This window comes from Oreochromis aureus, linkage group 3 (assembly GCF_013358895.1).
Source record: "Oreochromis aureus strain Israel breed Guangdong linkage group 3, ZZ_aureus, whole genome shotgun sequence".
NCBI lineage: Eukaryota > Metazoa > Chordata > Actinopteri > Cichliformes > Cichlidae > Oreochromis > Oreochromis aureus.
The window spans coordinates 57,342,333-57,414,421 of NC_052944.1; the positions used below are offsets into that span (position 1 = coordinate 57,342,333).

At 39.2% G+C, this 72,089-nt stretch overlaps 3 protein-coding genes across 4 annotated transcripts; 2 read left to right on the forward strand and 1 right to left on the reverse strand.

Moving 5' to 3' along the window:
- Window positions 1–2,464: 2,464 nt before the first annotated feature.
- On the forward strand, window positions 2,465–22,074 carry LOC120435646 (NXPE family member 3-like). Of its 2 annotated transcripts, none has more exons than XM_039605427.1 (6): window positions 2,465–2,686; window positions 14,355–14,813; window positions 15,629–15,918; window positions 16,318–16,388; window positions 21,045–21,251; window positions 21,343–22,074. In XM_039605427.1, exons 1-6 carry the CDS (start codon window positions 2,636–2,638, stop codon window positions 21,948–21,950), a joined length of 1,686 nt encoding a protein of 561 aa, XP_039461361.1. In that variant the 5' UTR covers window positions 2,465–2,635; the 3' UTR covers window positions 21,951–22,074. The 2 variants fall into 2 exon arrangements, with proteins under 2 accessions (XP_039461361.1, XP_039461363.1); XM_039605429.1 differs by having other exon boundaries at window positions 14,361–14,813.
- A 4,513-nt stretch (window positions 22,075–26,587) lies between these two features.
- LOC116330912 lies at window positions 26,588–33,392 on the forward strand. Its single transcript, XM_031753373.2, has 4 exons — window positions 26,588–26,766; window positions 27,779–28,117; window positions 30,252–30,602; window positions 33,100–33,392. Exons 1-4 carry the CDS (start codon window positions 26,673–26,675, stop codon window positions 33,276–33,278), a joined length of 963 nt encoding a protein of 320 aa, XP_031609233.2. The 5' UTR covers window positions 26,588–26,672; the 3' UTR covers window positions 33,279–33,392.
- A 10,909-nt stretch (window positions 33,393–44,301) lies between these two features.
- LOC116330913 lies at window positions 44,302–53,128 on the reverse strand. Its single transcript, XM_031753374.2, has 16 exons — window positions 53,065–53,128; window positions 52,481–52,569; window positions 51,431–51,655; window positions 51,185–51,256; window positions 50,808–50,919; window positions 50,551–50,680; window positions 49,671–49,914; window positions 49,395–49,551; window positions 48,470–48,557; window positions 48,272–48,334; window positions 47,870–48,069; window positions 47,635–47,766; window positions 47,355–47,542; window positions 44,905–45,056; window positions 44,550–44,795; window positions 44,302–44,467 (listed from the first exon to the last, which is right to left on the reverse strand). The coding sequence occupies exons 1-16, from the start codon at window positions 53,108–53,110 to the stop codon at window positions 44,302–44,304; spliced, it is 2,310 nt and encodes a 769-aa protein (XP_031609234.2). The 5' UTR covers window positions 53,111–53,128.
- Window positions 53,129–72,089: the final 18,961 nt, after the last annotated feature.

Below are 72,089 nucleotides of genomic sequence, written 5' to 3' on the forward strand. Positions count from 1 at the left end.
GGGCGCTGGAGCCTATCCCAGCTGTCATAGGGCAAGAGGCGGGGTACACCCTGGACAGGTCGCCAGTCTGTCGCAGGGCCAACACACAGGGACAGACAACCATTCACACTCACATTCACTCCTAGTGACAATTTCGATTATCCAATTAACCTATCCCCACAAGCTGCATGTCTTTGGACAGTGGGAGGAAGCCGGAGTACCCGGAGAGAACCCACGCAAACACGGGGAGAACATGCAAACTCCACACAGAAAGACCCCGACCTGATGGTGGAATTGATCTCAGGACCTTCTTGCTGTGCGGCAACAGTGCTAACCACTGTGCCACCGTGCTGCCAAGAGCCACCGTGCTGCCCAGAGCAAACCTTTTATTTATTTATTTATTCAACATATTTTTATTTTGTTTTAATGTTGAATTAACTGTGTGGATTGTTTTAAGTGGGCACTCGGAATGTCATATGACCAGAAATGTGGTAACTGGAATTCTACAGTATGTAAAAAAAATCTGCTAAGAACGAAACACAGACAAAAAACCCCAAGAGAACTCAAATTCATTCCATGTAATCCAATCTAAAACATTTTAAACTGCTGAACAGCAACACAAACAGTGTTAAATATTTGTGTCCTTAAGAGTTCAGATAGATAAAGCCTTGTGTATAATAATTAGTCATAAACACAACTCAAAGTCAGGGACTAACTAAATTTGTGACTTTGTGTCTGAGCCCAGGTTAAAACACTGTGTAAAAAAGCATTTAGTGGCTGAACAATGCTGTAAACTAATGATACTTGTTTATCCATGTTCACAAAAAGGACTAATGTGTTTATTTGATTATTTGTATGTGTTAAACTGTGTCACCACCTTGGACTTTCATTTGAATTTACTCAAAAATCACGACACAGTTCTCTTTTACCACTGTGTGGATTTTATGTTTACTTAAAACATAAAATAAAAAGAGTAATAAATAAAAAGATATGTAATATACTTACATATCTATATTATTGCTAATATATATTGTAATATATCTATATCACGCCTAAAGCACTTCTGGATGAATGCAAACTGCATTTCGTTGCAGTGTACCTGTGCATGTGCAATGACAATAAAGTTGAATTCTATTCTATTCTATTCTATTCTATTCTATTCTATTCTATTCTAAAAAGATGTGTAGACAGATCAGTAGATTAAGTAGACCGATAGAAACAGCTGTTCAGCCATGTTCTAAGAAACCAACACAATTTAAAGGTTCAGGATTGTGGTTTTAAAAGTTGAATTTTCATGTATTTCATATGTTGCTTATTATTTTTTATTTAGTTATTTAATTTAGTTATTTTTATTCATTTTACTAGTCCTTTTCAGAAAGAAGCTGTAAAATATGACTTAAGATTTTTATGTTATTTTCTATGACATACAAAACAAATTGATGTATGTAATACCATTAAAAATAATATACACAATATGTGTGAAAAACATTATGCTGTATATTAAAGTTTGTATTTTCTCCAGAATGTTTGTTCATCTCTTAAGTTCATTTCAATAAATTTGTTTTCACATTTATTTTTATTAAGTTTTTTTTTTATAAATTAGAAATTTATAATACATAATTCCACTCTTGAAGTGATTAGAAGAATATGAACTTTTAATATTCATTCAGAGGTTTTCTGACTCTAAATTTTTGTCATTACTCATCTTTTTCTAATTTACATTTTAAACATGTTCAGCTATTTTCCAACTTCTTCTGTGTGAACATCAGCTTTCAAAAGTTCTGCACTTTTGTTTTCAGGTTAAAAATTCTGTAATTTCCAGCTCATTAAACATTTTTAGCTTAATATTCAGCAATTAATTCATTTCAGTGCATACATTCAGATTCAAGCATGCACACTGCAGTTTCTTCAGAAAATGCACTTTCTAGTTACAACAACAATACTGTGAATGCTTTTCAAGCATTCACACTAATAACGTTCATAGTCCCCACTGCTCACGGACCCTGAGTCCCCAGAGCCGGGTCCGTGACATAGACTATGACACAGTAAGCGAAGAAAAACAAATGTTTATATCTACTGTTGTAATAATTTGGCACAGTCATGGTAAAAAGACAGTAAACGGTCTGCCAAACAACACACACCACAAATCTCTGAATAAATCTCTGCTATTCCTTGAATTTTTCCTTGTTTAACCTTATAGGCATTACTGCACATCGTTGTTTGGTTCATCTCGAGGTTAAGTTACAGCCTAATCTGTCCACATTAAAAAAGCAACATCTTCCTGAAATTCTTACTTCTCGTCATGTAAGTTGGTAACTTAGTCATAACACCCTCCAAACACATATTTGTTTTGATTGCTAAAATCTGGGTTCTCTCCAGATGCCCTTCAACAACCCCTCCCCCCTCCTCTTCATCATCAGCTGGATCAATCATCTTGTGTACTTATGTGTCCACACAGACAAGCTGATGATTGATTGGGGACGACATCAGTGGGCAGAAGAGACCGCACGTTGCTCCCTAACAGAGAGAATAACTCTCTGTAGCTGCAGCTTATTTCGAGACATTTATGCCTTAAAAAATTGCCTGTTTAAACATTTCTGAGGGACCAAACCGAGAGGATTTTTACCGTTTCATCGTTATCGTTACATTTGCCAGGATGATATCTGCCGTTTCCTTGTTATTTCATCTCTTCATTCAGTTTGAAATGGTGAGTTAGCCTCTCTTTTATCAGTTTTGTTGATCTGTTGATCAGAGTTGCACTACATGGCTAATAAGGCCAGTATTCAGTACTGTGTTGTGTAATAACTGTAACTGGGATTTAGCAAATTTACAGAATCGATTAAAGTATAGCAATTGTGCTATACTTTTAGTTCTGTTGTAACATCACTTTTGTTAAAAGAATTTGGCCAAAACTGTTGAACAGTTTTGTAAAATCGCTTAGATCTCAATACATATTTCTAAAAATAACATTTGAGGTTGGGCTTTAGGGGAATTATAGCCGCCACTGTGGCAAATGTAATCAATCAACGTGACTGAGTTTGATAAACTCTTACCGCATGAATCAAACAGGCACCTCAAGCCTCCCGAGTACTATTAATCATATGCCCATATATGATTTATTTACCTTTACCAACAGTATCCTGATGTTCTAGACCCAAAAAGTGCTCAAATTTAAATCATGGAGTGATCAGGTAGCCTGGTTAGCGAGTTGTTGTTTTGACCTTCTGCCCACCTGAAGCAACATACTTCCACCAATGCAGCTGCGTGTGTTGCTTTAAAAAGCTGCAAAATATGTTTAAGCTTTATAACAGAGGTCACAGGCTAGTATTAACAATAGATGTAAATAAATAAATAAATAAAGTGATTTAATGTCAAATGTGACTAAAATTACATAACTAAATTGAATATCTTCTTTAATTTTATAATTATATTCATTACTACCAAACACACAGTTTAATGAACTTTACACCTAGCAGCTCTAAACATATGAAGTCTTACGTGGGATTAATGAAATTCAAATTATAAGTAGGCTACTGTAGCTTTAAAACTGCAATAAAATAAAATAAAATAAATAACAGAGAATTTAAAAATGAATAAACCATTTGTTGTATGAATTTTGACTACTATCCAGTTTCAGACTAAGCATTAAGCAAACAAATCTGTTCGCACACTGTTAAATTGATCCAGTTTCCATCCTGTTCTTGGTGACGTCTAGACAAAGCTTTCATCAAATTAAAAGGTTAAGTGGTAGACAGGCCATAGGGAGCTACTGGTGATGGACAGGAGAGCCAAAGGTTTGCCATCTTTACTGATTTCTACTCTCAGGTCCAGTAAGAGCTGACTGTTTTCAGTGAAACGACCTCAGAAATATGGATAAGACTTCAGGTTTGGAAAGGTTGTGTGTGTTTAAGGGGCCAAACCAAATGAACTTTTATTGGCAGTCATGCAGTAGTAGTTTAAACAAACAACATAAATGGGGTTATAGTCCACAAAAGAAGGGCATGGATTAGTTACTGTGGGTTGTAGTGCGGGAGAAAACATTGAGATTAGCATAAAAAGTCTTATCTTATTTGACTTGTTACTTTTTAAAAAATAATTGATTTCACATATTGGATAATACTACTAATAATGGATCATGCCACCACTGGAGCTACCGGTAACTCTTTCACCAATCAGACGTAGCCATGCAGTCACATGACCAGATATAAAATGGTGGGCCGAGCAGCCCAAGCCTTTCAGACTACAAAGACGGACAGACGAAACACATAAAAAAAAAAACAATGGCAGAAGCAACTGTCTCCGCTAAAACTGAAGAGGACAAATACCCTTGGCCGCATATGCAAAGCATGTTTCGCTTTAAGGGAGTACAAAAGGACAGCTATATAATGCAATGTCTTCTGTGTGAGCCAAAGCAAACTGACAAAAACTCAACATCTAACCTGAGGAAACATTTTGCGGTAAGTTTGCTCTAAATTTCTTTTTTAGCTGTGGTTAAGTGGATGTCAGTTTTACAGCGGCTGTGTCGAGCTTGATTCCTTGAGAGTCGGTGTACTGCAACTTTTTGATGTGTCCATAATCCAACACACGATTTAAATGGCTGAATTGCCACTTCAGCATGCAGTCAAGTACTATGGAGTCTTGCTAATGACCCAATAATTTTATTTGGCATGTCACGGTGAGGACATGTTTAATAGTTTCAGAACACTGGCCCTCGAGGACTGGAGCTTGACACCCGTGGGTTATAGAATCACAGTCTTAGGCCTTGCCCATATTAGAAATTAGATGATTTAAAAAAACAAAAGCGCATATCCAAAATCACCCCCTTTCTACTAGAAACTACATTAGTAATTAAGCCGTTTTAATATTTTTCTTTTCTCCACAAGTGACTTTTTGTCCTGACTCTTGCTTCAGAGAAGTACAGTTATAAGGTGTAGAAGTTTAAGAAAAGCTAAACTTTTTTTTTGAAGGAGAATCTATTGACTAGCACTGCTAAGCATTGCATACGTTCTTGTTTTGAACTTTATCTGGATTTTTTTTTTTTTTAGCAGAGACACATGTGATGTAGGCACGACTTTGTTTCTCTTCCCTTCCTGTCGTCTTCGGGTCAACACAACTTAAAGCACTAATAAATATTGTGGTTTACACCTGATGCCTAATGATATCCTCCACACTATGCACTTGAACATGCACTTGAAGTGATGATCACCTTTTTCATTGAATTTTGAGTGTTTTAATCAGCATTGTTACACCTGTGGTGTTTCTGGACAAAAGTGACTGCCATTTTTCTTTTGTGCTAGTTTAACCCTCCAGTCATGTTCATCACCCACCCCAAATAGTTGAACATGAAAGCTTGACAGGAGGGTTATGAACATGGGAACATTGTTTTTTGGGGGGTTTTAAACTGTATAGAAATTGCTTAGTCACATGTCATTTCATGGTCTGTTTTTTCTGCCAACAGAGGGTTCACTCCAAGAAAATGAGGATGTATACAGAATTAATGGACAGCCACAGAAAACAAAAGTCGATTTGCAAAACTTACAGTTTCTTTTACTGGCTCTAGGTGGAGCTGCCACAAGCAACGTTTGACAAGCTTCTGCTTACGTTTGATGTGAGGCCAACCAACCATTTTCTATAGTTGAGATACATGAAATACAAAGGTTTGGACACTGTTTTGCATGTTTCCCTACTGTAGGGGTCTCTGCAAGCATACAGGGCTCTGACAGGGTACAAGATGACAACTTTGGAATTCTACTAGAAACAGTCGATCATATTTGTTTGTCAAAGCTGAATCCAGGGCAAACTAGGCTAAATTAGCATTTTTAGCTAACAGCTACAATAAGCATAAAAGTTACTGTATGGCTATCAATTGTTAACATGACGCTTGTTCTTATACATGTAATACATTTATTACCAACCTGAGAGTTTATCCGCTGGTCATTCGACATGACGAATGACTTCTGAAGTCTTAATTCAGCTCAAGACGCTGTAGATTCCCGTCAGTAACACTTATCAGTCCGCTAGTAAAATGTAGTTCTATTAATCTGCGCCTGTACAGGAACCGGATGTAAGTCCCAAAAAACTGAATTGTAGAACTGAAACTGAATGGTGAGAAGTGAAACTGAAATTATTCGAGAGCTGAATTTTTAAAGGACAAAATGCAGTTTCAAAGCAAATCAATTCATTTTCAAAATATAAAATTCAATTTCAATTTAGTGATGATCATTTTGAAACCATAAATTTCAATTTCAAATTAGACTAATTCAAATTCAGTTTTCAAACGCATTTATTCAAGTTACAATTCAGATTAAATCCGAGCAATTCAAATTCAAATTTAACTTATTCAAATTCAGTTTCTGATGGCACAGATTTCTGCCCATACAAAACTAGATACACTGTACATGGGACAGTGACTATCAAAATAAAACAGAAAGCATGACATTCATAAAGACGCAGACTTAGACACTTAGTATTTTCTGAAATGTCAAACTGATGCAACTAGTTACGTGGTACTTTTATGATGAAGTAAAACAGTAAGAATGGTGAAAATGGTGAAAATATTTCATGAAACAGAGGGCCCCATGATCTTTATGGCTAGTCATTTTGTTTATTGTTTTGTTTCTCTTAAATCTCATGATGTCACGTTGGTTACAAATAGGGCTGGGCCATATTATACCGTTCACGGTAATACCGGTATAAAGTTTGGCAACGATAGGAAAATGAAATATCGCGATAGAATGTGGGCAAAATGCGCATGCGCAGTGCCTTTGTTTTCATACGCTCATACACACTGCGCAGAAAAAGTATGGCGGCAATGGAGGATGACACGGACGAAAGCGCACCTTTGAATGAAGCGGGTGAACCAGAATTGGTCAGTAAAAATGGTGCAACCTCGGTGGTGTGGAAGTGGTTTGGTTTTCGTCCATCAGATAGCCACCAAAGCACAATTTTTTGTAGAACGTGCTAGCAGGCCATCGTGGCGAAGGGAGGAAACGCTACAAACCTATTTTATCATTTGAAGCAGAAGCACTACTCGGAGTACAAAAAAGCCGTTAAAGCACGTGAAGAGTTGTCCGCTTCAACTAGCGAGGTGGTGAGACCAAAGAAGATGACTCAACAAACAATCGACGTAGCTTTAAATAGCTGCATGCCTTATGACAAAAGTAACAAACGCTGGGGGGAACTAACTAATGCAGTGACACATTGTTTAGCCAGGGATATGATGCCTATTCAGAGTGTGGAAAGAGAAGGCTTCAAAAAGATTCTTAAAACGTTCGATCCACGCTACAAGCTACCCACAAAGAAATACTTCTCTAAAGTCGCCTTGCCTGCTTTATATGAAGAGATCCGTACTGAGGTGTCAAATGCGTTATCTTTGGTGGAGTTTTTTGCGTCCACCACGGACATGTGGTCAAGCCGAACATCAGACCCCTACATGAGCCTCACAATACATTACGTGGACAAAGACTGGAAGCCAGGGGCGATTTTAGCCCATTTTTGGGGGTGCTTAGCACCCCCAAAAATGAATCAAAGCACCCCCAAAGACTTCTTAGTTTTTTTGACAATATTTGCTGTTTGTGTGGCACACTACTAAAAATATAAAAACCACACAGTACTTAATTGAGACGGAACATTTTAACAACAAAAGTATAGCTAAGCCCCCCCCCAAATGGTTTGTTCCAGCTCGCCTCTCCCCTACTCTGGCTCTAGCGTCATTTCTGCCAGAGCGATGGTGGCTGAGACGCAGCGGAGCTGACGTGTGAGTGGCTGGCTTAAAACAGGACATATTAGCTGCATTTAACCTTCAGTTACTCTTTATATAGTTAGGTAGGAGTCAGAGCATGTTTCTTTTTAGCTGAAAAACATTACACCCAGGTAACCTGGTTTGTTGAAAACGTGTTTTCTGACCATGTTTGCTACCCTACAATCCGTCCTGCTCTGTAGTAAAATCAGTGACATTTGACCGTCCTGTTGCTCCCATTGAAATTTATATAGCCTGTTTAAAATCTAAAACTTAAAATCGTCCGTAGCTTCTGTTTGAACTGGAATGAGAGAAGCTGGTTATTTTGTCACATGTGCTGATATTAAACCCAGGAGCAACATTCAGGTAAAAGTGTAAGAACAAATGATCCGCCAATAAAGGATAATGTTGAGAGTTTCAATATTTATATCTTTTATTAGATGTACATGTGGTTTGGTTATTTGCCTTTTGAGGGAGAGAGGAGGAAAGAGGGGAACGAAAGTATAAGGTCAGGAAGAACCAGGTAAGGAAACAGACAGGGAATAGTGACAGGCAAAACAGAAACCGTTAAACTGCTTGAGAGAGTTGACTACCAAAAAGTGATAGACAGATTTGCCAACCTCAAGGTGAGGCAACATAGGTTAAAATAAAAGAAAAAATCTGCAGATCCATAGTAGTATCTGCAGTACAGATCTTTTCATACATTGTATACATTGTACCATAGGCAAAGTTGCCTCCATTTTTATAATTTTTCTATCAATATTTTGTACATTTGTACATTTCAAGGACTCTATTTTTGGAGTTTATTTTTATGTATCTGTATTATATTATACATACACATTAAAAGTGAATCTCTGGCCAAAAAATGCTCTCAGTTTACTTCTTACTCACTATGAGCATCATTCATAATTCTCCCCCAGTAATTAAGGTTAGGATATGTATTTTTTTTATTCCAGTCCATTCTTCTTTTGCAGCATTTAAATAACCTTTATCAGATTTTATGGTTTTGTTACAGACTTTAAAAAAAGTGTTTTGCTTTTCTTTCACAGATGTGGGGATTAAATTGTGTTAAAATGTACAAAACAGTGATGTCATGTTTTGTGACGAGGACCCAGGCACAGAGAGACTTGATGAATTTAAGAATCTTATGATTTAATAAAGAAATCTGCAGACTTGCACAGAGATGGTAAAATTATGATGACTGATAACGGAGATGAAGACAACAGACGATGAGGACAGGGAGGAACAGGGGTTTAAATGCACCAAGGAGACAGTCAGAGGGAACTCGGGACAACTGGAGACATTTAAGGATGCAGGGACTGACAGAGACAGGGAAGAAGTCTCATCGTGATGAGTAAAGATTATCTTGCCTGGCTGGGCAGCTCTCTGGATGCTCAGCACCCCCAAAGCTCTGGTCCTAGAATCGCCCCTGCTGGAAGCTACAAAACAAGTGCCTTGAAACATGTTTTTTCCCCGAGGACCATACTGGGGAAAATATAGCCAGAGTCTTAAAAGAGTTCCTCAGCTCTTGGAATCTTCAGGAGGAAAAACAAGTGTGTGTGACGACAGACAACGGGGCCAACATTGTGAAAGCCGTCGCACTCAACAACTGGACCAGACTTTCATGCTTCGGACATCGCCTGCACATTGCAATAGGTAAGTTGTTTTTTTTTTTGCAATAGGTAAGTTAATTATAACGTCAGATTAAGAACTTATTGTATTAGTTTAAATGAATGTGGGTAGTTGTACTGCAAGATATCTATATATATATCTATATATATCTCTCTATATATATGTATCTATCTATCTATCTATCTATCTATCTATATATATATATATATATATATATATATATATATATATATATACACATATATAGATAGATAGATAGATAGATAGATAGATAGATAGATAGATATGTGTGTGTGTAAATAATTGTGTGTTATACATAAAACTTAAATGTCACACATTCCACACCGCATTAATATTGCTGTTGAGTAATGAACTGTGTTTCCTTTTAAATGTATGTCTTTTAGAAAGAAGTGTGAAGGACCCAAGGATCGAACGAACAGTTGGAGTGGGAAAGAAGATTGTTGCTGCTTTTGGCCACAGCTGGAAGCGCCAGCGAGCTCTGCAGGCTGCCCAAAAGGAACTGGGCCTACCAGAACACAAACTCATAACTGAATGTTGCACTCGTTGGAGTTCAAAGCAGAGAATGATCCAACGGCTGCTGAAACAAGAAAAAGCTATAAAACCACAAGGCACCTCATGTTGACATGGCAAGACATTGAAGTACTTGACTCGGTCAGCACTGCATTGAGTCCACTCCTAGAGTTTACAGATGCTTTCTCTGCTGAAGAGTATGTAACCATTTCATGTGTTAAGCCTGTTCTTCAGATGTTTAACAATGACATGTTAAAAGTAAAAGAAGGTGACACTGAGCTGACCAAAGACGTCAAAACAGCAATACTTGACTACATGAACAAAAGCTACAAAGACAGTGTCACAGAGGGGCTTGTTAACATGGCTTCTTTCCTTGATCCACGGTTTCATACATAATATTTCAGTGAGAGCGAAAGCGAAGCCATCAAAGTTCAAGTCATGAGTGAACTAGAGCATCTTGTCCCACACCAGGGTAGCACAGCCACAGGTTTTTCAGAAACATCTCATACACCTACTGGTGACCAAACAAGTCAGGGAGCTGTTAAAAAGCAAAAGAAGAGTCTCGGGAGTTTTTTGAAGGGACCAGTTAGTGGCAAGATAGAGGTAACTGCAGAGAGGTTATCATCTGAACTGAGCAGTTATGTGAATAGTCCACCAGCAGACAGTGAGTGTGATCCTCTTTCGTGGTGGAAAGTTCACACAGTAAACTTTCCCCACATCAGCAGATTAGCTAGGAAATACCTCTGCATTTCAGCAACTAGCTCTGCATCTGAAAGGTTGTTCAGCACAGGTGGAAATATTGTAACTTGTCAAAGGTCCTCCCTTAAGCCCGCATCTGTGAACATGTTAGTGTTTCTGACAAAGAATCTTAAAACTTGAAATGTAGAAAAACCTCCAGGAGCAGTAGCATAATTTATTTATGTTTTTGTTTGTTTTGTTTTTACTCAAGAGTTTGTGCAATATTATTATTTGACTTATTGATTTTACACACTGCACTTTTGTTGCAAAGCACCTCTTAAGTTTTGTGGATATACATGATTATGGATAACCATGTATATAACAGGATAACCACTGTTGAATTTTGTGTGGCTGTAATGCACGTTAAAATAAACAGCTGCTTGTTTAAACAAAAACAAATTGATGGGGTTGTTTTCCACTAAAAAAGTTGTAGAGTTGTATTTTGTTTTGCGTCAATTATATCGTCAGTTATATCGTTATCGCAAATTTTCAAATCAGTATCGTGATAAATATTTTTTTGCCATATCGCCCTGCCCTAGTTACAAATATCTCTTTTTCTTCCACCCCCAACTGCTCTTCCACCTTTTTAAATCGGTTCACGCTGAGGAAACCATCCATCCATCCATCTTCATCCGCTTTATCCGAGGCCAGGTCGCGGGGGCAGCAGCCTAAGCAGAGAAGCCCAGACCTCCCTCTCCCCAGCCACCTCCTCCAGCTTATCCGGGGAACACCCAAGGCGTTCCCAGGCCAGCCGAGAGATATAATCTCTCCAGCGTGTCCTGGGTCTGCCCTGGGGCCTCCTCCCGGTGGGACATGCCCGGAACACCTCACCCAGGAGGCGCCCAGGAGGCATCCTTGTCAGATGCCCGAACCACCTCAACTGGCTCCTTTCGATGTGGAGGAGCAGCAGCTCTACTCTGAGCCCCTCCCGGATGGCGAACTTCTCACCCTATCTCTAAGGGAGGCCAGCCACCCTTCGGAGGAAGCTCATTTCTGCCGCTTGTATCCGCGATCTCGTTCTTTTTCGGTCACTACCCACAGCTCGTGGCCATAGGTGAGGGTAGGGACGTGGATCGACCGGTAAATTGAGAGCTTCGCTTTTTACACTCAGCTCCCTCTTCACCACGACGGACCGGTGCAGCGTCCGCATCACTGCAGCCGCAGCACCAATCCGTCTGTCGATCTCCGGCTCCTTTCTCCCATCACTCGCGAACAAGACCCGAGATACTTGAACTCCTCCACTTGGGGCAGGAACTCATCCCCGACCCGGAGTGGGCACTCCACCCTTTTCCGGCTGAGAACCATGGCCTCAGATTTGGAGGTGCTGATCCTCATTCCGCTGCTTCACACTCGGCTGCGAACCATTCCAGTGTGAGCTGGAGGCCTTCACCTGATGAAGCCAACAGAACCACATCATCCGCAAAAAGCAGAGATGAGATTCTGAGGCCACCGGCGCGAAAGCCCTCCGCCACTTGGCTGCGCCTAGAAATCCTGTCCATAAAATTATGAACAGAACCGGTGACAAAGGGCAGCCTGGCGGAGCCCATCACCCACCGGGAACGAGTCCGACTTATTGCCGGCAATGCGAACCAAACTCTTGCAACGGTTGTATAGGGATCGAATGGCCCGTAGCAATGGGCCAGACACCCCATACTCCCACAACACCTCCCACAGGACACCCCGAGGGACACGGTCGAATGCCTTCTCCAAGTCCACAAAACACATGTAGACTGGTTGGGCAAACTCCCATGCACCCTCAAGTATCCTTGAGAGGATAAAGAGCTGGTCCAGTGTTCCGCGACCAGGACGAAAACCGCATTGTTCCTCCTGTATCCGAGGTTCGACTAGCGGACGAACTCTCCTTTCCAGCACCCTGGCATAGACTTTCCCAGGGAGGCTGAGGAGTGTGATCCCCCTGTAGTTGGAACACACCCTCCGGTCTCCCCTCTTAAAAATGGGGACCACCATCCCGGTCTGCCAATCCAGGGGTACTGCCCCTGATCTCCACGCAACATTGTAGAGGCGTGTCAACCAGGACAGCCCTACAACGTCCAGAGCCTTCAGGAACTCGGGCAGACCTCATCAACACCAGGGCTCTGCCACCAAGGAGTTGTTTAACTGCCTCAGTGACCTCGCCCCCGGAAATTGGCGGGTCATTCCCCTCATCCCCAGACTCTGCTTCCTCCTTGGAAGACGTGTCAGTGGGATTAAGGAGGTCCTCGAAGTATTCCTTCCACCGCCTGACAATTTTCTCAGTCGACGTCAGCAGCGCTCCGCCAGCACTATACACAGTGCAGGTAGAGCACCGCTTTCCCCTCCTGAGACGCCTGACGGTTTGCCAGAATCTCTTCGAGGCAGTCCGAAAGTCTTTTTCCATGGCCTCTCCGAACTCCTCCCACACCCGAGTTTTTGCTTCAGCCACTGCCCGAGCCGCATTCCGCTGCTGAGGAAACCATTTTCAGGAAAACCACTCTCTTTTTCCCTCTCCCTCTCCCCCCTTTTTAAATGTACTTTTTTGACCTATCATACCACGTTTCTTTAACATACAATAATAGTTTTCACCCAGACCACCTGGGGGGACGCCTACAGACTCACTAACTATCCAGCCCCCATTTACACATCCTGGTGCGTCATAAGATGGCCACACTGACTTGAGCTCATACACATCACACGTACATGCATGCATGTATGTATATCTATATGCGTATATTGGCATATGCATATACACACATAAAAAAATCTGTGTGGAATAAAGTAGAAAAAACATAATATTGTCACGGCGAGTGGAGTGAGCCGTGTGGAGATGATAAAGGAGGATCCAATCACAGGCACTTGTAAAGGTGTGAAGGTGGTTTATTGAACACAAAACACAAATAGAAAAATGGCAAACGGGATGGCAGACTATCTAAACCGAGAACAACTAAACCACTAAACACGAACCAGAACACGAACATGAAGGAGGATGGTCAGAGGTAAATGATGATGGACAGCAGGGCAAAAACACGAATGGTAGATACACAGATGGACCAGCAACTACAATGCCAGAAGACACGACTTAAATACACTCAGAGATGGCTGGAAGTAATTAACGAGAAGAGACAAGGGAGGTAAAACTGAATACACTCACATGAGACGCAGACCTTCACAATAAAACAGGAAACAAGAGATCACTACACAAGGACGCCGACTAGACACAGAACTAAACCCACACAAAACATGAGAACACAAAACCTGCGAACAAAACCCTAAACCAGAACCACAGTAATATAATTTATCATAAATAATCAAAACACCAGTGAAACCCCAAAACACTCCAAAATGCAAAAATAAACCAAAACATAAGGAACTCAAAATGCTGGGTCGAAACTGACCCGGAACGGTGACAATTATGCTATCCTTAATACACAACTAATACCTATATATATACTATTGTCAGAACATGTGATCAATATATAAGCGTAACAGAAATTTCCATCACAATATATTAAAAGTAGTAATTTAATGATTCAATGACTATTGAATAAAGAGCAAGATTAGATTAGATAAAACTTTATTAATCCCTCGGGTGGTTCCTCTGGAAAATTCAGCTGACATGCATTATACATTGCAAGTAAGATAGTGCAAGCAGGAAATGGCATGTAGAGACGAATCATTCATTATGTTGTGTTTAAAACTAAACACAGACTTCTTTTGTTTGAAGCATTTATATAACTGCCATGCTATCTCCCTTTTCCAGTTTCAGAAGAAAATAAACACCACCTACATCATCCCCTACCCAAGAGCTGCCATTGTAACTCAACCTGTTGACATACATCACAACTTCTGCAAGTTAAAACCACTGTCCCCTGAGGAGACTCTTGAAGAGCAACTTCTGCTAGAGTCCATTGCTTGGCCTGAAACCCCATCTTTACCATCACCTCTTTTTATTAACAGCAGCAGTGATCCAGCCCACAGCACCTTCACCATTCTCCCCAGGAAGAGAGAGGGACAGTGGCAAATAGGGGATAAACTGGAGGCCCTGATCAAAATACATGACTTGATGGGCCGTCCAAAGAAGTATGGGGGAGACGTCTTACTTGCCCGGCTGCACAACCCCACCCTTGGTGCTGGTGTTGCAGGACAAGTGGTTGATCATCTCAATGGTTCCTACTCTGCTGTATTCTCTTTACTCTGGGAAGGAAGCGCAGAGGTTGAGGTGATGATAAAACTTTTAATTTGTATTGTTACTGGAGTTGTTGCTGGAGTCACTAAGAGTTTATCTATGTCTTTGTAGTTTCTAGGAGATTTAAGATAGGAATGCTTAATTTATCCCATATTTGTGAAGTTTATTGTTGCATCAACTGAAATGATAATGAAATAAAAAGAAAAAATAATAATTAAAAAATAAGACTAGCAATAATAAAATAGAAATAAAAAAAAACTAAAAATAAAATAAAATGTGTGTATCTTAGTGGTCAAGGGCCAATTTTTATGTTGATAGCTAGAGAATAAAAGAAGTGTATGAGCAAAGATAAGTGATTAAGAAAATAGCACACCACTCTGTGATGACTAATATTTCTGTAATAATGGGGGGGCAGATGACGAGCAGTGGAGGTGGAGACTCTCAGGCTCAAAAGATATGGGAGGCTTGAACTCATGTGGAATGGGAAACAGGCTCAGGCTCACCTTCAGGGTCAAGGTGCACAGGACCTACAGGTGTGTGCAAGTGGCTCAGGTTGTGCGTGGCTTCATGGACGTGCAGTCTCCCCAGGATGTGGGAAGCCTCAGAGTACAGAAAGCTAATGGTCACAGGAATAAGAGGTGACACGTCAGGAGACGAGGCGCTTCCTGGTGCCAGATCAAAGGTTCAGACCTATCCTGGCCTGCAGGGACTATTTATATCAACAACTTCACATTTGCTGTAGCACAATGAAGCTCTGGCTTGCTTAATAATATTTAACAGTACCATGTGTCAGATCCATATTATATGCACTTCCTAAATTTTGAAACTTTGATTATTTGTTCTACCAGGTGACACTGGTTCATCCCAGTGAGGCAGTCACAGAGCTGCGCAGGGTGAACATAGAAGAACCCGACAGGATCTACTTCAAGAGTCAGTTCCGCTCGAGCTTGCTCACTAGAACAACCACCTGCAACGTATGTCTACGTCCAACCCAACCTGTGTGCAACTACACAGATTTACGTACAGGTGAGCCATGGTTCTGCTATAAGCCAGCAAATATGAGTTGTGACACCAGGATCAGCACCTACAATGGAGGACATAAAACAAGCCTGACAACCATGGAGAAGCTTTTTCAGAGGTGAGAATTACCTGTAGTGTTAAATTTCAGGAGTTACTAAAATAAAAAATTAATGCAAGGGAAACTAAGTGCTACTTTGCAAATGCTTTCAAAACACATGAAATAAATCCCCTCACTTTTTAATATTTGCTAGAGAGGGAACTATATAGCTTGCTACCTGGAAAAATGTTCCATATCTTCTCTATCTTTTCTGAAGCTTAATGATTGGTAGTTTATAACTCGAGCTATTTTTGCTGCCTACTGAGCATAAAACTTTCATTGTTAGTAGTTGTGTGCCATTGTTACCTAAATATGACAATTTGAATTTGATTGACTGTATTTAATATGTCTCTAGCTTAAAAATCATTTTAATACTTTCCAATTTTTGTGAAAAGATTTTATTGTGTGTACTTTCCTCAGCGGCGTAAACATGAAAGTCTCCATTCCAGCTTCAGGACCTGCCAATGTCACTGTTTTTCCAAAACAGAAAGGTAAAAATACAAATCTTACCACTGACATCTATATCTTAATCTTCATCTCTGTATTTTCCCTGCCCTCTCTGTGGGGATGGTGTTCGCTCTGTGTCGTAGTGCGATGACACACAGTTTGTGCTCCAATGGTCAAACTTTAAATACTTATCTGTATGGGTTAGTTTATGGTACACATCAACTTTTAAATGTCCCTCATCACTCGTGGAAGCCTCACAGTCCAAGAAGGCTAACCTGACACCTTTTTCCCTGGTGAACATGATGTATTGGTCCATCGAGTAAATGTGATCAGTGAATCGTGGTAAGTCCTGAGAGTTGATTCTCACCTACATACCTGAACGAGGCAGCATGGTGGTGGGTGGATTAGCAAGAAGGTAAAAAGGTCCTGAGTTCGATTCCAACACATGGCTGTGGCCTTTCTGTCTGGACTTTGCATGTTCTCCCCGTGTTTGCATTGGTTCTTTCCAGGTACTGCGGCTTCCTCCCACAGTCCAAAGACATGCAGTATGTAGGGTTCAGTTAATTGGTCATTCTAAATTGCCCATAATAATGAATGTGTGTGTGAATCTGTGTGTAAATGGTTGTTCGTCTTCAATGTGTTAGCCCTGTGACAGACTGGCGACATGTCGAGGGCAATGTTCCCTCTAAGCTGCCCAATTGCGCACTGCTGGCACGGTCTCTGCGCACAGAAAATCAGCATTGCACACAAAAAAATCTAACCTAAATTAAAATGAACACTTTAACAATTCTGTTTTGCAGTGTTAGTCAGTAAGTGACTGGCTGCTCCCGTATAACATTAGAACGATGCCACCTTATCCTATAGTCCAGCCAATGATGCGATTCACATTCGTATATACGCAGCTAATCAACGTGGTTGACAGGCTATGACAGCATCCTTATGTGCCAACACCGGTGTTTTAGCTAGCAAAGCGGCGTGCCTGATGTGGAGTGAAGCCACATTAATGACAATGTGTACAAAAATTGGAGATGTGAGCAGGACAGACGGAACAATTGATGGAAAAAGTGTGGACTTTATACCAGTTTTTAAATTGTGTTGATAGGCCACGTAAAACCAGAGTTATGATAAAAATATCTGCAATGTTTGGTTTTCTTCCTGAATACTGTCGTTGTTTATATTTACTGCGGGAAGAAACGGTAAAAACTGCGTTTTATAAGGAAAACACTCGAAAGCACTCTCCGCTTGTGAGCAAAACCAAAACCAAAGAAAACCCCACCCTATTGGTCGAAAAAAGTACCATGTCGACCAATCAAAAAATGATATGACAACGCAGCATCTAGTTGTTAAGAGACGGGGGGAAGTTTTAGGAGTGACGGCGGTGTTCTGAGATGTGAGAGATTTGCGACGTTTAGCGCAAATCTTGTGTAGTTAGTGTGTAGTTAGTGTGTAGTGCAGTCAATAGTTTTGTTGTGTGTGTCAGAACAATGAGGCGACTGCTGAATGTTACAGGTGTTACAGGAGCGATACATCTCCTGTTGTTAGGCCTGCAGGTATCAGGCTGTTGTTCTCCTTTATCTCATAGTGGACAGAAATTATTTTTTGGAGTGACACAAATAATTTGTGTGGCATCAGATTTGATGCAGAACAGCTGATTGTTCTGTAAATAGTTTGAAATGTTTATTTAAAAACGCCTTGGCTGCATTAAAAAATAAATAGCTGCAAAAAACTTTGTTGTTTGCCAAACTGAGTTACTTTTTTGAAGAAGTAACTATATAATTAATTGCCAAACATTGGTCATTATATACTGTATTTGGCAGACAGAGAGTTACAGGACTCTCTCCCAGACCACAGACTCATAATACAAGTCAGAGCTTTATGAAAAAGAAAAAAAAAGAAAGAAAGAAAGTTGTGTTTTCAAAATTGGAGTTCAAGTTATTTTTATTTCCAATAGTGTTAACATACTACACAGGTCATGAACAGGATTTTTTAAATTTTCATTGTAAGTGGGCTAAAGCAGTTAATTAAAAGTAGTCTAACATAAATGTAAATGCTGTAATTTGATTATTTTAATAAACCATGTAACTTGGATGGATTAGATGCTGGTGTGACCACAGTGCACACGTCTGGTGTCGCTCACAGTGGTCCAAGGGACTGCTCAGGGAGTTTGTGTGTTCGCTCAGACACGTGAAAAATTAGAGGGAACATTGGTCGAGGGTATACCCTGCCTTTCGACCTAACTGCAGGAGAGAACAGATGGATACCTGAACCAATGATTTGATGGTGTTCCAGTGTAGGACAGCAGAGCTCTCTTTCTCACTCACCATTAACAAATTGACTGCAATGGGTGAAACTGGGGAAGCCATCGTGCACCCATAATTCTCCTTGTAGTATTGACCGTCGTATGTGAAATAGGTGGAATTCAGACACAGTTCTAAAAGCAAACACACTTGGTCAGTGCTGAGAGTGGTCCTCTCACTAAGGTGGGGTCATCCTGTAATCTCTTACGAAATACATCCACTGCTTCAGGGACTGGAACACAAATGAAGCGAGATGTAAAACTCTACGAGACCATGGTTTTATCTGCCTCCATAATGTCATCGCTCACCTTCCTAAGAAAATCCAAAGTGTTCTGGATGTGGTGTTCAGAGCTGCCTATGAACGGGTTGAGGATCGAAGCCAGAAACCTGAAGATGTTATAGGTGACTGAGGTGATCATACAGATCTGTTTATGTATCTTTGGTAAACCATACAGACTTGGTGTAGATTCCCTGTTTATAGCCTGTGGTATGATGTCCGGCCAACAGCATTGTCTTGTTCTAAATATCATCTATCACCCCCTTCCTGTAACCACTTCTTGGGTCTCTCTTCAGGGGCTCACAAGTATTTTGGTCACTGAGCAGTGACAAAGTTTTATCACTATAGTCTCTCTGGTTTAGCAAAACTGCGCACTTACCCTTTTTTGCCAGAAGGACGATAAGTTGTTGTCATTACCAAGCAATGCGATTGCTTTCTCTCTTCCATGTTGATGTTGGATGCTGGGGGGATTGCATTGCTGAGACAGGTTGAAACTTTCGTACGTATTTGCTCTGCTTCTTTTTAGTATATTGATGTTAAAATTTGTTCATCTCACCCGTTAATTGAGCAGCTGGTGCTGTGCCTTCTGGAGGACTTTTGTTGTTTGGAGGCCCTTTACTGAAGAGCACATTTGCAGATTTCAGGGAGTAATCCTGTTTTTTCTGCATCTGAAGCTGAATCTCAAATCAATTAATTCCATGTGAGCAGTCTCGTGTTGACACCCTACGCTTAGCCTTTGATTAAGTAATAAAATTGATGTTCACATGGTGCACCCTGACACAGAACTGACATTTACACATTCTCTACTGATTAGAGATAGACTGTATTGAGTGAGTCGAGACACTCACACAGAATACCAACACACCCACTTGTTAGTGCCAAAACCTGCCGGGAAATGATTTTCCAGGCAGCCCATATAACCCTATGGGAAGGCATATGGGATATGATAAAAGTCAAAAATGGCCAGATTTTTTGGCAAGGCATCAGAGTGGATGTGCACCGGTGGTGGGCATTCTGCCCGAAGTGTTAGCTGGTTAACCAACCTGGTATTACAAAAGCACCTTTGCATCCATTACCATTAATGGAGGTCCCATGTGAGCACATTGGCATGATCTGGCCATTTCACCAGAGGTCATGAGAATATCACTTTGTATTAGTTCTGGCGATTAAAAAATGTAATATCTCTAAGCAGTGCGACTGTGCACCATTTCTGGAAAGAGTTTGGTGGAGGCACCGTTTTAAGTCGTCTCCGGATTCAGCATCTCATTCATGTCTTGCATAGTAAAAGAGCAGTACAAATTACTGGACATTGATTCAGTTCAGTCTACCATCCTCACGCTGACAGGCCAGTGTGTTGACTGCCCCAAGGTGAATGAAGTGTCACAGTTTGTTCCTTAACCCATGCCATGGGTCAATGAGCTCCTGGACCAGTTAGGCACTGCTTGATCTTTAAGGACAATGCATTTGACCAAGGGCTTCTAGGAGATTCCCTTGTTTCCTGAGTCTAAGGAAAAAACATCCTTCTCCACCCTGTATAGTTTGTACCAATTTGTCCCACTTCGATTCAGCTTGTTTGGAGCCCTAGCTACATTCCAGCACCTCATCGACCAGGTGCTGTGTCTGCACACTGCATATGCTGCCTACTTGGATGATGTCATCATCCACAGTGACACCTGGGTGCAGCATGTGCTGCAGGTCCTTTAGTCTCTGAGGCAGGCAGGGCTCACAGCCAACTCGAAGAAGTGTGCGGTTATACAGAGGAGGTACAGTATCTGGTGTATGATTTTAGTTGTAGCTTTTAAACTACTGCAGTACTGTGGTAATTTTATTGGGTGCTGGCTGTACATGCACTCATGCGTTAATCTCAAGGGTAGTGCATTTGTATTGATCGGTTGGAGAATCAAAAAGAGTCCTAAACATATTTAATACAATTCCATTGTGTAAGATCAGAAAATGACAGTGACCAGATGTTTTATGAAATCAAAATGAGAAAGAAAAAAAAAAAAGCAGTACATTTGCCAGATTTTAAGTTTTATTGCTACAGACAGGTTAAGAATAGACTTTGTTTGTTTCTTTTTCATATTAAGTAAAAAACACACGTAATTGTCTGTTTTACTGCTTACCAGGTCAGTCAGAGGTGAACAGCAGCAGTGTGGAGTCTGAACCCTCTGGCTATTACTACCAGGGTGTGTGGCGAGCACTAGGTGGCACCACCGTTCATCAGTTCAACACTTCCTCAGCCATCACTCAGTGTCTGAAAGGAAAGCAGGTCTATATGTATGGAGACTCCACAATGGGGCAGTGGTTTGAGTACCTTAATGCAGCACTGCCAGGTAGCTGCTCTGCAAACCTGGCAAACAACAATATTTTATTTACACTATTTTATTTATGTAGTTTAACTTATTCTCTTTGGAATTCTTTTAGATCTAAAGGAGTTTAACCTTCATAGCCACAGATCAACCGGACCTTTAATGGCCCTGGACTATGCAAATAACATCTTTGTGAGGTATCGCACCCACGGTCCTCCTCTACGTACTGTCAGAGTCTCATCCATGGAGCTGCATTATATTGCCAATGAGCTGGACAATGTGGTTGGAGGCAGTAACAATGTAGTAGTTTTTGGCATCTGGGCACACTTTGACACTTTCCCTATTGGGTTCTACATCCGTCGACTGATGTCCATCCGCAGTGCAGTGGTACGGCTACTGTCCAGGGCTCCAGGCACAGTGGTTGTCATTCGGACTGGAAACCCCAAACCTTATACAACAATTCTTGGTGCATTTGTCCACAGCGAATGGTACACTTTTCAGCGGGTAAAGGCACTCAAGGCTATATTCAAAGGATTGAATGTCCATCTGGTGGATGCCTGGGAGATGGTTCTGGCCCACCACCTGCCACACAGAATGCACCCAGAACCTCCAGTTATCAAGAACATGATTAATGTTCTGTTGTCATACATATGTCCTTCAAAGGGCGGATTCACTAGTTGGGCCGACTTCCTCATTTTTGGTTTGACAGCGTTTAGTGGGTAAAGGTGAATGCAAGGACATGAATTGAGCTGCGGTTTGGGGAAGGCCTCGAAGTGGTTTGGCGATGATTCCTGGGTCTGGCAGATGCACTGAATAAGTGTGAAAAATTCAATTCAGTTCAATTCAATTTTATTTATATAGCGCCAAATCACAACAAAAGTCGCCTCAAGGCGCTTTATATTGTACAGTACAATATAAAGAAGTTAAAGAATTGAGAACAAGGAGGGAGGGTGAGGCACGTAAAAACAGAATGAACAGCTTGCAGAACTGGGGGATCAGATGACAACCGGAAGGAGCGTGTTTGGAGGCGTGGTCCCACTCCTGAAATTCTGATACATAATCTCCAATAGATTTGTTTCAGTACTCCATTTATAAACATTTTCCATCGTGCGGGTCAACCAATTAGATCACTCGGATTTGGTGCTTCACTGAAGGTTCAACCCATTATTTTCCTTTTAATAGGCCTAGTTGTCAGTGTGGAGAGAGGCCGGTAAGGAAGCAGACCAAAGTTATCCTCCAAATCTGTGTCAAGATGGCTTACGTCCATCCAGCTGGTTATTATGGTTGACTGCAAGCCCTGAATTTGTTTCTTGATTTTGCAAAATTTTGTAATTCTGTGTCTCAGAATGCCTCACACACTTTCCACATTGCAGTCTGTTTGGAAACCAAAGTGTTATTTTTCCTATTCACTGAACTTAGCTGGAGTGAACTGGTGATTACTAAAGAAAATTATTTTTTTCTAAATAAACTGAAGTATCTCAGACATGATTTGTTGAGACTTGACTTGAGTGTGAAGTAGTTTTTCCTTTCTTCTTGCATTGTGCTTGCGAATTTGTGTCTGAAAGGTGTTTGGAAAATGTCACGTGACTATGTGGTGTATGAAATATTTGGAGAGGTTGTCCTGAGTTGACTATCTTTTTTAAATCATTTTCATAATATACAGTTAGATACTGATTATTGTTACATTAGCTTGCCAAATATGTTCAGAAGTGAAGTTAAATAAATAAAACTACATTGAAAAAAAAAATTATCTTTGGTTTTGTGAGGTACCACACAGGAGCACCATTTTTGGAGTTATACTGACAATAAATGTACCTACTACCTGCTCAAGGGAATACTTTGCGCAGCATGCCATTTGTTTAGTCCACTGTAAAGTACATGTTAAATTATAATAAAATAATACAAAATAAGCATTTAATTAAAACAGAATTAAATACCATATGTTCTCTTTGACTTTTTTTTCCAAATGCCACCACCACCCTCACCCTTGTTCTTGATCCTACCAGTGACTCCCATTCATAAAAATCTCTAGCACTGGCTACTGGAGATACTAGCGGTACAGATGCCAAGAGAATACATGTCCTCTCACTGCTGACTGTAATAATTCAATACTTTATATATAATTAATGACATATAATAAATAAACAAAATGTCCTAGTTGAAAGCACTCGACACTGAAAGCATTTTTTGACTTTTTCTTTGTTCATGTTAGTCCAAGTAAGTAAATCCTTCTTTGGGACCTCAGGATAGATCATATTAGTTTAAATAGTAGGACTGTAAAATTTTAGATTTTAAGAAAAAAAAATAACTAGATCAGAAAAATAAGCATCTATGAAGTAGAGATGGCACGATACCACTTTTTTATGTCCGATACCGATACCGATATCATAAATTTGGATATCTGCCGATACCGATATGAATCCGATATTGTTTTTTAATCAATAAAACTGTTTTTTTTTTTAATATCTTGCTGCATTTTGTATAAGTTCATACTCAAGTTTAAATAAACAACAACACTAAAGCTATTCTGTTATACCTGTGTGTAAAAAATACACTGCACCCAAAATATTTCATAGTTCAGCAACACTGATCAATCTAATAAACCTTACCTAACTTAAAACCTAACTTAAACCTGCTCCATCCTCCCTATTCTGGTATTTTAAAGAGTACTTAGCAGAAATATTAAGCAAAAAAAAAAAAAAAAATAGGGAACCACCCCCCACCCTCCACCTCATGATGCTTAATCGATGTAATCAACTTTAATTTGATGCAGGGTGAAAAAAAATGCACAGAAACAAATTATTTTTCAAGAATAATTAAATAGATTCAACATCTTTCTTCTACAGAATTGCAGAATTCACAGATGGTACCTTCCCAAAGGAAAAAGTACTATAGCTTACTAGGGTATATTAGACTTAACAGTTACTATATACAGTAATGGACTTCTATACATTTTACATCAGATTAAAACTTTGGGTGTAAGATTCAGATAATTATTTATTAAAAGCTACATATTTTAAATGAGAATAAGAAAGAAAAGTATGTCTTTGTGCCCCCTTTTCCCTGTTAATGCCCTATCGGCCCCCCTGGCTGCACTTTGCTAGATCCGCCCCTGCACAGTTACCAGCCGTCAGCTACGTAGAAAAGGATCCTGGTGTAGAAAGTAATATTAAATAAATTCTAACAACAGCTTATCAAGCTTAAACGTGCTGCTGTTGTTCAGCCGCTGGTTTCCTCTTTCTGGTGCAAAGTGGGCCAAAAACAAAGAAGAGAGACGGACTCGCGACAGAAAAGCCGATCAGCTGATCATTGATCAGTTTCAGGATTGAAGTAGCGGCAGGAAGGTGAGGGAGAGAGAGAGAGAGGCAGTCGCTCCATATATCGGTTGTTAAGCTTAACATGGGAACGCTTTACAAACATTCAGAGATGAATTTACACACTTGCTTTACTTCTCTCTGGGATAACTTCCTCGGAGATGAAATGCTGGTTTGGTAGCGAGGCTACAAATACACACAGCCGCTCTATCACGTGAGGCATACTGCTGCAACGTGCTACGGTTATGAGCCGAGTTACGCCGTGTTGCAAGTTTTGTGAGATGCTTTTTTTTGATATTTAATGGATCGGAGTACATTTTTTATTTTTCGCCGATATCCGATCCAGTAATTTAGGTCAGTATCGGACTGATACCGATAGTAATATCGGATCGGTCCATCTCTACTATGAAGTGAAACAGTTGGTGTGACAAACCTGGAAGCAGTTTTATATCAAACGAACAACCTAAAATATTATGTATTTGATGGATGTACATGCGGAATATTATTTTAAATTCGTTAAAATTTTATGTGTTCTGAAAACAAGACAAAGGGATTATAATTAACAACCCAGTTTTGAGAAACACTCTTAGCTTATGTATCTTTTATTCATAAGGAGAAACAGGAAACTGGATGACTGCAGAGCCTAGGGCAGCAAACATGCTAGGACCGCCCCTGCTTGCTGCACTCTGCACATTCCTGATTTTGGTCCAGTACAGTTTTTAATGCCTTAATTAAGGAAATTTATTTTTTCCACCTGAAATTTAAACTTTAGTCACCATCTTTGCAATTAAATAACTTAATATTTCTGTTCAGGATATTTATAAAATCTACATATTTTATAGTAATAATTTATAATTATATGATAATATCTACCAGAGGCCTGGGAGCTTGAGGGTCCTGCGCAGTCGCTTAGCTGTTCCTGTTACCTTCACCCTCCACATCTTCTCCAGCTCTTTGCTGAGGCCTTTTTATTTCTCCAGCTTCTTGTGTTCCTTCTTCCTGATGTTGCTGTCGTTCAGAACCGCTCCGTCTATCACTCGACGGTCTTCTTCTGTCAGTTGTGTAAATACTGATTTACACAACTCAGAGCCATGGGGGCCATTTCACCAGAGAACTCTGATTATCATCAAAGTCAGACTGAAGACAAATTCAGTCTAAAACTAAACCAGAGGAGAATCAGACTGTGGGAACTGAAGTCTTTACCTGATTTGCAAGCAGCTTTATGAATGTTTGTTATGAAGTTCATGCAAGGCAGTGATATCCTCTGCTCTGAAATGAGTGATTCTGTCAGTGAGTCCACATTTAACAGAGTTGCGACACACTGACTAAGAGTCAGTCAACATTCTTTAGCGTGATCTCCTTTTGCCTGTATGGTGTTCATCACAGCAGAAACAGACGCCCCCTGCTGTCTGTGTGTGTAATTCAACGCTCAACTATTTTTAAAAATCGTTATTAAACATATAAATCTCATTTTCTAGCATAGATAAAGTATATCTTGCTTACATTAAAGGGTGGTAAACCAATTCACAGTGCTGTAAAAAGTGTTTAGCCTCCTCCTGGTTTCTCAGTTTGCTGCATATTGTGCAAAGCAGAGTGGGTAAAATTCCTCCACAGTGGTGTGAGAGACTCATCAACAGTTATTACTAATGTTTGATTGCCCCTGCCAGTAGTAACATAACCATGTACCAGGTTTGGGGGAGGATTACTTCTTCACGTGATCCCAGGAAGGTTAGGATAATTTTTTTCCCCTTAACAAATGAAATCATCATTTCAAAGCTGCATTTTCTATTTCCTTGGATTATACTTGCCAAATATTAACATTTGTTTGAGGATTTCAAACATGCAAGTGTCTCAAATATGGAAAAACAGAGAAATCTGATCTTATGTGCAGTCTCCCTCCCCATTTCGTGCACTTTCAATGTTCATATAATAATAGCTGAATGTGGATTTAAGGCAGTTCACAGATGAACAGTAGAGAGCAGCAAACCTCCAACTCTGCATCCAGTCTGAAGGATGAGGCAGATGGGCTGAAGCAGAAAACCTGCGATTGAACAGTGGAGACTGTGTCCAGTTAGACAAGAGTACAAGTGCTCACAGCACCCTAACGCACGAAGAAGAAGCAGCTCTTCAGATGTTACTGCTACTGCCGACGAAGATGAACATGTCCAGAAGAGCCGTGCTGGGTTTGATTCTCCTTTGTCTGTCACCATCATCATCTTCTGGAGGTGAGGTTTTTCATTAGAATGATGTAAATCAGCTCTTTTGGCTGAATGTCTGATGTCAGACTTGCAGCCAACAGCGACACATGTATATACAGAGATGCGTATTTCTCCTACTTTGTACTATGTTAGATACTTCGTGTGCTGCACTTAGTGTGTGGATTTTGACAGAGCATTTTTGTCTTAGTGATAAATATCAACAGGTGGAGGACAGACAGGTGTTAAGTTCACACGTGTGAGTAATGAAAACCATCTGAAGGATCTATCAGGAACCACCAGGACAAAAATATCTAAACAGCAGAGCCTCAGTTTGAATCAAATGCAGAAGAAAAACTCAGAATGCTTTTCAATGTGGAGCACAATGTTGCTATTTTCATCGAAACTCATTGATTCAAGATCAATTTGCCTTAATAGGCATTAAAGGGGGAATCCTGAAATATTTTTTTATTTTTTATCATGAAAATAAAAATATCAAAAGCGATGAGACATGTTTCTGTTGGATCTTGATGATACTCTCAGCTCGGAAGGCTTTTAATTCAAGTGATTTTTCAGATTAAAGTGTTTCAGTTCTGGGATCATTAAATACCTCTCACCCGATCATCCCAGATTTGCCTGAAAAAATTAAGGCAAATATAAACTTCTCAATGTACATTATGCAAACTTTTAGGTTCCTGTTGTAATAATGTTTTTGTTTGAGAAAATTAAATGTTCAATTACATATGAGCAGGTATCAGGGTGTTTTTAGACATTTTGCTGATATGACTCTTTGTAGAGGCAATTTTAAAATTCTATTATCTAAAAACAAACACATAAAGGGACATCGCATGGCTGTATGCATGTAAACTCTCAGAGGTGAAGCTCACACAGAAAGATGGATACTGGAATCTAAATTATTCTCCTCATGTGATTCTCTGTAATTTTATTCATATTCAGCATGCAGTGTATTCTGGTTTGTTTGGTATCATATTAGCTGTAACTCCAGCTTACTGGTCAGTGTTGTATTTTCTGTCTCTTTCAGACTCCTCAACCCTCAACATTTTGCCTGGAGATAATGTCATTCTGCCATGTTACGTTCCAAATGATCAATCAATTGGGGCTGTGATGTGGACCAGGTCTTACCTGAATTCAAAATATGTATTTTTTTACCAGAGCAATGCATCTGATCCAGACACTCAGAAGTCACCTTCTCTGAGACGCATACATGTGCTGGAGGATGGTGAATCGTCTTTGTTTATAGTGGAAGCAACATTTGCTGAGATTGGAACGTATGAGTGTCATGTCGCCCAGACAGGAACAAACAACTCTACGGCGGCCATTTTGAAGACCGAGCCAATCAACACTGTCAAGCTGACAATGGGTGAGTTTGTAGAAGAAATTAATCCTCTTCGTGAAGCCTGTACTACAATAATACAACAGAGAAAATATGATATATGACCCACTATGAGCAAGCACTTTGCTGACAGTGGGAAGAAAAAATATTAACAGGAAGGAACCTCCAGCAGAACCAAGCTCAGGGAGGGGCGGCCACATGCCATAACCAGTTCTGGGTGAGGGGAGTAGATGCTGTGGAAGAGAGTCAGGGATTAATAATAACTAATAATTAAATGCAAAAAGGTGTGTAAACACATCTAGCACAAGTAAGAAAGGATTCAGGGTGACCTGATCCAAACTGGGAGCTGGTTCCACAGTAGAGGGTCATGAAAGCTGGCTCCCTTTTTACTTTTAAATACTCTAGGAACAACAAGTAAGCTTGCTGTTTGAGAGTGAGGTGCTCTATTGGGGTGATATGGTGCTATAAAGTCATTAAGGAAAAATGGGACCTGACTATTTAAGACCTCGTAGGTGAGCAGCAGTACTCTTGCTGCAGCATTTTGGATCAGCTGAAGGCTTTTCAGGGAGTTTTTAGGACATCCTGATAATAATGAATTACAGTAGTCCAGCCTGGAAGTAATAAATGCATGAACTAGTTTTTCAGCATCACTCTGAGACAGGATATTTCTAACTTTAGAGATGTTGCACAAATGGAAGAAAGCAGTCTTACATATTTGTTTAATATGTGCGTTGAAGGACATGTCCTGGTCAAAAATGACTCCAAGGTTCCTCACAGCATTACTGGAGGCCAAGGTAATGCCATCCAGAGTAAGAATCTGCTTAGATACCATATTTCTAAGATTTTCAGGGCTGAGTACAATAACCTCAGTTTTATCTGAATTAAGAAGCAGAAAGTTAGCGGCCATCCAGGTCTTTATGTCTTTAAGACATTCCTGCAGTTTAACTAATTGGTGTGTGTTACCTGGCTTCATGGATAGATAGAGCCAGATAACACAGCCTTTACCAGGGAGCCTCTCTTCCTTCCATCACAGAGGCTTATCACACCCGCTGCATCTGCAAAGCAAGCACAGTTGTGGACGACCCCACACACCCCACACACACACTCTTCACCTTGCTGCCTTCTGGCAAGACGTACCGGAGCATTCGGGCCCTCTGCGAAACAGTTTCTTCCCCCAGGTCGTCAGACCCTTGAACCCTCAGTGACTGGCACACACACACACACGCACACACCTTCATACATGTCACTACCTCAAGCACGTATCTGCACAATCTTATACACACACAAAAGCACACACCTTCATACACCAAGTTACATTTTGCACAGTGCTCAGACTTTTGCACAACCCACAGTCATTGTGTCTGCATTGTTCTGTTGTGCCTTTTGTTGCACTGTTTTTGTTTTGGGGTTTTTTTTTTTTTGCAATTTTTGCATATCTCACCTAATGTAGCCCTGTGTGAAAACCACTGCAGCACAGTACCTGTAATACCTACATTATCCTCTAATCACCGTAATAAAATATTATAGTCAATAGTACTGAACACTCACTGAGTTCCAGTATGACAAGCACAGAGATGAATTCACTGTCAGAAGCCATAAGAACCTTAAACCTTTATAACCTTCACTAAAGTTTTTTCTGTGCTGTGATCATCTCTGAAATCTCTTCAGATGATCAGTTTGCTGTTTTACAACTACTCTTTTTGTAATTTGTAAGATAAAAGGACATGATGAATGTAGAAATTAATATAACAAAATAGAAATGTTAAGAGTGACATGAGCAACAATGAACCATGATCCAAAAAATAGGAACCAGAGTGACACTTTGACCACTCTGGAGCATGTTAGTGTAATTCAGTTTGTTGTTTGGTTTTTTTTACTGCAATGTAACATGTGTACAATATCAACTAAAATTAATCGATGATACTGAGCAGGTAGTTTCTGTTTGAGGAAGGGAGACATTTTTTCCAGTGTTAGACTGTGAAAGGTTTAAATTTATATTTGATATCTATTTTTGTTGTGGGCAGTTAATTATCTCTAAAAGTTTCTCCTCATGTGATTCTCAGTAATTTTATTAGTATTTAGCATACAGTGTATTCTGGTTCGCTTGGTATCATAGAAGCTGTAAACCATTCTGTTCTGTGTTGTTTCTTCTCCCTTTCAGAACCGATGAAAGTCTTAGTTGCACCTGGAGACATTGCCATTCTGCCATGCGAGGTTCCAAATAAGGAATCCATTGGAGCTGTGATGTGGATCAGATCTGACTTGAATCCAGAAAAAGAACTTTTTTACCAGAGCAATGCATCTGATCCAAGCACTCAGCCGCCACATTATGTGAACCGTGTACGTCTAGTAAATACAGACATGGAGAATGGTGAACTGTCATTGTTTCTGTATGACACGACTTTTGGTGATGATGGAACGTACGAGTGTCATGTCACCCAGGTAGGAACAAGCAACTCTAAGGCAGCCATTTTGAAGACTACGCCCATCAAAATCATCAAGCTGACAGTGGGTGAGTTTGTAGAAGAAATGAATCTTCTTCCTGGAGCCTGTACTACAAAACAAGTTCAACATATCCAGATTCTCTTTTCCTTTGTTTGGTTTCACATGAAGGTGGTTATAAAATCAGTAAGTCAACACTGGGTTTATTAATCTAGCTGCTATAAACAATCAGAAATACAGCTTCTGTCCACTGTCAGCAGAGTGACTTACAAACAGAGTGAAAACTGTAACATGAGCTGTTAAAAGGGCTGGGTATCGTCACTGATTTTAATTACTGATTAAATTCGGATTCAAAAGTCCCGATTTGATTCGATTCAATTCAATTTTGACTCAGTCAGAAATATTATACTTCTGATCATTTCCCATATTTTTATATCTGTATAAAAACAAAGCTGACACTTGTGAGACTTCATCAGAGGTGTAAGCATCACAGCAGATGCCTTTGTGTCAAAGTAACTCGGGATAAAAAAGGAGAATCGCAGATAACCTTAAAAATATTCTGCAGTAGAACAAAAATGTAAGAAAGCCATCAATCAACATATGAACATTACCTGATGCTGCTGAAGTGAAGCAGAGCAAAGTTAGAGAGGTTTTTATTAGAGACACAGCTAAGCGTTTTGTAATTTGGCATAATTTGTAAAAGATATTAGGCTTTTTCGTCATTAAAAAAACAAACAAACAGAAAAATAGTGGTGGACAGCACTGTACACAACAGAAGACTTGTAAGCAAATCATACAGTAAACAGAGTTTTTTTTATGGTAAACTGGTCTGTGGGTACACTGAGAGAGAGCACTGTGCAGGAAATACATCTTTACACCTTGACTCAAAGTGTGTACATCTTTGTGTGAAATAAAAATCAATTCAGGATTTAATTAATTTAATGATTTAATGAATCGATATCGCATTATTCAAACTAAAATCGATTTGAATCGGGAAATTTATTTTTTAAACCCACCTCTAATTGTTAAAATCATAACACAGGCTGAAAACAACAAAGCTGCCATTAAAGAGCCATGCAATAGTAGGTATGCTCAGATATATGTCAGACTTTCCAAAGAAAAGTCTAAAGTTAAATTTATCAGGATGTCTTAAAGTGCAGATTAACAGACTTATCAGTTTAAGACTGTCAGAAAATTATTACGGATTTTCCTGGCAAATGATTTAGTACTCGTTTAGACCATATCTAAACGTAAGGGAGCCTTCGTTGTACCTGTGTGGGTTTTTTCTTGCTTCCGTCCTGAGTCCAAAGACTTGCTTGCTTTGTTGACTAGTGATTCTAAATTGGCCGTAGATGTGAATGTAAGGATGAACGTTTTTGAGCAGTGTTCGGGGTCCAAACTGCCGAGGACAGCAATGTTTAATTGTCTAGTTGACTAGTTGTGACATTCTTACTTACAACTGTGTGTTCCATTTGATTAAAGGGGTTTTGATGTACATAACTGTATGTTTTAACCAAACCTGAAGAATGATTTTGCCTTGTGCTACTCGTGAATATAGTTACAATCCATAGGTGTTCAAAAATGAAGCCAACATGTAAATGGCTAAAACTGCTGTTCCTCTAGGTGTCACTTGAGGGTGGCTATCCTCTGTAAACCTTAGATATCGTTGTGTTGAAATATCCCAGCAGATCAGCAGTTTCTGAAAAACTGAAACTGAAAAGTCACTCATATCACCTTTCTTCCCCGTGCCTAATTTCATTCAGTTGAAACTATTAAAATGGGTAACGAGATATTTGGACTGATGAGCAACTGAACATCCTGTACCTAATGGAGTAGGTAATAAAGTGTATTTGAATTTCTTACTGATGCTCAGAAAGGCAATATAAAGATTTTAAACATTCTTAAAAACTTTTAGCACTTTTTACTATCAACATGATCTGAGAGATTCAATCCAGAAATTGTGATGCCATTTTCCAGAGAACTGACTGATCAGCCTTAAGTCTGCAGTTGAAGTTCACATGGTGTTGTAGCCCAAAAAGAATTGAACCACTTTCCTAAAGCTGCGTCCAAACTGGAAGTGATTAAGTCATTGCATATTGCTTTGAGGACAACCGGTCACATGCACACATCCCATAATTCCGTTGTCTAGGTAACCCTCAAATGTATTTACTTCCAGGTCAAACATCACTCAGTGGTATACTGCATTCTCATTGGTAGTAGCTTCAAGCACTCACCGCAGAGTTCAATAAAAGATTATATCTGGACCCACCTGTGTTGAAGGTTACTTTGCCTGTACTCATTTGGAGTCATCCAATGTCATTGACTTTTCATTGATCAGAATCCACTGTGAATGTAGCTCAACACTGAAAACCCAGAGTTGACTCTTTGAGATCCAAAGCTTGCTTTGTAGTACAGGTGTCAGATTGTTGTTGTGAGAAAGAAACATGGGTTTATTTGTCTTTTAATTTTATTTTATGTATTTTTCTGTAAACATGTTGTTGATGAGACTCTATAAAGCAATAATAGTAGATCATGTCTGACACCTCTCTTCTAATTCTCACCTACAGAACCAGTAGAAGAAGAGTTTGAGGTTGGCCAGAGTTTGGAAGCATGTGATCCATCTGTGTTTTTTCAGCCACTTGTTTTTGCTATGGGAATTATGGTTGTCATCATAGGTATTTTGAAATATTGTTTTGGCTGGCATAAGGCAGCTCCATGCACAGCCAACCTGCTTGTTAAAAACTAACATTTTTCTGTAACCTTTTCGAACTTCTTCAGTGTTAGGTTTAGTTATTAATGTATTCCTATTCATGTAATTCATTCATGTTTAAGAGTTTGTTAAAATGAACTGTAAAGAGCCCAGGTGGTATGTTACATGTTTTGTGAGGTTCTTTTGGTCAAACATTGAGGGTTGGCTCTAATGTAGGATTTGAGGATGATGGCAAAGAAAGACAGTAGGCTGAGCTGAAGGTGAGAGAGTTGGAGATGTTAAGATTTTGACTATGAGTGACCAGAATGGACAAAATTAGAAATTAGTATATCAGAGGAACAGGTAAGGCTGAGCAGTTTAGAGACTGAAAAAAAAGCAAAGTGGAAACCGTTTGGACACTTAAAGTGGAGATACAGTGTATATACCGGACAAAGGCTTTTGAAGATGGAGGAAGACCACAAAGAAGGTCTGTGGATTGAGTGAAGAAGGATAGCAAGAGTGCTAGTGTAACGAGGAGGATGCAAGGGATAGGGTGAGAAGCAGGTAGATGATCGGAAAAGTAAATTAGCCTTACCACATGTAGTGTTTCCTGTCTACATTAGCATTAGTTTTATTGTTTCATGTGCAGCTTCTGAGCTTTCTGAGAAAAAAAAAAAAACATGTTGCTTTAAAAAAAAAACAGGAAAACTTTATGTGGTTTTAATACTACACACGATAGCAGTGTGACTAATGCAGACAGCAATCGTAGCAATGGTGGTTGAATTTTCTGGTTCTCCAACATCCAAAAAAAACCTAAAAATAAATGTAGCTTAGAGTGAGTTTTTAAATCCAGGCTGCAGACGATCCGAGTGCACTCTTACTGTTTTTCATGTTAAAAATGTGTTTATTTGTTGAAATGTAGTCATTAAATGTTTAAATGTCCCATGTATGTATAAGTGTCGGAAATCACAAAAATTGGTTTAACTGGATACAAAATGTGTCTTTTTTGTTTGATTGATATTTGTAACTTTAGTTGATTAATTAGATGTAAAAATTAAATGCATCATTTGGCCAGAGTCTAGGTTTGTCAGCTTTGGAGTAAAAATGAAGTTGGGTAAAATGAGGAGTAAACAACCCTGAACAGGAAAAAATAGTTATTCCCTTTTTTGTGAAAGAAATATAAATAATGGTGTACAACAGAGGTCCCTAAGACCCGCACCACGGACTGGTGCCGGCCCAAGAGTCATTTGGTACCAGGCCTTGAGAGCTGAGGCTCGGGTGTGAAGTTTATGGTTTTCAGGGTTTTTATCAGTTTTTATCGTTATTTTTTTTAATCAATTTTATCATTATCTCGGTTTCCCTGGGTCTTTTCCCGTGTGTTATGAATAAATCTTCTTTATTCGGTACCGGTACTGGTTTTAATATTGTTGTATTTATCTGTGACAACTTAAAGGCTGGTCCATGAAAATACTGTCAGACATAAACCAGTCCATGACGCAAAAAAGTTTGGGGACCGCTGGCCTACAATGACGCACAGCCCTCAGTCCACTGCACTCAAGTAGAGTATTTACCTGTTGCCATGGTTAATCTATTTATGACTATCCGTCGAAGCACTCAGCTTTGAGTGAATCAGCCTTAATCATCTTTCCTGGAAATGAAAACTCTGAATTTTCCTCCTGTTACATTTTTTTCTAACATCATCATAATTACACTGTCTCTTTCGTGTTATTTTATGTTTTGAAAGGGTTGGTAGTAACAGCAGGTTTTAAATCAAAATCAGCATTTCTACACATAGAAAACTCACAATTTAGAAAAGGTAATTTATTAATACACATTACTTTGTTCTAAATAATTATAGTATAAAACAATGTTTTAAAAATCAATTTTATTTCTGGGTAAACACTCATGTCTACAGAAAGTGTCCTTAAAGTTCAATATTATTGACACAGTCACTGTATCAGTAAAACTGTGCTGTATCTACTGCTGATGACTGCCATCATTCAGCTTTTTAATTTTTTTTCTATCAGGATTTGTTCTATAAAGACACCAATGTAACTCTACATATGCAACAAAAAAAGAAAATTATACAGAACATGAATTGGAATAAATACAAAATGACTAAGAGCAATAAACACCATTCAGCTTCAAAAATTCAGTCAAGTCCCTGCAATGGCCAGTCTTAAAATTCAGTGTTTTCTCTGAGCAGCAGTGTAAAATCCAAAGAGATTCACATGTGCCAAAAAATGCATCAAATGCTGTCATTTATAAGGTTCGTTGCACTAATAAGAGGTTTGGTTTTAATTTTTATTTGCTGAAGTCTTAAAATCTTAAAGAAAATGTATTTTTATTGTTAACCCTGTAACACCCAACTCATCAAAAAATAGCCAGAAACTTCAGATATTTGGGAACTGAGATGTTTATTAACCCTTATAACGACATCCACCATTTCTATTTATTCATTTATTTTTTTGCTATATCATGTTGTGTATGATGTATTTTTATTATATATTTTTTGCATCACATTCCATACATTGGGCATTTTTGGCAGTTTTTTGTTAACAACAATAGTAATTTTAATTATAGACAAAAAAAAGAGTTTTGTCCATAACATTATGGCAAGTATTGATCAAGTTGATGAGATAGAGGTCACAGAAACTCATGTATCAAGTATGATACAAAGGGCACTATAGGGTTAAAATTATGCAGAAGTCCTGGCTCAGATGTTAGTTTGATGCTGCAAATGTTTTGTTGTGACTGTAAATTGTTGTTGCGACCTCGTCAACGTGTTTAACTTACTGTTGGGTAACATGTGATTGTAGTTATGTATTAAAACGTTTACTACAAGTGTACCTGATTGTGTGTGACACCAAATTCTTTTCTGCAACTCAAACCTCCAACATGTGGACTGAAGTGTCTTCCAGAGGCTGCAGCAGCTGTTTGGCAGTAACTGCCTCATTAAAAGCAGATAGCAGACTCAAGCAGGAATTTTCACATCTATAGTTCATTTAGTCAGTTGCTGAACTGGTAAACTTGCAGCTTTTCCCTGTGTTTTCATTTATTTTACACTAAGAAAAATCCAAATGACCTTAAATGTGTTACCACAAACCATGTGAGAATGTTCAGTCCCCTTATTCACCAGATGTGTCAGAGGTGGAAGCAACAAAAGTAAATATAGGAAGAAGGCACTGTGTTCTGCACTACTGGATAATAAGGAGAATTTGCATTCATTTCACAGCTTCTTGCAAACCTGTACAGACATTAAGAATCAATAGCATTTGAGGCTTCTGGAAGGGTCTCAGTGCGGTTGTTTTGGTTTTGCACCCAAGCGATTACTGTGTTCACACCTGCAGAAACGAACCACACCAAGGCGAACAACGAACAAACCAGAGTTTGATTTAAAAGAGCTAAAAACCACTGGTGTGAAAATACCCAGTGAATGTGTACAACAACACATACCCTGCAGACTGTCCACAAGATATCTACAAACACCATGGTAAAGTGTCTGAAGCCTGCACTGTTTAAAGAAAACAAAATCCATTTAAAAATTTCTGCCAGTACATTATCCACATTTTTAAGGAAGTTCACAGACTTTTCTATAAACAGTGAAACCGAAAGTTCAATAGATTTACAGTAGATCCACAGTAACATTTACAGTACGGACATTTCCTTTAACTCTAAAAAACTAAATTGTGTATATTTTCTGTATCATTAACAGACAATGCCATTAATAGTACAATGGAAAAATCTTATTTATGTTACCTTTTACAGGCATTTCATTTTAAAATATCTATGGTAAATATCCCTTTATTGCCCAGGGTGCTTGCAGAGGCAGTTGCTGTGCCTGGGCCGGGCAGCTGGCCTCTTCTGCATGGGTGCTGATCCCCATGATTGATGTTTTCTGGTTGGGATAGGTCGGCACATATCAGGATACCTGCTCTGGTTCTTGGGGATTCTGTGTGACCACAGGCAATCAGATAAAGGAGGGGCTGTCACACAGGTGTTGGGAATTTTTGGTGGTTGGGTCACTAACTTATCTCCACTGTTAATTGAGTGGCCTCATATGCAATGTATAATAATAATTATATCAAACACACACACACACACAATAACATAGGTAGTGTTTCAAAGATACCTATGTTTAATGATAGTTTTCTTTTGCTTGTTGACCAGTTGTCAGTATTTAGTTCACACAAATGAGGGCCTTATTATTTCCTTCTAAAGTAGCATTAGTAATGCAGCGTGCATTTTTTCCTATGTATTAGAGTAATTAGTGCTATAAATAAACATATCAATTGAAAGTCTTCATTTTCCATGGACATAATGACCTGTGGTTGTTTATGATGAATCGTGAGAGTTTCAGACAGACAGAAAGAGAGAGGCTTTTGTAACCATGGTTACTCCCTCAATTTCACAGGATGATGCTGAAATGAACAAACAGTACAATTTGAGTTTTTCAGCTTTGCTAGAATTTATTTATTTTCATTTATTTATTTAATTTTATTTTGAGCAGCAGTATTAAAACCACAATGTTGTTGATTCCATGTTGAAAAGTTGTCAGTATTTAATTCAATTTTTAAAGTTTTCCTGTGCTGCTCGCCTATTTCCTTATTGTGCCATGATGGTCCTTTCTAAACTGTGTCATCTCTGTCTGGACTCTGACCTCTCCTTCACCTCTCCTCATCAATCTCCTGCACGCTGTCCTTTTGTCCTCTCTCAGCATGCATCAATCAAACTCTGTCCAAATCTGTAATTTCTGATGTGATGATTAAGTATTTACCACATTATTTACCAACTTTTTTTATTCATCGACTCAACTAATGACATATTTGAACACATTAAAAATATCAGATTCTTTCTTTAGGGCTTAATACAGTTTTCTGATTCTGATCAAAGGGCAAAATGGAAGCCAACAATGGCTTGCTAGCTGTAGGTCACTCAAGAGAAAGCTTAATTATTTCCGTGTTTTTTTCTATGTAATGGAGCAATTAATGTTATAAATAAACATGTCAATAAAGTTACTAGTTCTTTTTCCATGGACATAACAACCGGAGGTTGTTTATTATGAATGGTGAGCATTTCAGAGAGGCAGACAGAGAGAGGCTTTCTGTAACCATGGTTACTCACTGCAGTACAAGGGTCTGAGTAAGCTTTGAGAGCAGATGTTCTTTAATCCTGAGCGTACCTGAGCATCATTTATCCTTTCATGTTTATAACATGATCGATTTTCCTGTACCCTCTGAATAGCTTCATCTAAACCATGAGTTTGATTTGAAGTTGTGTCTCATTTCCCGTCTCTTCTGCAGCAGCAACAACAGGACACAACTCCTCCTTATCCCTCCTTATTTCTCCTTTTCTCTTCTTGCTCTGCTTCTTGCCTTTCTCATTTTTCTTTTAAACAAAGCGTATCTCCAATTTTGAAACTTTTTATTTATTTAGTCACCACCAGCCCAACTTGCTTTACAACACAGGGCACTTACAAGCATTGACCCTGGGACCTGAGAAACTGATGCAAATATGTGCTACTCAAAAACATCCAGGGCTCTAATTCTGTGTAATTCTGGGTTATTTCTGCATCATTGTGTATTGTGAAGAAGAATGAAAAAAGTGTTTCTGCTAACATAGTTGTCATTAGTTGACACTGAAGTTTAATCAATGTCCATCATCTACTCTGATCAGAGGAGAAGTAGCATGCCAGCATCAGTTAATTCATGATTTACTGTAACAAGGGGGAAATTACTGTTTCACATAGAGCCAGGTAAGGTTTTCCCTTTAATAAATAAAATCATCATTTAAAAACTCAATTTTATATTTCTGTCGGTTATCTTTGTCTAATATTAAAATTTATTTGACAAACTGAAATATCTGAATGTGAAAACTAAGAAATCAGGAAGGATCAAATATTTCTTCACAGCACTGTTTGTGCTTTTTGTGAGTTGTTATTGGAAAATAAAACTGTTTTAACCCAACATGGGTATGCCAGAAACAGGCCATCAGTATCACATATACTTGTTGAGCCACATCAGAGGGAAAGGACATGTTGTGTATCTCTGATCTACTGAGCGCTTTGATGAAACCACTGCAATTAACATCCTGGTGATGAGGCAGCTATAACAGAGGTTCATAAGTCAGATCCATAAGCATTTGGACAATTACATATTTTTTAAATTTAATCTCTTTACACCATAATAGTGGATCTTAAATCAGACAACCAACGTGTGATTGAAGTGTAGACTTTCAGCTTTAATTCAGGTGGTTTATCAAAATTATTGATTTACCTGTTTAGTAATTACAGATTTTTGTATTTATTTATTTTAACATAGTCCTGATTTCTAATGTTTCGGCTTGAGAAGATCAAGAAACATCATAAGAACAGGTTCCCTGGACATAATGAAAGTTAAGTAAAACCTGCTTAAAATGTTTTAGGCTGAAAATAAAAAAACTCGGATAAATGATAGAAGGTGCTTGCAGGCCGTGGAGAAACACTTTACTGACATCTAGTGGTTACATATGCTACATATGCTATTCTACATGCTTTTAAACCATTTAAAATTACAATTCATAGTTTTATATGTGAATTATATAATGTTAAATTACTATTAAACAAATGACTAAGTATTTTAGACTTTAGTTTACTTCAGCCATATTCCATATAAATCAGGTATCATACAAAAATAAAAATAGCTTCAAATACAGTCATGACAATAAAGAATATGACTTTAAGGACAACATTACTTCAGTTATAGTACACCAACATCTCTTATACATTAGCACTAAGGGAACACTGAATGACCTGGTGGTTTTTGTCCATAAAACTACTCATCTAAGATTACCACAAAGTAAAAGGTCTTTCAGCAAAATTATGCAACTCACCATGTTTGTAGGGTGAGTGCATTTTTAAAACAATTTGTGCAAACTGCACTACAAGGTGGAATATTTGCAAAATCATGACTACCTCATGATATTTTGTCTCAAAGATCAACCCTATGAATATGTCAGTGCCATTAGGATGAAATTATTGTGTCACCAACATTTTAACGTTAGACATATAATTTTAACAGCCTCTGTAAACTAATATCCTGGCTTGCTCAGGCTGCTGTTTTTTCTGACACTTTCAATCAAAATTAGAAATGCTACTCTGAGACTGAGATAACTAATAGTGCTGCCTGTTGTGCAGTTAGTTTCCAAAACACGTTATTCATGGTTACATACAATTTTAGACTGATGTGGGCCAAAGCCTAGCATAGCCTGTAACGTTATTATGACGGACAGATTTTATGAGTGAACTTGACTTTAAGTGACTTACAGGTTTCTTTGAAAAATACTTTTTTATATCCAGGTTCTTCCTTTTTGCTACCATCCTCCTCTCCTCCTTGCAGGTCCTTGCAGCACAGGCTTGCTGCTGCTAAAACTAAACAGAGCTCCCTGAAAGGCACAGCCAATCACATTGGCCGTATTTGTCACATGAGGTAGGACTCCAGTAGCGAACGTAATTTAAATCTTTCTGCACCGCTGGGTGAATGAGACGTTGACAGATCGTTTTTTTCTTTCTATCGACATCGGCAGTCACATCATGCACAAGGTTATAGAAATTGAGGGGTTGCATAGTTTTTAACATTTTCAGAGCCTCTATTGTGTCATGATGGTTCTTTTTAAACTGAGTTATCTCTGTCTGGCCTTTTAGATGCTCACCTCTCTTTCACCTCTCCTCATCAATGTCCTGCACTCTTAATCTCCTCTGCTCTCTCCTCCTGTCCTCTCTCAGCATGCATCAATCAAACTCTGACCTTCTGACTGTAATTTTAAGTAAGTATTTAACATGTTATTTACAACTTGTTTTTCAACTAATTACATATTTGAACACATTAAACATGTGAAGAAGTCTGAAGAAGTCACTTGGATGAGTGACGAAACATTTCTCCCACAAAACGCTACGTCCAGATGAACAGATTCAACTTTTGGAGATTTACTTTCCTGGATGATTGAGAATGCATCAAGACACATTAAACATGTGAGATTGCAGAAAAAGAATTTAGTTCACAATATAAATGAAGTAGTTCATGAGCACTTTGAGCTGAATAGTCTTAAAAGGTCAAAGGTCAACAGTACAGTATCCCAACACTAGCTTGCTAGCTGTAAGCCAATCAAATGAAGGCTTCATTATTTCCTTCTAAAATAAATTAGTGATGCAGAGTTTTCTAATGGAGTAATAAATGTTATAAATAAACATGTCAATAAAGTTACTTTCTTAATTTTCCATGGATATAATGACCCGAATCATGAATCAAAAGTGTTTCAGAGAGAGGATTTCTGTAACCATGGTTACTCCCTCCAGTACAAGGGTCTGAGTAAGCTTTGAGAGCAGATGCTCTTTAATCCTGAGTGTACCTGAGCATCATTCATCCTTTTCATCCTTTTACATCTGTAAAACAGACAATCTCAGACTGGCACTTTTTGGTGATACCTTGGTTTTTATTTCTTTACTCAGATGTTTGTATGAGTTTGTATGATGGACCTCCGATTGGCCATCTTGTCTATGCACCTCCCTTTAGAAAGGGAGTTCCTTTCTGAAGGCCCCAAACATAGAAAAGGCAAAACTGATTTAAGCATCTAAATTGATTTACTAATGTTTGCAGTACACAGTTCGTTGATAATTATGTCTGTATTTAACACTGAAAGAAAGAGCATGTCTTATTACTTGAGCTTGATGTAACAGCACTTATTGTTGCATGGAGGACGCACCAAAGAGACCGTGTGCTAGAAGAATCAGACATTTGTCCACTCATGTCGGTTTATTTGAAATGTCAGACAAAGATGTGATAGAAACATACCGATTACCAAACCACTTAAAGACTCCTTCTAGTTGTAGGTTTTCTCTATTATCTCAGAGATGACCTAAAACCTACAACCAGAAGGAGTCAAGCAGTACCAGCAGCAGCAAGTCTTCCTCAATCAGGTTCTTTTCAACATACTGCAGCTTGTGATGAGGTTCAGAGAAATGGCTGAAGAATGTAGAGAACAGAGGGACGACGCTGACTTTGGACCTTTTCCTGAAAATATCCGGGCCCTGCATGGATGTCATTCATGAGACGAGTTAATAGCAGCCTTTTTTAAAAAAAAATCTTGATAGTTTGAAAGTGCTTTTTATCTCTGTTGTAGTCACTGCATTTACATTCATAAAATTCAAACCTTAATAATGTTTTATTAATAAAACAATGTTTTAATGTTTTATTACACTCTGATTTCAGCGCATGGACAGCGATCTTATCACGACTGATTGCATGCGCTGATTGCATCACAGGCTGCCAGTGACTGAAACATTTATTCATTATAATGACTCTCTCTGCCAAACTGCCACTGTAGGCCTACATTTAACCAACATGTCTGTGATCTATATTTCTATACTTTTCTGATTACAATTAACAAGCTGCACCTGTCCTGTGTCCTGTAGATTAGGCATGTCATGAATTTAACCAACTTACTTGTGTTTAGAAACCAGCCGAGTTTTTTGTAAATCACCCTTAACATCCAAGATCGGGCAAAGTAGGGAGATCACACAAATAATTCAGTTTAAATAGCCAAAATGTATTTATTTAAATTAAACTTTTTTTTTTTAAAAGTGACTCAGTCTTTCCTCACATCAGTAATGTGGTAAGCATGTGGATGAAAGGGAGTGACGGGTCATCCAAACAGGCAGAAATCAGAAAACAATCCAAAAATTCAGCTAAACCGAGAAAAAAACAGTCTGCCCCCTTTTAATGTTTCACCCTGCACACCAGCTTTTTACAGGAGTGATTTTCACATTGATTCACCTTTAAAGCACCTCCGGCCAGCAGACGGTATCTGATGACCTGCTTATTTTCAATATTACCCTATTTATTTTATTCTTGTCTGGTAGTTTGATATGTTAGCATCTTAAATATCTTCAACTCAAATGACCCGAGAAGTAAAAATTCCTCTTTGATTCAAGGCCACTGTCCTCAGGTATTTGTTCATATGAACGAGGTCACATGATTAGATTTGAGGCTATTACCCTTAAATCTAATCGAACATAAAAAGCTTACAGGCCTCCAACCTTCCTGGGAGGTTGTAAAGTGCTCCCAGTCATACTGGGAGATGTAGTGATGACATGTCTGTGAAGTCCAGATGTTTCATAGAAATATTCATGTTGCCACACACTTGTTTTCCTTCTTGGATGCATCAGAAAGGGCGTCTGGCATAAATCATACATTCACATGATGGATGTTACTGTTAAATAAAAATATGGGCTGCAGAATCGTTGTCTTTCCTCACAATACTTCCAGTATAACAGCTGCTTAATCCAGCTGTGGCAGTAATCCCAGCCTCAGAGTAGCCAGTTATGAGTTCATCCTTATAAACATCCAGGCTCTGGGTCAGGACGAGACCGAAGTCAGGGATTGGCAGCCTTATCCGTCAGCCAGTGTCACCTTGGAAACCACTTAAGAAGAAAACCAGACCACACTGTGACCCTCCTGCTCTTTTACATCCCTTTGGCTTCTTTCCAGTCAATCACCTCGTACTTCTTTCTCTCGTCTGTTGAAATGTCTTTGGAGGTCAATCTTCACCCTGATCCTGGACTGTCAGGCTACAGAGGACCATCCAGGACGTTTGACTCATTGAGTGGCTCATTATCTAATTAGTCCAGGCCAAGCTGATGAAGGCTGGTGCTGCTCGTTTGTATTTGGAGCTTGCTGGTCTGCATCTGCGAGCAGCTCCTTTACAAGTCTGATAAAGACAGAGAGCGATAAAATCCAGACGTCACAATCCTTTCATTTTGTTATTTAAATATTTTTGTTTTATCTTTTATTCAGTGTTTATAAACTTTACACATTTATACAAAGGGGATGAAACATGAATATTCATTTAAAGAATGAGCATGCCAAGGTCATGGTAGGTTGTTGAAAACTAAGAGTGGTCTGTCATGTGAACAGTTATTAAAACTACAACACCATGAAACTTTGACTGCATTCTTAGTTACTTTAAAGGTTAAATAAACTACACAAGCAATAGGGAATCACATTTTAAGGAGCAAAGCTTTCCGTGAGTGTGTGTGTGTGTGTGTTTACGGGATGCATTTGTTTCTCCTTTTGGGGCACAGGTGGATTTTGCAGTGCAGGTAGATTTCACCTGAGCTCCCAGTGAACTGAAACATATTGAAGAAGAAATAGTTGGAGGTTCCCCACCCGTTTTCCTTCACCTCCACAGTCTGGTCAGCGGGGTTAGCACAACTGCCAACAGGTAGGAAACAGTTTTGTGGGAAGTTGATCAGAATTATCAAAAAATTATATTTATGAATAAATGTGGTCTCACCCATCGATAATCAGGTCATATCTGAGGCTCCCAGAGGACGACGCCAGGTCGGTGGCCCAGCAAGAGTCTGTTACCATGGCAACCATTTCTTCATCCAACCCATCAGCCTTCAGCTCCACCCAGATTCTCTGGTTCAGAGGAACTTCAGCGAAAGACTCCACAGCTTGTGTGCGACCTACATCAGTGTAGGCCTTCATGGTCAAAGTGTAATTCCAAACACTGGGTGTAGCATGCTGGATCACAGAACTGCAGAACAGACACACACATTCACACACACATTTTAGTTTTCTTTGAAACAAAAAACAACAACGTTATTCGCATCTGAAAGTTATTCAAACAAACCCCAACCACAAACCTGTCTCTGATCCTAAAGTTAGCAGTCTGGATAGCTGGCTGAATGTGGACACAGGAGAAGTCGATGTAGACTTGGTCTCGGCGAGTGATGACATCAGAGGAGCTGTTCTGGTTCGTTATGGTGTTCGTGTAGATAATATGGCTGTTGTTAGTCTGTAGGACCAATTAAAAAAAAAAAAAGAAATTCAATGCGATCACCAAACAACAGCATTGGACTGTGTTATGCATTAGGAGTAAAAGGATACCACATGATTTGATGAAAATTAATATTAGCAACCTGTAGAGGGCTAAATTCAAAGACACCCGAAATTAGTCTCCAGATGTCTGAGGAAGAACATGGCAGCACGGAATCCACTAACATATAATGGTCCATAGGTGTTCATTTGGATTTAGTTCAGGTTAGCGTTAGATCCAGTCAGTGGTATCAATTCGTTCATCGTCCAGGAGTTCGATTATCATTGTACACCATGAGGAACCCAAGACCCATGGCACCAGTACAGGGTTTGACGATAGATTAGGATCCAAAGATTTCAGTGGGTCTTGATACCCAATTGCAGTCAGGGATCCTTTGCCTAGTCCACAGATTCTGTGGTTCCCTCTACGTATGGGTATGCTTCAGCACACCATCACTAACCCACCACCAAACTATTCATACTGAATGATGTTTCAGGCAGCATAACACTGAGGTTAATGGGTGAAACCTGGTCTCATCTGTGAAAAGCATAGGGCACCAAGACCTGCCAATGTTTGTATTCTATGGCAAATGGGAATCTAGGATTAAACACAGGGCCCATTAGAGGGAATCAGGCCCTCGGGCCAGCATCTTCTACTTTTGTTTTCATACAGAACTGAGGATATTCTACTTGGGCACAAATACACTGCTCAAAGCTATTTAACCCTTTAAGACCTACCATAGAACCAAGTCCGCCAGAGCTTATCTTTATATTTTTACATGCTGTAGTGCCATTTTTGGGAGCATTTCAAGTTGCTATACGTTAATACAACCATTATACCCCAAATTGTAATAATATGTATGCATTAAGTGCATAGTAACTACATAAATTGCAAAAAAGTGCAATAAACTACAAAAACATTTAAAATCGTTTTTGATTTTTTTACATATAGTTCTAGTTAGAGAAATTTAATAGGTTCATCCCTCAAAACTGTAAATACAAAAAAGTTGCACAAAATAGTTTCCAGCAACAGGAAATTTATTTTGAGTGTCTTCATAGTTTTATTTTTGAGATACACCAATTTTTATATACTGCAGGAAAAACGAAAAAAATATTATAATGCAAATTTGCAAAAATGACATCACTTCCAGTTTCGGGCAGGTAATGTCGGACATGCCATAGTTCACACTGACGTCTATTCCAACGTAGGAAGTGTTATGAACAGCTGATCGGATCTGCAAAGCGTGTTTCTGGAATATCATGTTTTTGTTGCTGCAAGTGCTTTTTATGCAATTTTTGCAAGGCTATATGTGGAAGGAAACCGTGACCTAGGACAAGCTAATGGCATAACATGTGAGTACAACTCCTCCGGTTTCATATGCAAAAAAAATAATTGCACTAGCTTACGTGGTTGCGGTTCTACAGGGATTTAAAAATAGTTACGCAAAACGGTGCGTGCCCGCTCCGACCGGCTTTAAAAGGTTAAAGGAATACAGCAGTGTATGCTGGAAACATGGGGTCTAACCACATACACTAGACGGCAGTACCTTGGTCTCCAGTAACACTGTGTCTTCTTTCATCTGCACAGATTCACTAAAATCAGAAACATCCTGTCTCAGAGTAATGCTCAAAGACTAGTTTGTGCATTTGTTACTTCTAGCCTGGAATATTGAAATTTCTTATCAGGTTGTGAAAAAAGCTCCTTGAAAAACCCTCATTTGATCTAAACACTTCTTCAAGTGCACTAACAAAAGCGAGTTTTGTTTCTCCCGTATTAGTTTCTCTCCATCTCATTTCTTCCATCTATAAAATCCATAATTTAATTTAGAATTTAATTTAAAATCCTTCTTATATACAAAGACCCAAGTGATCGGACACCAGCATATCTTTTCATGGTACTAAAATACTGTTGCGGTGCAGGCTAATTTTACCTTACCTTCTGTCTTTTCTTCACCATACAAAAAAAGCACCTGTATGTTACTCCTACCTTGAATTGATGCACTATAAACTAAAGTTAACTTCAACTGAAGTGAATTCATTTGTAATCTAATTAAAAATGCATTGTTTTGCCTTTTACATAATTAATGTTACACTTTTAGGAGCTAACTGGGTGGAATAAGAATCACAATGGCTAACATGACTTGAAAGCAATCAGAAGTCAAAGCTAAACCTGAACCCACAGAAAGTTCTGAGGAGAGCGGAGCAGGAGAAGCTCAACCAAGTGCTGGAAGAGGTTTGGCTGGTGGTCAAGGTTAAAGAGTTGGAGGAGAGAACCCACCGTGACCACCATCCCACAGCTGTTGCTGCTGTTGAAGCTGAAGGTCACCATGTGGGTGAGCTTGTCCATCTGACCCCTGCAGGTCGGGTCGTTGAGGTGTAAGGCAGAGTAGTCGATGCCTTTGTCCTCCAAGAGACAACCGACCAGAGAGAGCAAAGCAGAGTTCTGGCTGCAGACTGTTTGATCACCTAAACGTCACATTATTGATAAAATAAATAATCAAAAACTTTTTCCTCAGTCAGTCAGCCCTGTTTTCATGTTGTTGTCACAGATATCATACCCAAAGTGTCGGTTGATCTGTATTTGGAGGCAAAAATGGCCCGACAGAAGCAGCGAGTGTCACCACCGACTGTCTTCTGACCGCAGAACTCGTGATCGCTGCAGATCCTGTCCTGACAGAAGGCTGCAGAGGCTACAGAGGAACACACTGATACGTTACTCAGAAAACATGTGAGCTCTAAAAATCTGCTTGTGAATGCTGCAGAACAAGAACTGTAGAGTTGTTCATATCTTACAGCAGCTGGTCTTTGAGGTCCAGCCATCCAGAGTGTGGTTGTGTAGACTGCAGGCTCTGGCGTAGGCCTTCAGGAACTGACAGTTGAGTCCGTCCACTGCAGGATATTTACACAAAGTGTCGGTGCAGGCGGTTATGTAGGGCTCTGGGTCAATGTCACTGTTACAGGAGGAGAAGGGCGCCTCTTTCAGGAGATTACAGCTTTTCCATAGAAAGAAATAATTGCAGACAGTAAAATGACCATCTGTGATCAGGTGTGTTTATATTCCATCTGTACAGATGACAGGTGGCAGATGCATCCATTATCGTGCATAAAAATATGATGGCACAGATGAAGCATAGAGACCAATACGGGAGAAATAGAGACACAGATGTTTTATGTTGTCTGAATCTGTCTGCTTACCGTTCAATCATCTTGTTGCAGTTGATTGTGCTGTCAGCAGCATCATTGTATTTCACCTCACAACTATGGGGCAACACACAACACAGTGTCAGCACAACTGCCTGCTCAGTCTGAATAATGAAAACATGCAGAACATCCACAAGCCTTTCGTTAACGAGCAGCAGTCAGAGGGACTCTGAGCTTGTGATGAAGTCTCACCTGGTAGAGCTGTACTCAGAGAGCCTCAGGTCACTCAGAGACCTGCTGGAGTTTCCACACAGACCCTCTAGAGGTAAATCAGCAGGTCCTGGAAAGGTTCAGGACACAGTGTACTTTTTATGTCATACATGAAAGAAATGTCAATATTTTTTATGTATTTTAAACTGATCAGGCATAACACTATAAACTCCTAGCTAATATTAAACCCATGAAGGTGTGGTGTGGTATCTGGCAATAAGATGTTATCGACAGGTCCTTTAATTCCTATAAGTTGCATGGTGGAGCCTCCGTCGATCGGACTTGTTTGTCCAGTACATCCCACAGATGCTTAACTGTACTGAGATCTGGCACTTTATACAACTTTCTTCATTCACCTACTCACTCTTTCATAAAGGTACTTTTTTCTATGCTTTTTCTACATTCTACTTCTTTTCTACTTCCTCCAAAGGATACCTGGTCCTCCTTTAGAGACAAGGTAAGGAGTTTAGTCCTTTGAGAGAGGCCTAGAGTAGAGCTGCTCATTCCTTCACATGAAAAAGGGCCAGTTGAGATGGTTTGGACAATGCCTGAAAACATTACCTCTGTGTGAGGTTTTACTGGCATGAACTACCAGGAGGAAGCCTGGGGTAGACCAAAGACATGTTTGAGAAGTTATATCTCTTGACTAGCCTAGGAATGCGTGGTGTTCACCTGGAAAAGCTAGAGGAGGTGACCAAGGTAAGGGAGGCCTGGGCATCTTCCCAATAAAGGCAATGAGCTACACCAGTCAACAGTCAATCCATGACAGAAAGGACATAGCAGGGAAACAAAACTGAGCAACCTATAGCAGATAAATCAACAGAAAGGAGGGATTGTACCTGCCTTTTTTACATTACATGTACCCCTTACATTCCCCATTGTGAATGAAACATTTAATTTTCAGTACCTTCTAAGTGGATCTGTGCAGTGTAGCCGTCAAAGAAGACAGAGATGGTGGAGTACGAGAGCAACAACTTGGCAGTGACTCCAGTTCGGTCTTTAGAGAGCTCCACATTGTGAACCAGCTGAGGCGAACTGTTGAGCGTCAGGATTGTGTTGTCCAGCTGGATCACAAGCAAAGAGTAGGAAATAGTGAGTGAAACATCTCAAACACACAACAGGCTAATTTCACAGCAACAATCACTAGACTGCACTGACTAAACTTTGGGTGGAGGTAGCTTACCCGAACTCTCCCACCTTGTTCCAGATGAAATTTAATGCTGGGCCTGTCCAGAACCAGTGTCACACTGTCCAAAAAGCTCATGTCTTTAAGTCGGCGTTCCAGGAAATTCCCCAAAACATGGAAGTTTGGGACTGATGGAGTCAAGACCAGAGAATATGAACACCGATTCTCAACAGAGTTAACCTGGCCATGGAAGTCAATGACAGTGGGGCCAGTCACAGTGCAGGTGGAGTTCAACATGCAGCTGGTGGAAACAAGGATACAGTCAAGAATGAAAACTGCTGAACGCCACACCAGTGGGGAACAGACATAAAAATAACACTGCAGGAGCAAGAAGCTGTCAGAAATTGCCCTTATCCATTTCATACAAATAAATCAACTATAAGTCACAAGCTTTATAGAAATACGAGCCTTTTATCCAACTATAAGATCCTATTCACTGAACTTTTTAATCTCTTATGAGGTAAATTTGAGCCCTGCCGACTACTTTTGATTGGTGCAAGAAGCTTAAAAATTAGTATTCTGGCCAAAGCAATGTTAGAATTGTGTAGCTAGAAATAACAATATTTGAATAAGAGGACAGTGTAAGTTATTAGCTAATTAGTCTGATTAACATAGATATTACATACATACATACTTAGATGCTATGACTGCATCACACAGTAAAAGAATAGTAAAATCCTGTAACTTCAGAGGTAGCTTAGCAGACAGCTAGCAGCAAATCACATCTCTGTTTCATCAATTGAATACAATTAAATTTTATTTATATAGCACCAAATCACAACCACAGACTCAGGCAGGAGTATCCCTCTGTGGCCACCAGTTGAAGGTGAGAAAGCGTTCACAGATGCTTCTTTGAAATACAAAGAGATATATTTACATGCCGTTGCCTTCACAACGCTCCAGAGGGCCACAGCTAGAAATCTGCAGAGCTGCAGTGTCAGAACAGGTGAGACTAAAGCAGGTTTTTGGATCTGAGCTCAGCACTGCACCATATTCATACACAGCACCTGAAAAATGAAAGAGGGTTTAGTTTAGTTAAAAACTCAAAGATGACTAGTTTAATAACCACAGACAGAAACATTGTGGTAAATACAGAACACTTGGGTCAAGTTTTGAAGCCTGAGATTCACCAACCAGCATGTCTGCATCCACTGATGTCAAAGAATCTTTGATATTGACGATTGTAGGGACCGAATGAAACAGCCATTATATCAGTTGTGACACCACCAACCAGAGCCTCAAACACCTAGAAATAAACACAACCAATGTTACAATCACAGAGAACAGACAACTGATTTCAGACAGAAGAATGAGTAAAAATCATTTTCTGCTTGTGATATAAACATGTCTGGATGGTCCTTGTTGATATGGAAACTTGTGTCCACCACAGATTTTGTGTGTGTGTGTGTGTGTGTGTGTGTTTGGGGTTTTTCTGTTCTTGTTCTTGTTGTTTTTTGTTTTTGTCAATATCTTAACATGTCATTTATTGTTTATTACACGCAGAGACTCACCACTGAACCAAATGCCAATATTTCCACAATCAGAGCCGTTTGTGTCCCGAAATTAACTGGAACCAAATCATACTGTAAAGTAAACAGAGAGGATTCAGACACTATTAGGAATTCTGAAAGTGTTTATCAATGTTTCATATGATAAAACATCATGTCAAATTTTATTTTTTAATCTTACAGTGTTAATCTGGGCTAAAACAGTGGATTCAGACACACCTCAGGTTAAAGTCTGAGAAAAGAACTCACGTCTTTCCCATTGAGCTCCATGATAAACAACACGTAGCATTCCATCCTGTTCTGAATTGTTGCTACATTGTCATAAATCAGCTTTTGGATTCCAGCATTGGGTTCATTTATCCAAAACTCAATGCTGTCCAAGTCAGGTGCAGTCCCCACAAGACAGTCACCTCCAGTTTCAGGGTTGAAAAAGTTGTCAAAGCAAAATGCAATGTTTTCACTCATGAAGGCGACCTGTTAGAAGTCAAAGACACAACTAATCAGTGATAACTACATCTTTTCCACAAACCCGCTAGTTGCCTCCTCTAGCTCACCACGGCACACAGCTCTTGTCAGGTCCTGCCATCCTACTTAATTAGGGAAGGCATGATTAGATGATGGAGACTCGCTGTGCTGGTCAGCCTCTCCAGACACCACACCCTTATCCCACTGCTCCACCCCTCCGGTGCAGCCAAGCTACAACCTACACCCTGTCATACTAGCAAACATTGTTGGAAGACTGACATTATCTCTCTTATAATTGCAAAAACTGCAGCATAGATGGACAGATGTTGATGTGCTTTCTATGTATTATAGGTCCAGTCAGACCCAGAACATCAATCTTAACATATTGATTCCACTGTTACAAAGATGAAAACAATATTTCATATATTTAATTGAAAGCTAAATTGGCTGCTTAATGTTAAGATAGAAAGAAATAAAATATAGAAAGACTAGAATAAAATACATATTTAACCCATTAATAATGATATACATGAACGATGCATGGGGTCTCTCTCACAGACATCACATCAGAACATCTGACTCAATGAGATAAGAAAGAGTCAAGAGTTTAGGTCTCCTTTATGGGGTTTAATTTTTTCTTGATGTTTGAGCTCCTTTCTTAGAGATAATTTTTTGGTTCATTATGTTCTAATTGATAAAAGAATAATATAAAAGAATTCTTGAACAAAAATCTCCTCTGGCTAGAAAATCTGAGGAGGTATATCGAGGCGATGCCCATCAACAGAGGTGGGGTAGACGGAATCATATAAAACATAAAAACATCAGGATACTCACATAGATTTGCTCGTACTTCTGTCCATAATAAGTGATGGGACACGAGCTGATGTCCAGCACTGAAGAACCAGTGATTATCTGCCAAGCTCCTGAAAATTTGAAGACACATGAGTGCTGCGAGCTTTATTCTTAGCTAGTTGGTTGGACAAACAGGGAGCGTGGCAGGTTCAAACAGTAACTTCATGAGTGGATAAAACAGTGTTTGTCACTAAAGAATCAACATCATGAATCTAAAGTTTTTACTATAACTTAGCAAACCTTAAAAACAAAGTTGCACCATGTTTGTTAGGTTATCACTTCAAATCTTTCTGCACTTTGTTGCTCAGACTGTTTGCGCTATGATTATGTTGCTTCCACTAAAGCAGGGGTGTCCAACTCCAGGCCTCAAGGGCTGGTGTCCTGCAGGTTTTAGACACACCTGAATCAAATGATTAGCTCATTACCAGCCCTCTGGAGAACTTCAAGATATGTTGAGGAGGTAATTTAGCCATTTAAATCAGCTATGTTGGATCAAGGACACATCTAAAACCTGCACTAAAGTGATGTGAGGAAACACTTAAAATGGCTTCCAGGTGTGTGTTTACCTGACACTCCAATTAGAACAGACAGGACGAACAGGAGGTGGAGCATCTTAAAGGAGGTCAATCAGCTGACAGAGACCTGGAAGCCACACAGTTGGGACATTTCTGAATGGGCAGAAAATTTCTGGCAACTTGAAAAATGAAGCTGAGTCTATGTATGTGATATTAAATTGTGAAAGTGAAAAAGATTATTTAATACAGACTGAAAGAAAATTAATGAAAAAGATATTAAATATAAATCCTGCACACAGACTCACTCCCTCTAAAAGTCTTGCTCCATGACATTGAAGCTTAGCATCTTCTTTTGGGAGCTGCTACTGTGAAAGGCATCAGCAGCCTTACAGTATTACAGCTCCAAGCAGAGCCTCAAAAATGTGAGCGATATGACCAGGAGCAATGCAGAGTTGGGATTGAAACTGCTCTGATTTTGACATTTACAGGGAGTTTCACTGGAAATCAAGTGAAGTGTTCACACATATGTGGTTATTTGATAAGTTAGCCCAGGGTTTATCAATCTAGCTACTGAATGAGTGTGGTCACATGAAAGTGGTGGTGCTGGCAGCATGTGACCAATCACAGACATGGAAATGTCTACTGGCAGGGTTACTCTAACCCCTAAACCTCTTCCAGGAATGATAACATAATTTTCCAGAGAACTGATTGGTCAGTAGGCAGTGATTTCATACCTGTTAATCTCTAATCTGTAATCTAGTACAAGATTACATCTGTTGCCATAGTGCTTTAGCTCTTGTAAGAAGTGAACTGCCTTCACAATATCGAAAACCAGAGGTTAGCCCTAAAGAAATCCCGGAAGAGTCCAAATCCTGCTTCACAGTACAGACCTGTATTCTGCTTGACTCTCAGGGGGGCGTCATTTTTAAAGAAAAAAGAAAAAGTTTAATATGGTTCAACATGTTAGGTGATCAATGTTGTATACTGTAGGTAAAGTGGGGAAAAATAACAACAGACACAGAGTTTATGTGTTAATACCGATGCTGTTCAACAAAGAGAAATGGGTTTAAGTTGTTCGAACATCTCGCTGCTTCTGCACTCATCTGTCAAATCTCATTCCTCACACAGACATTTGACAGATTTAATCTCCAACCTAGAAGTTTACTGGAAATGTTTCCAAGTTTATTTTTTTAATCTAACACCAAGGTTTGAAACCTTCACCATCCAGAGAATGAAGACATAAATACAAATATGTCCTTTTTTTTTTTTAAATACGCACACTAAATATTATCATAATAGATATATAGTGCTACAGATCTGCATGTGGAAATGAGCCCATTTATAAGTACTTATTATTCTTAGTGTTATGTATTTATTAGTCTTCCTTTGTCCGTCAGAGCTCTGAATTGTGGATGTATCCACTGAGTAGTGCTGCTGTTTGGTCCAAAAGTCAAAGTAAGAATTGAGGTGTGCAGAGTATGCAGCTTCTCTTACCTTCTGCAGCTCTGATGGAGGATGAGGAGGAAGGAGGCGGTAGCAGCTGGGCAGATTCATCTGTTGGTGTCTCTGTGTGAGACAAACCGCTGCTCTCTCTGTCTCTCTCTCTTTATGTGCATCCTCCAAGCGGTCAACACCCCAGAGGAGAGAAGAGGTGGAGTCCTCAGTGGAGCGACCTGAAGTCAACCACTCTCTACTGATTCAGCACCGTGTCGGTCGACATTCACAGGTGAACAAAGAACTGTGACAAATGTGAGAAGAAAAAATCAATAACAGTGACATATCTGAAATCACTGTTTCTAATTCAAAGCAGCGAAAAGCAAAAAAACAAACAAACAAAAAAAACATGTTAATTTCAGAAAAAATACAGAGAAATACAGAACATGTGTGATCAGACAGACTACAGCAGGCCTACTCTCATATTCTATCTCAGACATTTCACAGGGTCTCGTAAACTCTGTCCTACTCAACTTTCCAGATAAGGAATAAACATCTTTGCACTATCAAGAAACAGCTGGGCTGTCCTTGGCTCCACAACCAAAACATCCAGCACTGTCACTAGGCAGAGTTCATTGTACTCATAAAGGGTCCACTGAGACTAAAGTTTATTTAAGCCTTACCAGAGAAATGGGTTAACCCAGCACCACCACAAAAAACAGTGGATTGGTATTGCAGTAATCTATTTGTTGGTGGTAAATCAACTCTAAAATGTCTTAAAATGAATCAAAAACTTTACCTCGTGTTTGGAAAACATACGCAAGAAATCTATTCATCTGATACAGAGTCGATCCTACAATCATCAGTAGTGTGAACATTTCCTCAATGAAACCATGGTAGAAAGAACCACAATGAAACATCACCATGAAATAAGTCAAAATCCCACCAAACTCTAAACAGTCAAACTCTGTTTAGATTGGAGTCTGTTCCCATAGTAAAAACATGTTAATATTAGCATTAGCAGGATAGTATTAAGAGCTACTGTAGGAATTTCAAGTGACCCAGAGTTTTTAGAAGGCAACATAGATTTCAACATATGTTCAATTTAATTTGATTTTTTATTGTTTATTTAATTTGATGTTCTGGAGAAGAACAACACAAAATTACATTGTGATGCAAATGAAAAACACAGGAAAAAGCTCATTGATAAATGGTTATCATTAAAATTGGATTATTCAAAAAACAGATGATAGGCTTTAGTTATTACTAGTATTAAATATGAGATATTTAGTTAGAAAATTGTTGTTTTTTTCATTTTTAACTTAGGTTTCACCCTCAGTGTTTACGTCATGCCACCCATTTTTGTTTTTGTTCTTTTTTCAGTCATTTTTGCTATGTTCACAAATGGTCTTCTTCTGTTTCTTTCTTCTTTGCCTTTTGCCTGCTCCGTACTTTATTTGGTATGCTGCCAGCTTTTCTGTGTGTAACAGCTGCTACCTTAAAGAAAACGATTCTAATCTTTTGGATTTTACTCTACGTCCTAGCATCATTCACCTGGTTGACTATTGTCATCACTTGATCACTTAAAATGTGAATCAGCTCTGAGATGCTTCTTTTAGACTAATCTGAACAGAAAGAAACTAGAAGGATAATTGGATATAAAAAATATTCATGCTACAGATTTTAAAAGGGAACTTTGGATTAGAGTGCCCACTTGTTATTGAGTATCTCAGGGTCTTGTTCATGAGTGAGTGGAGAGTGGATCAGGAGACTAACTGATGGTTTGGTGTGGTGTCTGCAGTGATGCAGACACTGATGTTGTGATCTGGACATCTCTGCTGGGACTGCTGCCCCTCTCAATGCAGGAAAAAATGGATTTTGGAAGCATGATTGTGTCAGGCTTTTCACTATTAATGTTCTGAGCATTGGATCAGGAGGAAAGAGCAGGAAGGAGGAAAGCTTAAAAAGCTTTCCATAGTCAGTTTATCCATTATTTGAATATCATATGATGCATTTGAGTACACAGTGTATTTGCACATTATCATATTTGTGTTATGTGTGTGGTATCTTGTTACCTTGACACAAATATTGTGTAGGAATATAATCAGTATACGTCACTGTGGGGTTTTGAATAAAGCAGCGAAAGCCTTGCATAAACATAAAGTTAGATAAGAAAAGAAAAAACTAAAATATTATAAAAAGCAGAAAAAGCAACTTGCGTTGTTGTATTTACATCATAAACACATCTACATACTTGTGCATATACATCTAATAACAAAAAGCAGCACAAAGTCAGCGTAGCCTGTGCAAACCCATTTACCTTCATAATTATCTTTCATTGAATACTGTACCTTAAAGACCTGACAATATTGGAGAGAAAACCCCAACAATCAGATGAAGCCCCTATCAACAAGCACTTGCAAAAGTGGTGTAAAAACATAGTGAATGAAAAGAATTGAGTGATGAATAAATGCTCAGTGCATTTGGGAAGCCCCCATCACCCTGGGCCTACTGTGGTCGCAAATTTTGAAGCCATCCTGATAACCTTCTTCCACCAACGATGTGGAGATCCAAATCCAATTAAAACCAAGACACTCAAAAAGATGCTCTGTAAAAGAGTAGAATTCTTGGAACAGAGTTTAATACACTGAATCATATGAACAGCAGGAAAAATACATACAGACATTTAGCAAGAAAATTACAAAGCAGAAAGCAAGCAAAGCAAAACCCCGGGGTGTACAGCCTTAAGCACAGACAGCAGAGCAACACAGAGACGGACAGGTAGCAGCAGCAGGAGGAAAAAGAGCCCTGGGGGCGTCCTCTGGTCCCCTAATATAGGGACCAGTATCCCCGCCCCTGCTGCTGGGTAACTTTCCCACACGCCCAGCACAGCTGCTGGGGTCAGGTAGCGGCCAAGGTCTTGGCCAAAGGCCAGTCAGGACTCTGAGTACCCCTTGCTCTGGCTTATCACAATAGGTCATGACACGGTCAAAGGTCACACATTAATCCTAATTATTAAATCTTAGACAGCAAGTGGCACAATCTTATAACATATAATACACAGGTTACATGCTTAAAAACACTTCAGTGTGGGTTCAAAGTGTGTGTGTGTGTGTGTGTGTGTGTGTATTTTGTATGATATTTTATCGTGATGTGTTCAGGATCTCTGTTACAATGTTACTGTTTTGGTTGTGCTGCGTTAAAGACGTTAAATTATTAATTATTAAGTAAATTATTCAAGAGAACTCTCCCCTTACATTAACTGCCCTGTTACTGTACCAACTTAATAAACCTCGGTGAAGCAAAAATGTCTTGTGCTTAAGACTCCACATGAAAGTTAAAATATATATGTTCAGTGCGCATAGATATATAGTGTATATAGTTACATAGTTATACATATCACACAAAAATCCACCACACTACTGCAGTGTAACTAAGGGAGGAGTCCGGGTCACCTGACCCAATCCTAACTACACACGTTATCAAAAAAGAAAATTTAAGCTTAATCTTAAAAGTAGAGAGGGTGCCTGTCTCCCAAATCCAAACTGTCTCCCTTTCTATTGTTAATTATCCTAGGAACCCAATATCATGGCAAAGTGTGTAATAAACACGCTGGTCCACTGTGTTCATTTCATACTTTGCCTCTCCAAAGCGTGAAATGGACACGCACACAGAACTTTCAGTACTGCATGCAGAAATTGCAGTACCAGCATAGGGAGATAATATATTTAAAGACAGGAAGTTGCTAGTGAGCAAGTAAGGAATAAAGTACATGACAGGATAGCCAAATAATAATTATTTAAACTAGTCCATCTTAAAAGTAATAAATAAACAAAATACTTCAGGATGTTTTTAATTATATTGCGCAAATGGAAGAAATGACTCCAAGGTTCCTCACAGCATTACTGGAGGCCAAGGTAATGGCATCCAGAGTAAGAATCTGCTTAGATACCATATTTCTAAGATTTTCAGGGCCGAGTACAATAACCTCAGTTTTATCTGAATTAAGAAGCAGAAAGTTAGCGGCCATCCAGGTCTTTATGTCTTTAAGACATTCCTGCAGTTTAACTAATTGGTGTGTGTTACCTGGCTTCATGGATAGATAGAGTTGGATGTCATCTGCATAGAAGTGAAAATGCCTTCTAATGATACTGCCTAAAGGAAGCATGTATAATGTAAACAGAATTGGTCCTAGCACTGAACCCTGTGGAACTGCATAAGTTACCTCAGTGTGTGAAGAGGACTCTCCATTTACATGTACAAATTTGAGTCTATTAGATAGATATGATACAAACCACTGCAGCGCAGTACCTGTAATACCTACAGCATACTTGAAGCAGGACTTGAACCAGTACATTAATGTCAGCTGACAGGTGATTGTCACTGAGAGTATATGCATATGGTTTAGTAAACTTTATCACTGAATACTATCACAGAATACTTGTTTGTATATGATAGTTTGTCTTCTTATGTGTGTAAATATGTTTTTACAAGAATAAAAAAAATGTATGTGATTCAGTGCTCTTGCTCTGATGAAGTTTTGAACTTTTTCTTCATTACTACATCAACAACATAGTTATGTTTTAGCACTGACCTACAGAAAACCTCCTGCTGTACAATACAATGCGAAAATACCTGTTTTACCAAGACCAAGTTAAATCCTGTTAAATCCAGAATTGAATTCAAAATCCTGCTCCTCACATACAAGGTCTTAAATAATCAGGCCCCATCTTATCTTAATGACCTTGTAGTACCATATCACCCTATTAGAGCACTTCGCTCTCGCTCTGCAGGCCTACTTGTTGTTCCTAGAGTATTTAAAAGTAGAATGGGAGGCAGAGCCTTCAGTTTTCAGGCCCCTCTTCTGTGGAACCAGCTTCCAGTTTGGATTCAGGAGACAGACACTATCTCTACTTTCAAGATTAGGGTTAAAACTTTCCTTTTTGCTAAAGCATATAGTTAGGGCTGGACCAGGTGACCCTGAATCCTCCCTTAGTTATGCTGCAATAGACGTAGGCTGCCGGGGATTCCCATGATGCATTGAGTTTTTCCCTTGCAGTCACCTTTCTCACTCACTATGTGTTAATAGACCTCTCTGCATCGAATCATATCTGTTATTAATCTCTGTCTCTCTTCCACAGCATGTCTTTCATCCTGTTTTCCTTCTTTCACCCCAACCGGTCGCAGCAGATGGCCCCGCCCTCCCTGAGCCTGGTTCTGCCGGAGGTTTCTTCCTGTTAAAAGGGAGTTTTTCCTTCCCACTGTCGCCAAAGTGCTTGCTCATAGGGGGTCATATGATTGTTGGGTTTTTCTCTGTATTTATTATTGTGCTATCTACTGTACAATATAAAGCGCCTTGAGGCGACTTTTGTTGTGATTTGGCGCTATATAAATAAAATTGAATTGAATTGAATTGAATTTACTTCTGGGTTAATTTCAGTCACTTTCTCTTACATGCAGTGTTATAGCAATCTGAAATAAATTGATTTACACACAAGCAGGTTCTCTTTGTGAGGTTTTAATTTGCATTTGGAAAAGGGGGCAACCAATAGTACAGAGTATGGCAGCAGTATGCATGGCATTTGACAAAGAAGGATAACAGGCATAGTTATCTTCTGCCAGGGTCACAGAATACAGTCAGAATGTTGCATGCAAAAGATAGGTTGTACAGTTGAGTATGTCTTGTATTGTAAGATTATATGAACACAGAACATTGTTATGGAGCCTAAAGCACTAAAATCTTTTAACTGTCATCATGTTGCTGGTTTGCATATCAGTAATATGAAAGCTGGCTTGTTTAATATATTCTTTGTCTTGATGCATGCTCAATCATCCAGGTAGGGAAATCCCAAAAAGTTGATTCTGTTCATCTGGACGTAGCGTTTTCAGTCGGAGAAAGATTTGGTCACTCATCCAAGTGGCCTCTTCAGTCTCCAAGACTTCTCCAAGACTGAAGATGTGTGCAGTGTTATAGCAATCTGAAATAAATTTACACATAAACAGGTTCGCTTTGTGTTTTTCCCACTGAAAATGCTAGATTGAGATGAACAACATCAACTTGGGGCCAAGGTGATGCTCTTTCTCTTATGTTGTTTACAATATATTTAAATGATTTGGCTCTTGAGGTAATAAGTTGTATGACTCACTCCAGTGTTTTGTTGTATACCAATGATATTCCCCTTACTAGCCAATTAGAGGAATTTTATGTGCAAAGCAAACTGACTTTGCTTTGGCAGTTGTTCTTGTTAAAGATCAATTAAATCAATTAAAGTTAGCTTTGAAAATGATGTTATAACCTGAACAGCATTCTCCTCGTCTTAAAAATTACAGGTAAGTTACTTAACAGGTTTCAATAGCTGTTGAAAGATATATTTTTAAGCGAAAAGCCAGAATTCACACTGAAATGAAGCCAATCAAAACAAAAGACTCATTCAACCACTACCTGTGAAACCTACATGTGATAATCAAACTTTATAACACCTCTTTATCACATCAACAATAATTTCACTTGTACTATTTTGTCTATACTGTAAATATTATTGCTTTAATCTTTATCTTCATTATAATTTACCGGTTATATTTGAATTTTTTATTTGTCGATGTAGTTTTGTATAGAATTTTCCATTTTTAATATACATTTTAAGTGACATTCTGTAACAATACAGATTCCCTCTGGGAATTATAAAGTCTTATTATCATTCTGAAACAGCTCTGGAATCAAACTTATCAAGACATCAGATGTTTTTAGCTGTACTGTTGGGAACAGAATCTGTTCCTTGGCCTTCAACTTTAGCAGATTTAAAAAACATTATTGAGAGGACCACTTTGAGAATGTTCTTTAACATTTGCAGCTTGAACTTGTCATTCAACAAAGTAACATGAAGAATTTCAGCAGGACACTCACAGTTCAGCTGTGAAGAGATTTTAGATATTTCTTAAATAATCATCCCAGAGCTATCAGAGTGAGGTTTCTCCAAGCCCCCTGCCTCTACTTTTCACATTTTGTTTTGAAAGAAAAACAACAACAACAACAACAACAGCAACAAGTGTAACAACAGTGGCGACACCAAAAACTATAACAAAACTAACAATGATAATCCATCCATCCTCTGTGTGTCCTCCTGTGTGACCTGCAGGTGAGAAACAGGTGTGAGGTGTCAGCTGTCAGGTAGGTGATGAGTGAAGAACAGAACAGAATCCATTTCCTCTTCAAACTGCTGTCAGACATTATCTACTGCACTCTGATCACATCACTCAGACCAGCTGCTTTCTACAAAGTCTCATCAACAACATCTTTAGAAACAAACATCAACAACCAGGAAGCAGCTTCACCTCTGATCACACACACACTCAACTCTACTCACTCACCTGGAGGAACAACAACACTCAGGTAGATGATGCTGATGGGGTCGGTCTTCAGATGAGCTCTCCTCTTGCGATTTGTTCCTGTTGCGACACGACACTCATATGATCCAGTGTCATTAATGTTCACATCGTTCAGAATCAAAGACACGTCTCCATCCTTCATCTGTCTGTCCTGCAGATCCACCCTGTCTATAAAGTATGGATGCTGCTTGCCTCTATCGGGATGACCATCCAGGAACAAAAACACATACTGATCCTGCAGGTCAGCTCTGCTCCACTCTACTACTGTGATGAGCTTCTTGTTTGGAGCTCGACACTGCAGAGTGACGTTCTGCCCGACGGTTGCTGTGGTGGCTGTGAGGGTCACGTGGACTGAAGGAGAGAGAAAGTTACAGAGAACAGAGAGGAGGGATTCATGGTTTTGATGATATGAAAGGAGAAGTAAAAATGAGTCAAAGACAAATGAAGGGGAAGACAAATTTGCATTTTCTTTTCAGGAAGGGGGCGAGTTACATTACTGCTTCATTAGACATTCAAACATAGGTCACTTATAAGTCAATGCTCCTTACAACTTCATCCAAGCATTACATTTGATGTACTGTTGCATTAGCATAGATCAAAAGTGAGATTTTTCCAGGACATTCAATCACACGTAATCCCTGAGGTGAGCATTTTCTCTCTTGGTCGCCTTTGTTTTTGTTATTGTTGTTGTTTGTTGTTGTTGTTGCCTTAAAAAAAAGGGAATCTTTTGAAAATTTTTACTATTTTGAAGTGACTTGTGAAAGTAAATAATAGAGAAATGTTTCTGTCCTTTGTTCCAAATTTTACTGTTTTTTACACAATCCTGTGCAATAATATACACACATGATTATAACCCTAGTTTTACTATCAAAGGTAATGCAAAGCTATGCAGATGCATTAAGGACTGATCACTGGAACAAGCCGCTGCAGTTCTACGAGGTCAAGAGCTCTGCAGCAGGAACTCCATGAGCTTGTTGGACTTTTTCTTATGTTTGCAATGATGTGATCATTTAAATGGATCACCTCAGGCACTTGTGAACATGTACTCAATCGTGAAGGGAACCCGGCACCAACCACACACACACACACACACACAACAAGGAGGAACCACCACCCAGAAAACCGTTCCACTATGGGCTCAAATTGTGGTCATAAATATTTTGTATTTGTAAATCAGAATGTGTAGTTGTGCACTGAGTTTTATAACCTTGTAAACCAAAATATCTGAAAACTTTTATCTTTGTGCATCTATAGATGAGAATTTTTGTGTTTGCTAAAAATATTTACACAAGTTATAAAATGTTTTTGTTTAGGTCTGGTTACAAATACAAAGCAAAACACTACATGTATAACTGCGTTCCAGCTTCCTGGATGTGTGTAAGTTTCTTTTATCTTCCTTTTTTTTGCAAGTCTCGTTTGGTACTTTAGCGATCAGAATTATTGTCTGAAGGCCAATACAGCTTTGCCATATTTGATTTGATTTAATTGACCATTTTTATTACTACTTATTTATTTATTTATTTATTTTATTTTATTTTATTTTAAGTAATTACAGACAGGACTGAGGGATAGGAAAGAGAGAAAGCCACCTGCAGGGAGTGAGGTGAGGGGAGATGTTCCCAGAGAGGTGGAGTCTCTGACCCAACCTGACATATAGACACAGACAAACGCACACAGAGACACAAAGATGCATCCCCACTAGAGATGTGCAAAGCAGCCGGTATTTTTGTATCTGTATTTGTATTTGTTGAGGAGGGAAAAGTATTTGTATTTGTATTCGAATAAAATTCAAAATAGGCGTAAAAATCCAGTTTTTTTGCGTTACACTTCTAACAAACAATATAGTGTAAGTAGTCTTTAATTATACCCATTATAATAATTATGGATATGCAGTATTAGTTGATATTTTTCCATTAATCCAGCAATGAACATGTAATAAGGAATGTCATTGTAAGGAAAATAACATAACAGCCATTGGCTGTTATGTTATTTTATTGCCAGATGGCTCAGCAGCAGCAGCAACACTCTTCTATTTAGTTCCCCAAATCCATGTTGGGAGTTTCAGCTAAGTTAATGAGTGAAAACTACACAAGCATTGTTTTAACCTTTTTAACCGAACGTTAACGTTACTCTGTAAACAGCCTATTGTCTAAATTACTGAGCTAACAGAGCTACGTAAACAGAGCAAACATGAGAGCACCCGACTGCAGACGTCAATAATGCAGCGTGATGGAATAATCTCCCGATCTTCGCGAAAGTTATAAACTGCCTCTGGAACCCAGTTAAGGTACAAAAAAACAAAAATAGTGATGCAGTTCAGCCTTTTTTCGCTCAGCCGAGGCTTCTCTGTTGCTGTGTGCAGCAGCCTGTGTCAGTCACCTTTTACACGTCACTCACTCATCTGGTCATGCACAGCGGTCTCATAAGGAAACTCAGCTTTTTGATATAAAGTTTTTCTTGTTCCCGAATACAAATATTTTTTTAAAGTATTTGTTCGAAATAAGTATTCGTAAAAAACATGTTATTTGTGCCTTTCCGAATACCGTATTCGGGTTCGGCTCCACCCCTAATCCCCACCCTCATGCACACATATACCAATCCTCGACACTCGTCCAACGTGGAGACAAACAGAAATATGCACTATACACACACTCCCCAAACATACTCTATACCCCAGGACCAGGTACCCTTGCCCCCAGAGGGGCAATCCGCCTTTAGACCCAGGAGATGTTTACCTGCTGTGTATAAGTTTCAGCTTGCAAGTACGAATTTTGATCCAATTTTTCTTCCTTTCAGCTAATTGGTCAATGCCATGTCAATCACAAATTTAACAATCCAGTCAGAGAACAGATAGATATGGCTGTCGGAGTGGCGCATTACTGAGCTTCAGGTCGTGAAAGGGTAATACATTTTGAAGTTGGAGAACGGCGACAGCGCTCAATCTAAATATCCCATAAGGCTCATCCAAGCTAGGTCCCTTAACTTTGGGTAGCTGTTGAAAGGATAAAGTTGTCATATACCAGTGGTCAGAAATACCATTGTTACTTTGGTTGTAACACAAAGTCAGGGCTGACTTGGGACCTGTGAGTCACACTGCGAAACATGAAGACCCTTTCACAACGGACGCGGTATGCACTGTGGTCACCACCAACTAAGAGCAAAGGATCCAAAATTTGTGTTGCTCTGGCTGCTGAGCTCTGCTTGTATGTCGTTTTTTGCAGCAGCTCTACATGTGCTAGATTCGCCTGGTCCTTGTCGTTTCAATACATGTATCTTTCTGACTTTATATCCTCTACGAGAGTGTCATGGTCCAGGGTCTAGTGACTCCATGTTTATGTTTTGTGAATATTAATGTTTTTCAGTTTAGTTAGTTTCTGGCTATTTGATAGGATTTCTAGTGTTCCTGGCTTGATGTTCATGTTGCTTCCTGTTTTACTTTGGAGAGTCTCGCGTCCCATGTTCAGTGTTTTAAGTTTTTCTCCTTTGTCTCATTAGGTCTAATTAGGTTCAGCTGTGTCTCCATCCTGTGTGCCATTTCCTCATTTCCCACGTTGTGTTTTTATTGTGTGTTTTTGCCTTTGTCTGCACCTCACCCTCTGTGTCACCTCTGCTTGTCATCCTCAGTGTTTCTCCTGGGTATCACCCCGAGTTCATCATCCCCCTGCTTTGCTTCTGTGTTTTCTTGGTATTTCCATGTCTCAGGTTCCTCGTTCCTGGTTTTCAGGTTTTTGCATTGTTTTCTATGTTTCTCATGGGCTTTTGGTTAGCTTTTCCCAGTTTAGGCTTTTGTTAGGGTTTCCAGTTCATCTCTTCTTTCATTACTTTGTGATTTGTACAGCCACCAAAACAAAGGACTAACTTTCAGTTTAAACCTCCATCTTGTCTGCACTTGGATCCCCTCTCTCTCTGTCATCTACACAAGGTTTGCTTGCAAACCTAGTCAGTGACTTTGTGTTGTACTATGTTCAAAATATGTATCGCTCATTCATAACAAAGAAAGCTTTGTAACTATCTCAACTAGTGCAGAGCTTAAATCATCCTGCTACATCTGCAAGGAATCTTTTTCTTTCTGTTTCTGTTTGACCACAACTGCACTGCCTTAAAGAACAATAATTTTCATATGTTTTTATTATCTTGAAGGATACATCAAATACTTTATTAATATCCAACTCCTTACAAACCACATCCCAGTTCTGTTTGGATAATTCATTTTAAAAAGCATTCATGTTAAATCCTTGGTCATCTTTCTGCCATCACAGTCAAGAAAAACTCCCTGGAAATTCCTGTGATGCAGTAAGTGAGTGAGAGGATCAGAGAGAGAGAGAGGTGGGAAGTGCACATCTTCTACAGATGTGCTGAGGAAAGCGTCCTCGCATCCTGCATCACTGTGCGGCACACACAAACACACACACACACAGACTCATATTTCTGAACACTGGACATTAAAAGTGCATCTTACTGTGTTGTACACACTACTCTAAATGCTGCTGCTACTTTACTTACAATCAATGAACTATAACTGTCTTTATAGCAGATAATATGTCTACATTGATCTCTCTGTGTATGCTAGTGCAACAGAGATACATTTAAAAACTCACCAGAAGAAGACGCCTCTAAAATATTAAAAATCAATATTAACATCAGTCCCATTTTTCCAGACATCATGGCACTTCCAACAGACGCAGCAGAGTAGACTTTCTGGGACACTTGCACTTTCACTTTAGTTTTCAGGCTATACGCACAGATTCTTGATCTGATGTCAGCCAATGACGGCACCCTGATTAAGCCTCGTGTTCACCTCCTATGGCACTTCGAGTCATTAAATTGTGGGGACGCCTCTGTTGCAGACAGGGAAATAGACAGTGGGAGACAGAGAGTCTGTAAGTAGGCATCTTTTATGGATACTATTGAAGGTACTCCAATGTAGCCCCTCTCCTATGTCCCTCTCAGGTTTCTCCCACACTGAGATCAGCATGTTCCAGCCTTGAAATAATCAGATTGCAGAATCATTCAGGGTAGTTAGGAAGGTTTTTATTTGGGGTAAATCACACAAAGCTTCATGCTCATATACCTGATATATTAAGATGCCATTTGAATATATGATTCAGATTGGCTGCAAATCCACTAAAATTATGTAAGTATATATGTATAAAGTACATATAATAATAGTAAACATACAATCATATTTATCTTCTATTTATTTATATAAGCAGGCTGTACCACTACTATTTTTAACTTACAGATCGATTAAGTACATATGCCTGCAAACAGCATGAATATACCCAACAACACATTAGCATGTGTATGTAGTAGTTTTTAGAATTAGAGGAAAGTTTCTAAACAGGTTTTGAGAATAATGGTTTAGATGTTTTATTTTGAAAGCCAAAAGTCAGAAGATACATCAAAATAAAGCCAAAGAAAAGCACTGAACCCAACCTTATCCAGATGTCACATATATTTCTCTGCACAGTTGGGAACAGAAATCCTTGAAACTTTGTTAACACCCTCAACAACATGTCTTTTCTATAGTTATTGAGGTTCACAGGGAACATTCACGATGTGCTTTGAATCTGGAAATTCTTCCGTCCTCAGATCAGTCATTCAGCTTGGTGACATGATCACACCAGCAGGAGATTTACAGACGTGAAACATCTGAACTTGCAACTTACCACGAAGAGGATGTTTTCTATTTTTTACATTTTTTTTTAATTCAAAAGAAGAACAGCAACAAGAACGCAAACACTGACAGACCAACTGTCCGTCCAGCAGTTCCTCCTGGCTGACCTGCACGTGAGAAACAGGTGATGAGTGAAGAACAGAACAGAATCTATTTCCTCTTTAAACTGCTGTCAGACATTATCTACTGTACTCTGATCACATCACCCAGACCTGAGGCCTGTAATACAAAGCATGATTTTTGTCTAGTCTGAGTAACTGTCACAGCTGGACAGCCGGTGTGTCCTGGCGCAGACCCAAACGCAGACACAGGAGAAATGAACTTGATGTTTAAACAAAATGCGAGCTTTTATTACGGCTGATAACGCAAATTCAAAAACAAGGCAAAAACAAAAACTGGCAAAACTGGAACTAAAATCTATACTGGAAAAACTAGACTATGATAACGAGGAATAAGAGAGACATAAACATGATTTTCAGCATGAGCATGAGAGAAGCTCTGAGACAAAAACATGAACATGTCCTGAACAGAATCATGAAAACACTTGAAACATTAATTGACGCGGGGGAAAGAAAACAGACAAACCAACAATGAACAGAGGGAGACAGAGGACTTAAATACACAGGAGGGTAATGAGGGAACTGGGAACACCTTGGAAAACACCGCTGACATAAATGAACCTGAACGCCACAGAGGAAGTACAACTAAACAGACTGAACATGGAACACAAGACTCTTCAAAATAAGACAGGAAACATAATGAGACGTAGACATGACAACACAAGCTTGACAACATGGAACACACTGGGGAACCCACATAGACATGGAGGCAAATAAGAAACGAAAACCAGACTAAAAACTCAACCAAGACAAAATAATAATACTACTATAACTTAACATTATCTCTTAAGTAATACAAAATAACTCAACTAAACCCTTAAGTTAAAAATAACACATTCATTTAACATTATATTAACATAAGAAAATATCAATACAAAACAACAAGAAATGCTGGGTCACAGACCCAGCCCCTGACAGGTAACTTCAGTTTTAACCTTGGATGTTCTGAACTAAGAAGGTGGTTCACTTCTTACCAGAGTAAATTACCACGGTAACTTATCCTGTGAACCTAACCTGCTCTGGATGAAGTTAAATTCCAGATTAAAGATTAACAGGTACAAAATCACCGCTTACTGACCAATCAGTAATTCCAAATATTGCATCACCATTCCTGGAAGATCACCTGAACCTATGCAAGGAGAGCAGGAGGATCTAAAGGCATTACATTTCCCTTTTTATTACTTTATTCACAGCACGCAATGTTGCAGTAATTGTATCTTTCTATAAGCAATAATATATGATCCAAAAACATTACATCTACACGTATTTGCTGATTTTATATCTGTTGTGTCTTGTAAATTTTTATGTAGACTAAGTTAAACAGCACCACGTCCGCAGCTCAGAGAATAAAAGCTAAAACTATCAGGAGCAGGTTATGTTCTAAAATTTGGTTCAAAATCATCTGAAAGTGCCACATCTTCACTGACGTCTTTCATGTGAATAAGTGAGGAAACTCTGGGTTAACTTAACAGTATTAGGTTAAGTGAATCCAGACAATGGAAAGTTACCCCTGGGTGCCCCGAACCTAGAAGAAACATCAGCAGCCAGGAAGCAGCTTCACCTCTGATCACACACCGACTCAATGCTACTCACTCACCTGGAGGATCAACAACACTCAGGTAGATGATGCTGATGGGCTCGGTCTTCAGATGAGCTCTCCTCTTGCGATTTGTTCCTGTCTTGATACGACACTCGTATGTTCCAGTGTCATTAATGTTCACATCGATCAGAATCAAAGACACATTTCCATCCTTCATCTGTCTGTCCTGCAGATCCACCCGGCCCTTAAAAGATGGATGCTGATTGGCTGCATCAGTATGATCGTCCAGGAACAAAAACACATACTGATCCTCCAGGTCAGCTCTGTTCCACTCTACAACTCCGATCAGCTTGTTGTTTGGAGCTCGACATGGCAGAGTGACGTTCTGTCCGACAGTGGCTGTGAGGTTCACGTGGACTGAAGGAGATTTAAAACAACACTAAGCAATTCAATTCATTGATACCCAAGGAGACAGAATCAAGTGTTTCCTGAATCAAAAACTCAAAACGAGTCAGAAAGATACATGAAGGGAGAGACAAGTGTACGATTTGTTTTTAAAAAGTGAATGAGTTACAATGCTGCTTGATCACACATTCAAATATAGATCAGTTATCGGTTAATAAGCTCATCCAAACTTGTTTCCTTCTCCTATGAAACGTCACAAAAATCCAACCTTTACTATTATTCAGTCATTTCAATGACAGTTGCAGTAAGTCCTCCCTAGCCTGTCTTCAAATGTGCCAGAACGCTGCAACTAGTCAACAGCAACAACTAGAGGGCACGAACACATCGCTCTTATTGTAGCTTTCCTTTAATGACTTCCATTGAAATTCAGAGTTCACGTTAAATTTCTATTATTAACTTGTAGAGCTGATATAGGAAGGCTGCTTAGACCTTATAACAGCAGTTAGCCTCTCTGACCACCTAACCCTGTAAGGTTAATTTAAGCTTTGGTTTGTTTTAATTGACTCCTGACAACTTTTATATATAGGTTTAGTTTTCCTTGATCTTTCTCCCATTATTTTGGCCATAATGGAGACATAATCTACCTCTAATGCATGTATGTCAGTGTTTATGTTTGGAACGAATGGAAGACTACGTGTTAAAAAAGTGTCTGTAACTTCAAACTGTGAAACACTTTTTAACTGTGTGAAAAATTTCTAAAAAATTAAGTTTTTCTTGTAATTATTATAATGTTATGGTTGTGTTTCATTGTGGAAACCCTAGAAACGATTATCAGATTACCCAAATGACCATATTCCAACCAAAACCTGTGCACAGGGTCATAACACTGTGTGAGGCAGGCAGGACCACAAATGCAGGACTCTCAGAGACAGAACTGAACAAAAAAACCACAGCGTTATCACAGGAATTACAGATTATAAAGCTAAAACTACATATACACTAGAAGTCTAGACTAACAGGTAACACCAGCCAGGGAGGGAGGGAGATCATGACAATGGACATGAGACACAGACAATATATACACCACAGGGAATCAGGGCAGAGAGGAAACACCTGGGAAACACGGCTGGACATAATCTAACTGACGAGCCAGGGAAAGCAAAACTGAACAAGATGCACACAGGACAAGAGACTGTCTGAATAAAACAGGAAACACGAAAAACTCACACTGAGACGCAGACTGACTAAATACAGGGAACAGAGGGAGAAGACAGAGACAAGACTAGGAAGACAGAGAAACAAGGATGAGAGGGCACGGGACAGAGAGGGTGAGAGAAACCACACCGAGACACGATTGGGAAAACAGGCGAATAAACATGGAGAGACAGACTTCACAGTGAGGCACAGAAAACTAACAAAGGAGATGCTGGAGAAGACACACAGAAACAAGACTAAGACAAACTGGACATGAAAGGAAACAAAACTCAGTGAACTAAGAACAAGAGCAACAAATTCAAAACATGGGGTCAAAACCCAGGACGATGGTATTACCATCAGCCAAGCTGAGAGCAAGTAATGTAGAGGATTTCAATATAGAGAGCTGGTTTAATGACTTTCTGAATTTGTTATCAGTGGAACAGACTTTTGCACTTCTATTACAAACAGAGACACAGAAAGACACTGGGACATAGAGAGAATGAGACCAGCTCCAAGTGGACATTTTTTACAGATGTCCTGATGACAGAATCCCCAGTGGCAAAATCAACTTAAACTGTCTCTTAAACTGGTCCAAAGCATCATCGGTCATCAGGTTCCCCACCAGCAGTGACATCTACATAAGCATTCAGCATAATGAGAAGTGTACACGCCCAGCAAACTTGCACAGGCTGCACTGCATAATGGATTGTTTCTGGGTGCTGTGAGACGCTTCAGCTCTACAGTACAAAACCTTCCTTCAAACTAGACATTACTGTATTGCAAACACTACCCTAAATGCTATTGCTATTTAAAATCAGTGAAATTTACCAATTTTTAGATTAATTTTATTAGCTTATTTCTTTCATCTGCTAACTGTTTTATTTCACTGGTATTATTATCTTAATAGATATTATCTTATCTATTATCTTTCACTCTTTCATTATCTTTCCACCATCTAAATACAACCAGCACAGAGGGCTGTTTTTCTTCTCAGCACATTTTACATGTAGAAATGACAATAAAGCATCTTTCATCTTTAGCCTGTGTGTTACAACCCGAAGAGGAATTTGCCACAGAAATAGCTGACACACTTAACTCACATCAATATTCTGATTCTTTTAAAAGGAAAAACAAACACAATTTACATTGGGTCTATCACAGCACTGACAGTAACACAGACTGCAGCTCGCCTCTGACTCAGTGAATCAGTCCTCCTGAGACACTGAGCTGGACACACAGTTAAGAAAATGATGGGTGGAATATATGTGCCACGTCAAGTAGTAACAGAATGTAGATATAAACACTCACCAGATTGTGA

Excerpts from the sequence above, each read along its gene's own strand:
- LOC116330913 (XM_031753374.2), bottom strand. The coding sequence starts at position 53,110 with ATGCTCCACCTCCTGTTCGTCCTGTCTGTTCTAATTGGAGTGTCAG. Across the intron at positions 48,070-48,271 it reads TGCAACAAGATGATTGAACG|CTGTAATCTCCTGAAAGAGG; the intron begins GTAAGCAGACAG and ends TCTATGGAAAAG. Across the intron at positions 45,057-47,354 it reads GCTGTGGGATGGTGGTCACG|ACTAACAACAGCCATATTAT; the intron begins GTGGGTTCTCTC and ends TTGGTCCTACAG.
- LOC116330912 (XM_031753373.2), top strand. The coding sequence starts at position 26,673 with ATGTTACTGCTACTGCCGACGAAGATGAACATGTCCAGAAGAGCCGTG. Across the intron at positions 26,767-27,778 it reads ACCATCATCATCTTCTGGAG|ACTCCTCAACCCTCAACATT; the intron begins GTGAGGTTTTTC and ends TGTCTCTTTCAG. Across the intron at positions 30,603-33,099 it reads AATCATCAAGCTGACAGTGG|AACCAGTAGAAGAAGAGTTT; the intron begins GTGAGTTTGTAG and ends TCTCACCTACAG.
- LOC120435646 (XM_039605427.1), top strand. The coding sequence starts at position 2,636 with ATGATATCTGCCGTTTCCTTGTTATTTCATCTCTTCATTCAGTTTGAA. Across the intron at positions 2,687-14,354 it reads TCTTCATTCAGTTTGAAATG|TTTCAGAAGAAAATAAACAC; the intron begins GTGAGTTAGCCT and ends TCCCTTTTCCAG. Across the intron at positions 21,252-21,342 it reads CCTTAATGCAGCACTGCCAG|ATCTAAAGGAGTTTAACCTT; the intron begins GTAGCTGCTCTG and ends GAATTCTTTTAG.